The sequence below is a fragment of the Chelon labrosus genome (genome assembly GCF_963514085.1).
Source record: "Chelon labrosus genome assembly, chromosome: 6".
In the NCBI taxonomy this organism is placed as follows: domain Eukaryota; kingdom Metazoa; phylum Chordata; class Actinopteri; order Mugiliformes; family Mugilidae; genus Chelon; species Chelon labrosus.
Window position 1 is genome coordinate 898247 of NC_140342.1, and position 72089 is coordinate 970335.

General features: G+C 41.1%; 1 protein-coding gene across 1 annotated transcript; it reads right to left on the minus strand.

Annotated features, from left to right (window-relative positions):
* Positions 1-251: 251 nt before the first annotated feature.
* Positions 252-57166, minus strand: rnf31 (ring finger protein 31). Its single transcript, XM_084546204.1, has 23 exons — positions 56853-57166; positions 53439-53585; positions 50064-50219; positions 49224-49280; positions 48217-48409; positions 46727-46904; positions 45705-45838; positions 45173-45345; positions 38618-38851; positions 38340-38525; positions 38062-38229; positions 37796-37981; positions 26900-27106; positions 26642-26815; positions 23548-23646; positions 22936-23025; positions 20554-20668; positions 12877-12989; positions 12597-12707; positions 11745-11793; positions 10398-10494; positions 8766-8931; positions 252-1536 (listed from the first exon to the last, which is right to left on the minus strand). Exons 1-23 carry the CDS (start codon positions 57048-57050, stop codon positions 1486-1488), a joined length of 3282 nt encoding a protein of 1093 aa, XP_084402330.1. The 5' UTR covers positions 57051-57166; the 3' UTR covers positions 252-1485.
* Between the last annotated feature and the right edge of the window lie 14923 nt (positions 57167-72089).

A 72089-nucleotide genomic window follows, 5' to 3' on the forward strand; every position in this document is an offset into this window, starting at 1 on the left:
GTGAATGGTTGTCTGTCGCTCTGTGTTCGCCCTGTGAGACTGGCAACCTATCCAGGGTGTACCCCGCCTCTCGCCCAATGACAGCTGGGATAGGCTCCAGCAGACCCCATGACCCTTAACAGGAATAAGCGGTTACAGAAGATGAATGAATGAATGAATAATAATAATAATAATAATAATAATCACATCATGACCTCAAGATGTGTAAAAGAAAAACAACAACAACAACAACAACAACAAAACCAGTCTACTTATACTCACTATTAACATTTATTTGGACGAAGTAGATTACAGACATCAACATAAACCCTGAAAGACATTAAAAGTAGTTTACATCATCACTATGTTCACATTCACATTTATCAAGTTGGGGATACTATTGCCTATCAATCACACTTTTACAGCACTTAATTAAATTAGTTCAATTGAACAACACAACTTGTAAGGTGGTGACGTCATCTGACCCCAACACAACAACAGAGTGAAAATGGTGGGTAAGCCAGACATTGTTGGGCTTAACTTGGGTTTACCAAGCTGCTGCACTCTACAGTGCTCCAGAGCAAGGGTCAGTTCAGATAGAAATCAAACCCTACCAATAGTCTGACCACTGACCAGTAAATCACTGTGCATGCCTTCAGGATGTTGACTGGGAAAAAACAAAAACAAAGCAAAATAACATAAAAGCATCAGAGACATTTCACCAGAATCATTTACTTTTCACACATCTCACAGCATATTTTATACAGGGAATATTTCACAGAGCCATCTGTGCATTCTGGGATTAAGACACACAACTAAATAATAGTTACTGAAGATCAACTCCATCATTTACTCAGCTATTTAGCTATTACTTCAGAACATTGGTTGGTCAGGATAAAGTCAGCCTTTTTTTTAAGCAAATTGTAAATGTAACTGTATAGACAAATTGGCCTCATCAAGAATTATATATATATTTTTCAACAACCTAAATTTTCATTTTCTCTTGATCATTCATGTTTCTCTTGATTCGAAGCAGAAAAATCCATTGTGAGTGTACCGACTGTTTTACTGTTCAGTGCAATCCAATATTTTGCTTTTCCATGTATGGGCTACTGTATACTGGGACAGTGTAACCTGGTGGTGAAGAAGATGGAAGGTGCCTGAAGTTTCTATTACAAAATACTGGCTATTCATTTCTGAAACAAAGTGATTATAACAACAACTTTTATATTCAATAAATTAATATTCCCTTTTCAATTTACCTTTCATGCCATTAAGTGGTTCATCAGAACTGTTGTTACATGCAAGTGTGCAGATGTCTCATTTCCTCAGTAATTTATTGATCAAATAAAACTAAAAGCACCCAGGTAAAATCTTTCCTGCGTTTACACCATCACAGGAACAAGAGCTAAATCTATTTAAATTTAATTACTGTTGTTTTATCTACATTTTTAAGTTTGAGGTTGAAAGCTCAAAATAACATACTGCAGGAAACATTAAGTGGCATTATTTCTTGCGAGGCACCTTGTTCCCAAGTGGTACTTCATCCATCAGTTTCTGCAAAGAGAATACAAGAGGGTGGCAGTGTATCCAACTGAAATATAATACACTGAATCAACTGTACAGAATACGCACTGTGTTTAGTAGGAGAAGCATGAGTCAGAAATATAAAGAAGACAGGGGTCCTAAAATAATCTGGAAGTTAGTAACGTAACTAAATTAACTAAATACAACAATAATTTACAGGATTAATTTAGGCAATATTATTAGGAAACACGGGATAAACTTGAATTGCTATGCAGATGACACCCAGCTATATTTATCCATGAAACCAGATGAAACTAATCAGTTGGTTAAACTCCAAGCATGCCTTGAAGACATAAAGGCTTGGATGACCTGTGATTTTCTACTCTTAAACTCATTGACTTCATTCAACAGAAGTCATTGTATTTGGCCCTAAACATCTCAGAGATTCATTATTTAATCACCTGGTTTCTTTGGATGGCATTACCTTGGCCTCCAGTGCTACTGTGAAAAACCTTGGTGTTATATTTTGCACATAAAGCAAGTAACCAGGACTGCCTTCTTTCACCTGCGTAATATGGTCACATTTAGGAACATCCTGTCTCAGTAATGCTGAAAAACTAGTTCATGCATTTGTGTCTTCCAGGCTGGATTACTGTAATTCATTACTGTCTGGCTGTCCAAATAGCTCTTTAAAAAGCCTCCAATTGATTCAAAATGCCACAGCAAGAGCATTGACAGGAATTAGCAAGAGAGATCAAGCGCTGTCTCTTTAAGAAAGACGGTGGTCTTGAGTTGTTGAAGTTGTGCGTGGCTGTGGATGTGTGCCGTTGAACTGAGGGCATGTTGCGAATATAAAGTAAAAATAAATAAAGATGAACGTTTGTCTTGCTGTTTGCTGAGTGGCAATGTTTTAGACTAACATCTAAAAAAAAAAATTTCAATGGCACGCGATCGACAGGTAGATCGCGATCGACATGAGCACCCCTGCCTTACATTTTAAGCCAGGTGTACAAGAAAGCTAAAATCACCACTTGTCAACCACTTATAAACTACAATTGGCTTTATGCACAGCTGCACTACTTCCTGAACTTCAGCCAGCTCCTTTGTTTCCTGTCTGCCATTATTGGACAAACTGATTAATCCAGGTGTGCCTGACCTCAGTAGTCACGACAACAATAATCAGACACACCCTGCTCCTCTTCAGAAAAGTAAATTCGCTGTCCCATTGATCTCGGTATTTACAATGAAGGTTTTGTTTTTTTGGCAGGAGGAGTGCCTTCTCTGTCGTGGCGTCCATCATCCATCTCTGTTTTTTTCTTTTTTTTCTCGCGCTGTCACTCATCATCTGACATCACACACTAACCTCACGACAACTGCCCCCTACAGTAGCTGTAGTAGGCTACTGCAGGCGGCAGTTATTGCGAGGCTGGTGACAGAGCTCAGACTGGGAATGTCTTTAGTTTTTTTGTTTTTTTTACTCCACCCGGGCCCGGGGTATTATTATATTTTAATAACGCAGGTTAAAATACGGGAGATTTAAGGGAAAATACTAATACGGGAGGACGGCGGGAAAGAAGGGTAAAATACGGGACTTTCCCGGCCAAAACGGGACTGTCACAGGGATGCCCCGTGACCTCTAATTCAGACAGGAACAATTAACTCAGTGCTTGTCCACCTCTAGTCACCTTTACAAACCATCTAGCCGGCAGGTGTTTGAGGTTGGTAATTAGCACAAATTGAAACGGATTAGTTGTGTAGTTGTGTTTAGTGCTTTTGTGCCACAGTCTCATAGATGAATTAGAGAACAAAAGTCAGAGCATGGTGTTTTAAATATCTTTATTTGATTAATTCTTTTGGCATTTCTCACCTCTCCTCTCGACTGTACTTGGCCATCCTCCCCATAGACATATATCCTCCCCTTTGGACTCAGGAACTGCCAAACCAGGCCACGCACATTAGAATGCCATTTATGGTCCAGCTCCCGGCTGAATGCGCCAAGTGTAGTATGGATAAGGGGGAGTTTTGGGAGATGTTGGTTTAAGTATGGAATTTGAGCAGTTGACTGTCATATTTACTCTTTTGAATTATGTAACAATGTATTTTTCACTGTTAACTTATAGAAACATTTTCAGGAGTATGAATTAATCACTGCCAAATGTTAATTGATTTATTAATTGTATTTCCCTTGTGTAGGAGGAGCCACGGTCTATATAAGCAGGAGATGGCGTTTCTCTTGGGGGAATTTTAGATATGACTGGCCAGCAGGCCACAGTGATCGCCATTGCCAGGGGCCCAGATTTGAAGGGGGCATAGCCTAGTGCAGATTTCTAGTTTGACCTTTAGATTTGTTTGTTTGTTTGTATCTTAGTTAAGTGGATTTCAGTTATTTTCTTTTGATTTCTTTTTCTTTAGTCTAGTTTTTCTTCAGTTTGGCCAAGCTGACCTGCACTGTATTGGACCATGCTCACTTCTGGGAAAAAGGGAAAAAAAAAAAAAAAATGGACTGTTGAACGGTATAGAGTTCTCCTCCTTTTTGCCTTCACCGCTCGACCAACCTTACAGGGATACTTGACAGGTATGAGTTCAACTGTATAGCATGTTAACTGCTGTGTGTCCCTCTCTCCCTTCCATAAAAGGGAGTTTTTCCTTGCCACCATTGTATTCATGCTTGTTCTTGGGGTTTCAGGCCGGGTTTCAGAGTGGATTTTGTAAACCGTCTGGAGACTATTTGTATCGTTATTGGCGTTATATTAATAAAATTGAATTGAACTGAATATGCATGGGAATGCCTTGTGATTCCTTATGGGGAACTAGAATGTGCTGCTAGAGAGATGTCTCGAACACATTATAGGCAACATTAAAGTCTGTAGCCTACATGAGGCACAAAAATCCATACAATAGCTAATGACATGTTTATACCTTGATGGAATGTGGTCAGAAGGGTTAAAAACCAACAAACCCTACAACTTATACGACCACAGGTCGTTTGCATATGCTCTCGAATACGACCCATGGGAGCGTTTCTTGCAATAGCGCTCCTACCGGTAACAGGAGAGTATTGCGGATTGCGGAGATTAATCCGCGGTATGTCATCGTTGGATGAATTAAGGTAAGTACAGCAAATGTGTTTAATTGACATTTGAGAACAATATAACATGTTGTCAGCTCGTTTTAATGTTGTTTCGCTGTCTAGTATACTATCTAGAATGACTACGGGGGATAAAATTAACGTTATAAGAGCTAACGTTACATTAAAACAACGCTTGCCAAATGTTATTTTTTTGAAAAGTAAGCTAGCTAGCCAGCTAGCATTATAACAGCTATGTAAATATGACTTCCAGAAGACGTCAGGACATGCACAGGTGAAAGCCTGGAATGGAAAAGGACAGACAGATAAGACAGGTGTCCATTGGTGTCTGTAAGCCGATTTTCAAATGCTATTATCATACTTTATATACTTAATTTACCAATCACAGTATCTATTGTTCTGAAGAGAAAGCGTGTATTGAAGTAGTTAAGTAATATATTAATTTATAACTGCCCTATGACTGAAATCAGGCATGGTCCCTGAGGCCCTCTTGACAGATCAGAGTGATCATTTAAAAGTGTGTCATCAGTAATTTTATTTTCACTATATGAATATCTGTCCAACTGTTTCAGTGAGAACAGTCTCATTCCAGCCTTCTCTTAACCCATAGCCTGCATCATTGTTTGATTGGCCATGATTTCTACAAAGGAACATAACATGCATATAATAGTAAGATATTGACTGGAAAATAAGGGGTAAACATGAAGTTAAACAGACAGGTAGCTCCTTGATTAGACAGTTTTGCTGATGCCATTCAGCATCAAAAGGGCTTAAAGTCAAATCTAATTGTATTTATATAGCCCGAAATCAAATCAATTCAATTTGATTTAATTGGAACAACTACTATGATTTGTGATGGGAAACCAAATTCTGACATAAGTTTCTGCAGTGCATTATATTTCTGATGTTAGAAGCATTATGAGTAATGTTATATTGCAAATTAAAAACATGACATGTTTGTATCTTGTAGGTGCCTGACTACATAGTATGTACGTTGTGTACTACATGCATACTGTGTTACATAATGCACTTTTTTTGTCTAACTTGGCTACACTAATTTATCGCATCATCTTCAAATATAGGCTGTTGCATACATATACAGAATGTGGATCATTTTACCAGGTATTACAAAATGTCTGCATAACTGAGGAATCAATGTGTCATTGGAAATTGAACATTTTCCAATAATTTTCAAACAATTTAACAGTAATACTTAATGCTGTCTGTCTGTCTGTCTTGCAGTGGGACAAAGTGGAAAAACTCCTGGGAGCCAAAAGACAACAGTCAAAGCTAACTTCCTGAAATAGCCAATACATTTTTTTTAGACTGTTACTGTGTCATATTGATTTTGTTATTGTTGCTGTGTTGCATTGTTTATTGTTGCTGTGTTGCATTGTTTATTGTTGCTGTGTTGTATGGCAGTTATAGAGACTGACAGGGGATTATGCCATATTGTGAAAATCAAAAATGTTCAAATATAGATATACTTTTTTAATAATTATTTTTTATTGTTTGATTCAGACTGGTATTTAATTGATGACAAGAGTTAAAATCAGTTATTATATATTCTTTGATATAACTGCTTTATGATCTGTTTTGCTTGATCTTTGAGGAGACAGGCTACATGAATGATAAATGTTAATGTCTGGTAATGTTTTAAAATAAAATACCTGCCACCTGTCTCTGTCTGTTCATTTCCATTCAATTCAGTTTCACTATTGTTTACAGTTTATAAATTAGCAGCCTGAATAGGTTTGTTTTCACTAAAAAATGGTGAGGGGTTAACAGACAACTTCATCCAATCACACCCATTACAGTAGCTTAGCCAGCATAAAAGACAAGCCCATGTCATGGAGAAGTACATTCTTACCCAGCAGCTGAATTTTTGTGCTTACATTGCTTGTTAATTACTCATAATTGATTAACATTTATTGTTAAAGGCATAAGCCGTGAATCTGTAGTTACGCTATAGGTGAGGATAGAAGTTACAATATTCTGAAATCAAGGAATGCCCCCTGTCGCATATCCTCATTAGTGTTTTGTTGAGATGCTGTTTTTTCATCGAAACACACAGATGTCAGAAATTACCTATTGGACATCATAACAACGGTATGTGTGACTGATTTACTCAAAGTCCCTTGACAAATAGTGTCTGTGAAGGTTCTCAGTCATCCAGGTCATGGTATATCCAAAAAAGGCAACTGGACTTGTAGATTTTAGAGAAGACGTTTCACCACTCATCCGAGTAGCTTCTTCAGTTCTAGGGGACTGGTGGGAAGTCTGAGGAGGTGGACTGAGATTTAATCTGACATCTGTTTACGCTACAGTTTTAACTTCTGTCCCCAAGAAGTTTCAATTTCATTCACACCTTGACACTGGAGCCTCTGACGGACAAGAGTCATTAGAGAACCATTCATAGGGAATAGGACAGGGACAAAACAGTCCCCTCCTCAACAACAGGTAAGTACCCAGTCGTTAATGGAAATTAGCTGCACCGGTTTCTGGTTATTAGCATAACAAGCAAGTTTTTTCAGGAGGAGTTCCTATTTAAACCTCAGACTTCCCACCAGTCCCCTAGAACTGAAGAAGCTACTCGGATGAGTGGTGAAACGTCTTCTCTAAAATCTACAAGTCCAGTTGCCTTTTTTGAACTTTTTTGGATATACCTTGACAAATAGCTGTTGTGATGTAGTTTTCACACGGGTTCAAGATGTCTGGTGGAATTAATTGGCAAAAACAAATGAGCAGATAAAATATAAATTACTAATTCAGTTGTAAATCTGTCAGATATGATTACCTTACATGATTTTTCTCATTGTTATTTAAAAAAAAAAAAAAAAAAGTCCTTATTTCATGGGCAGAGCCCGCAAAAGGCTCTCTGAATCTAAGCCTGGGCACAGCTGTGTCCATGAAATGTGAAAATCCATACTTTGTTGTAGGACTATAATAAAGATATTGTTGGAAAGGTCTCAACCTGGGGAATAGCATATGTCAGTTAGGGGATTGTAAATGAACTATTGACCTTTGAATCCTGACTTACTTCTGAGAAGTTCTGAAGGGCTGTAATTCTGCATCAAAAGGTATTTTTTCATTTTATTATTTATAACCTCCTATTCTGGGAAATCACTAATCGTTGTAGAAACTACAAATCCCTTGAGCTGCGACATGTAGCTTGATACAAAGTCATGTGATAGTTGTAGTTTTATATAGGTTTGTAAAAAGATATATATACTGATTACATCGAATACCTAGTATTGCCAAACTAGCGATGGCATTGCTTTAAGTTGATATATGTTAAGAAAAAGTAAAGATAGTTTATTTGAGATGTGTTTAGAACCGCCCAATATATTTTATTTACGCCAAAAAGCAATACAGTTTGGTTCTCCCGCTTTATAGAACAGTAGATAGGGTTGGGATTGGTTTATCTGTTGAACACATGAAATATTTACTACAGCCGAACTTGTAATGGCAGTGATTATAGTTGCTTTAAGTTGAGAAATGACACACAACATTGCATTTGAGTCATTTATTTGAAAATATTATGCAACTTTGCTGTATCTTGGTTGAGTGGCAGAAACCGAACGCAGCCAATCCACGGCGGACAGCTATAGACAGGAATCGAATGAGTCCAAATACGTCACTAGGCTTTCTGCCGAAATCATAAGCCTTCTTTTAATAATACAGTTCAAAATGCACGTGTGTACCCGCTGCTCCCGGTCGGCTGGTTCCACAGGTGGCGCTGCTCCCGGTCGGCTGGTTCCACAGCAAACTTCCAAACAGGCGCTATTTGAATAAACTGATCACATATTCGGGATCTACACGGTTACTGTCTCGCGTGAAAAAATTATTAAAACTTAATTAAGTGACGTATTAACAGCTCTAGAGCGGGAATCAAAACAGCTTTTAGCCTGTTTATTATGATGCCGCTAGAGGTCACCCTCACACGTAACACTGAGTCGTAATTTGGGTGCATGCCAAACGACAACTGTGACCCGAGTGTCGATATTTACTCAACCGCTAGAGGTCGCTTAACTTTGAAACGTAACATACGATCGTAATAGGCCGCTTGTACAAACGACCTATGTGGTCGTTTTTTCGAGGAGGACAGTCTCCGTCATGTTGTCAAGGCATCTTTATCAGTGAAACACATACAGTATGCTTGCACACTTACCTCAAGTAGTCTGTTGTAGAAGGTTAAGATGTCCTCCTCATCCCTCGGAGTGTCATCCACTTTGTATCTCTTGCAGGCCAAAAGCAGCTCATTGCTATTGTAGAGGGGGGCAGGGTCAATGGAGTGGCTGTTGATCAAGCTGACCAAGTACTCCCGGTAATGCTTTCTGTAAACCAGCACACCACCGCATTAGAATGATCACACAACAGAGCGTAGTGGCCTGCTTAGAAATAGCTTAGCTTGCACAGTGATATGTATAATGTGTAGGAATGACCTAACAAAATAATAATAATAATAATGCATTTTATTTATAGGCGCCTTTCTTGGCACTCAAGGACACCGTACATACATTCATAAAAGAAACAGCAATTCATAAAAAGAAACAGTAATTCATAAAAGAAACAGCAATTCATAAAAAGAAACAGCAATTCATAAAAGAAACAGCAGAGAATAAAATATAAGGAAAAAAAAAAAAAAAGCATGTAAACAAGGAAATCCTGAAAGCTGAAGCATTACTGCCAGAAATAGGAATGTTTATCCCTGGACTAATACTTAGTTTAAACGGTCTTTTATTACAGCACACATCTGTTTGGATGAGAATCTATCAGTTGGAACATTTTGATTTGGAAATAATTTATGACATGTCTTGTGAGGGCATCTTTTGTGCACAGCCCTCTATGGCTTCCCTTACAGATTTTCTGCTGACCTCAGGTATGAATTATGACAGAACCATCACAAAACATTTATTTTTATTTTTATTTATTTTTTATTGCTGAACCCATTCTTACATAAAAAGTAAAGTTAAAGTTAAATCTGGGTTTCAATAGACTATGAAACATTTTCCCAACTGAGGCCCCGTTTACACGAAGGGAAGACGCAGATATTTCCCTGTGGTTTGGCCTCTCATTTACACGAAAACCCCGTTTTTATCACAGAAAACGATTATTTCTAAAAACTCCGGCCAAAGTGGAGATTTCTGATAACGCCGGTTATGTGTTGCCGTGTCAACTGGGAGAAACGGGGTTTTAGGTTCTCAAACGTCACATTATGCGCCAGAAAATGCTTAACGTCATGTGACTTCGCGCCATGTTTGCTGTTTTGAAAGGAACAGGAAGTCGCTCGTGTTATTCGTTGGTGTCGATTCTGAGGATTTTGATTGGCTTGCATGGCTTTATTCTTTTCCCTATACTGCTGCCCATAGGTTTGGCATAGTTATTATGGCGCTCAATGGCGTATTTATGCAGGTTGATGTAAATGACAAGTTTTTTGAAAACGATGTTGTGTGCACAATGTTATTATTGAAAACGGAGGGGAGGAAATATTCGTTTCTCTAAATACCCGGCTATGTGTAAATGTGGCCTGACTCTAGGTGACTGAATGCATATTTTTGCAAACATAAGCTGAATGAGATCAGATCTTAACGCAAGGTCTGAACAGACCCTTTGGGTGGTGCATGGGCTTAATTGTCTTAACCAGTCACACCTGCCCAGAGGTGTGGATAAAGGCAATGGCTGGAAAGGCCTGGGAAGAGACAACTCTCTGCTGCAGAAGATTTTGAGTCTAATAATAATAATAATAATAATAATGTTTTTTCATAGTTGTTGTGGTGGTAGATTAGAGCAATAGTCATACTCGCAGAGTCCAGCGTGTCCAGGTTGGGTCAGAGCTCCACAAGCCGAATCTGGCTGCTGTCCTCCCTCATCCTTCTGCTCTATCACTCCACACAGACCTCAAAAAAGACAGAGAAGAAAAAAGATAAATGAGAAATAAAGAGCAGAAGCGGAAGATTACATTTATGTGATAAAGAATAAAGATTAAGGAGAATGGTAGCTGAGAGCTTTTTCTGTGGTTAAATTAGTTTTGTGTTCTGGCTTAATGTCTAACAATATCTTATATGACAGGACTTACAATAAGTCTACAGACTTACAGCTGATCAGTGCAGCTGTAATTAGGCCCTGTTAGCTAAATGTTAAGGTTTACACCTTTACTTTTCATTCATTTCATTTTTATTATTTTGCACAATATAAAATAATAAAAGGCAAAGCCAACAATATAGAATTAAATGCAGAGCGGCAGAAAACCAAAATGGGCTTACGTGACACCTTCACCTCAATAAACAAAAATGTCTCAAACCACTACATAAGTCACACGGCAGATTAAATAGTAACAAAAATAAAAGCAAAGTGCACATCTTTGCAGTCCATACACCTGAACTGACTCCTTAAAAAAAGTAATAAAACATATCATTGTGAATGAAATATCCACAAAGAACAGCAGTTGCTACAGCTACAACAACATCAATAACATCATCATCATCAACAACAATAACAATAATAATAATAGTAGTTTTTTATTACACATATTCTGTAACTTTGTAACAAAAACCAGGCCAAAAATAAGTCACCCCAACCAACAGTAAGAAACTTATGATTTAGAGTTATCGTTCTAGTTACAAAATTGAATGCTTTAACATCAGTACTGAAGTTAGTTAATCTAATTCTGTAAAATTGCCTTTTATGTTCACTAAGAGTGGACTCCCACAGAATCCTGCAGGTTATTCTTTTCAGCTTAATTTTAAATAAGCCTGTAATTTAATTGGCACTTTGCTTTTTTACTGTTTTTTTTTTTTTTTTCCATTCTATCTTTGTCAAACAGGCATAGCAAACAGGAGTTACATTTTGTGTGATAGGTCTATCATTATTTTGCAAGCAGTATTTTTTGTGCAGTAGTGACCATTTTTCTCGGTCAAGGAAAATTCATATTGTAAACTTCCTCCATTAGGTGGTAATATGTGTACTTCATAAACAGGTTACTGACTGTACCTGACTGTATGATGTACTACAAACAAGGTAACTTCCAGTGTGCACTGCGGACAACATTGTTGTGCTTATGTCACTTTAAAGGTTCCAAAGTAGAATATAAGTACAAGTCTGCAAAGTGAAGGAAAGAAATACTTAGGTGCAAGGAGGTCTGCCCCACCTGTCTGCATTTCAACAGGAGGTTCAGTGTTGAAGGCCACTCCATTATTCTGAAGAGTGACAGAGAAAAAAAAAGCGGATCGTTACTCACTTTGATGGCCCTGAGATGCAAAGCAACACACATTACAAAATATTGTCAGCAAACAGAGAGCACAACAACAGAACATCCATGCACACAATGGAGCAGTGGTTCTCAGTTGTCATGCCTCATTTATTTACTGATGCCGCACTCACAAAATGACCGGCCTGTTGCCGATACCCTCTGTCAGCTCCATACACTGGTGTTCCTGCACTACTTCTACTGGGTTAAACAGGCAGTCTGTTGATTAGTTTGAGCACTGCTGTCACCTAGTGACTAGAGTGACTTGTTTATCGTTCAAGCATGAATAAAGACACTAATACTGAAAGTCCCCCCTGCTTCTCCCCCTGACTGTCACCTCACCCACTATTTGAGAAGTACTGCTAGGGAGAGACTTTGAAGGAAGTGCTTTTGCACAATATTATGTCACAGTGAAGTTTTATAAAATACCAACACTTGATTGTCAAGACAATTTACTCAAAAATTTGTCATGAGCATAACTTGTTGGCTACTCATAACCATTTGTGCCAAAAGCAAAAGCGTATTTTAAGAGGTCACAGTGACATTTGACCTTTGACAACTAAAATGGAATCAGTGCATCCTTAAGTAAGAGTGAACGTTTCAACCAAATTTGATTAATTTTCCTGAAGTCTATTTGTCCCCAGTCATTATTCCTTATGTACCAAAATACATGCTGATGATACAGTAATAAAACTTTTACTATGTACTCTACCACATGCCCAAGGCATTTGACATGAGAGTATGTGTGTGTACCTGTAGTAAAGCCTGCAGTTTGGAAGGTTCCCAGTCCCTCAAATAAAAAAGACAGTCTCTGGGATGATGGGCATGTAGTCCAGACACACTGCATTCACTCACTGCACAAGTCTGATGGGAAGTTAGAAGAAGAGAAGACACATGTCAGGTTTATCAAATGTTAATCACCTGTGTAGTAAAATATTATCCTAGATAGTAAGACATAAAAAACGATACGACACTTTTGCCATTTCTATTTAGATAATGACATAATGAACAATACTGCGTGCATCAGGCTTACAGTGTGGAAGGGGTTGTTGCAGCCACTGCAGAACTGGTAACGACACTGTGAGCAGCAGAAATGTATGCAGCCTCCTTTAGACAGCGCATACTGAAAGCGACAGTTAGGACAGGCTAGAGAAGAGACGGAGTTGAGGGTAGGATAAGAATGGAATGGTGGAATAGAGACAGGATGGTGGAAGTGTCAGTACAGTAGGAACCATTTTTTATTTTAATATACAGTACATACGCTGCCTGGCCAAAAAAAAGTCGCCACCTGGATTTAACTAATAATAAAAATAATACCTTTATTTATATAGCCTTTAAAAACAGTGTTTACAAAGTGCTTTGACAGTCAACCATGAACAAAATACTAAACTAAGCAAATAGATACGAGCCTCTGGATAATTACTGCATGGGTGATTATCTTTCAGCTGGCAACAAGTTATTTAACCCCAACTGATGCAATGAGTAGCCTTTGATTTCTTAAACAACCATGTCGAAAGACACATCCCGTGGTCGTGGAAAAGATATTAGCCTGTTTGAGAAGGGTCAAATCATCACGCAGAGGAAACATCTAAGGAGATTGCAGAAACTACTAAATTTGAGTTAAGAACCATCCATGCATTATTAAAAACTGGAAGGATAGTGGGCATAGTGTCTTGGAGGAAGAAATGTGGTTGGAAAAAAAATCCTGATTGATCGTGACCGGCGATCACTCAAATGTTTGGTGAAATCAAATCGAAGAAAAATAACAGTAAAACTCAGGGCACATGTACAATACAACGGGAACTCAAGGGATTGGGACTGAACAGCTGTGTAGCCTAAAGAAAACCACTTATCAGTGAGGCTAACTGGAAAAAAAGGCTTCAATTTGCTAGGGAGCATAAAGATTGGAATTTGGAGCAAAGGAAGAAGGTCATGTGGTCTGATGAGTCTGATGAGATTTACCCTGTTCCATAGTGGTGTACACATCAGGGCAAGAAGAGAGACAGATGAAGTGAAGCACCCATAGGGCTAATTTATATTAGCTTTCTGAACCACTGAATCAATCTGAAGCAATTGTGTTGAAATGGTTCAGGTGTTTCGAAGCATTTGATACAATTGTGGCGACATCTGCTGGATAATATTATACATAGCAGTCGCATAAAACAAAGGGTCGTGAAACAGAAAGGCACTGTTGTGTTTGTTTAACAATAAAGGATCTACAGTATGTGCATCTTGAAATGCTTGTTTTTTTTCTTTTATAGAAAATAATAATATACTTGTATGAGTTTTAACACTGTATGGTTTAGATATATGCTTTTATAAGACTGATAGAAAAATACAAAAATATATTTACTTAGAGCCGTCTGTGGCTCAGTAGGTAGAGGGGGTTGTCCACGAACCAGAGGGTTAGCGGTTCGATCCCCGGAATGTGCCACATGCCGAAGTGTCCTTGAGCAAGACACTGAACCCCCAGTTGCTCCCAGTGTGTGGCACTGGTGTGTGAATGTGTGAGTGCTTGCGTGAGCCGATGGGTAGATGTGTCTGTGAAGCGCTTTGAGTACCAATAGGTAGAAAAGCTCTATATAAAAGCAAGGCCATTTACCATTTACAAAATAAAAGTGAAATGCTTGTGCAACGAGCACAGTTGTACAAAGAGCACAGTTGTACAAAATGCTTGTGAAACTGGGAAGGGGATTTGTGTTTTTTTATTTTTTTATTAAAAACAAGATAATTTCAGCTGAGTTAGGCTCTAGTCTCTATGTAAAAAGTTTTAGAACAGGATAATTTTTCCAGTTATTCATTACAATTCAAGTCGTGCAAGTCCAATGAATAGCTTGAAATGGTACAAAGGTAAGTACTGAACAGCCAGAGGTTAAAAAAAAAGGTTTGGTTACCCAAAACTGAAAAATAATGTACATTTCAGAATTACACAAAAAGGCCTCTTTCAGGGAACACGAAGTGGGTTAACAATTTAAAGCTGTTCTGCAGTAACGAAAGCTGAATCAGCCTTGAAAGCTGGTGCTACTAATTCCTACAGGTGTTCCAACTTGTCTTGGTTACTTACAACCCCCTCTGTCTGCATAAAAGCAGTGTTGGAACACACTGTGGTACCAAACCCTCATGAGCATCAGGTGAACAGTATTGTACTGCAGAAAATAGTGTGTTGCTACAAAAATGGCGAGAAAAGGCAATTAACAATGGAAGAGAGACAGACCATCATAACACTTAAAATGTAGGTCTTTCCTACAGGGAAACTGTAAAGAAAGTCAAGGTGTCAGTGAGTACAGTTTTCTTCACCATCAAAAGGCACTCAGAAACTGGGGGAAACTCTGACAGGAAGAGATCTGGCAGACCCAAAGCCACAACTGAATCAGAGGACAAGTTTCTGAGAGTTAACAGCTTGCGTGATAGGTGGCTCACAGGACAACAGCTTCAAGCACAGCTTAATAGTGGTCGTAGTAAGCAAGTCTCAATTTCAACTGTGAAGAGAAGACTTTGAGCTGCAGGTTTGACAGGACGAGTTGCAGCAAGAAAGCCATTGCTAAGATGTCAGATTAAGACAAATAGGCTCGCCTGGGCCATGAAACACCGCCATTGGACTACTGAAGACTGGAAGAAGGTATTATGGACTGATGAATCAAAATTTCAAATCTTCAGTTCATCACACAGGATCTCTGTGCGCTGTCGAGTAGGTGAGAGGATGGTTCCACAGTGTGTGACATCAACTGTCAAACATGGAGGAGGAAGTGTGATGGTCTGGGGCTGTTTTGCTGGATCCAGGGTCGGTGACTTGTACAGAGTGAGAGGCACCCTGAACCAAAACAGCTACCACAGCATTCTGCAGCGCCATGCAATACCCTCTGGTATGCACCTAGTTGGTCAGAGGTTCATCCTACAGCAAGATAATGACCCAAAACACAAGTCCAAGCTATGCCAGAACTACCTCAGGAAAAAAGAACAAGATGGTAAGCTTGAAAACATGGAGTGGCCAGCACAGTCTCCAGACTTAAACCCCATGGAGCTGGTTTGGGATGAACTGGACAGAAGAGTGAAAGCCAAGCAACCTACAAGTGCCACACATTTATGGGAACTTCTGCAACAGACTTGGGAAGAACTTTCTGAAGAATATTTGATTTCTATTGTAGAAAGAATGCCACGAGTGTGTTCAGCTGTTATATCTGCCAAAGGTGGCTACTTTGATGATTCAAAAGTTTAGAATACATTTTAGTCTATAAATTGATTCCATGATTTATTTTTCAACTCAAAGTCACTAAACTGAACACATCTACCCATTCGTTCACACAAGCACTCACACATTCACACACCAGTGCCATGCACTGGGAGCAACTGGGGGTCCAGTGTCTTGCTCAAGGACACTTCGGCATGTGGCACATTCTGGGGATCGAACCACTAACCCTCTGGTTCGTGGACAACTCGCTCTACCTACTGAGCCACAGATAAACTTAACCGACTCTTACACTACTAATCAAGAGAGACAAGAACCAATTAATAGTTTGCAGACAACATCGGTCTGACTCTTGTCTGACTTAAAATAACCAAAACATTGCCAAACTGGTGACGAGACCTTTCCTTTTTTTTTTTACCTCCAATTTCCTCTCGCGCTGTCACATTCATATTCACTCCACGCCGTTCTTTTTTGTTGTTGTTGTTGTTGTTGCCATCAACCTGGCTTAGCTGGGCCGTGATAGGTCAAGAGGCTAAAGCCCTTTCTCTGCCTACATCCCCCAGAATGACTTGTAGTTCTGGGGGATGGCTCGGGGTTTTCTTCCCTTTTTTTCTCTAACGGAGTTCAAGTGAAATTATCGAACATTCTATCGAACGTATTTTCTATTGATATCGATCACGTGTCTATCGCGATATATATCGTTATCCTTTTATCACCCAGCCCTAAGCACCCATCATGCCTAGTGCCTACTGTACAAGCCTGTGGGGGCAGTGCTATGATCTGGGGTTGCTGCAGTTGGTCAGGTCTAGGTTCAGCAACATTATGTGCCCAAAGAATGAGGTCAGTTGACTACCTGACTATAGTGAATGACCAGGGCCCGTATTCCTAAAGATTCTAAGAATCCTCTCAGAGAGCTCCTATCTTAGCCTAAACATTCTTAGCTAGGAGTCTTAGCTTAGGAGTGATTCCAGAAAATTCTCAGAGAACTCTTAGCAAGGAATGGACAGAAACTCTTATTTTAGTGAGGAGGTGTGGTTGACCCCGTTGCTAGGTATGAGTCATCATTTCAAGAGGTGTGATTGGTTGATCCTAAAAGCTAGATAAAAATACACTTTTGGTAATAATTGGCCTAGTAACATTTTGCACTTCATCCATTTGGTATTAACGAGGGTAAAATGGCTCAACTTCCATCAATTTCTGTGATTGCTAACCGGCCTAGAAGAAGCAGTGTTGGTTGGTGTTCAAATCTTCCACAAACCAAACAGCCAGGGGTGGAGCAGCAATTTTAAAAGTGGGGGGGTTCTAGGGGTAGCACATGAGCACCGCAACCGCCTTTGGCCACTGTTTCAGTCTCTTTCTAGATTTTCTTCATCAGGATATGCAAATAATATTGCATTGCCTGGACTTCCCTTCCTCATCCTAGAACTCAATGTTAATATTCCTGAACATGGAAGTGTTGAAATATTTTATGTAAACTTAGAACAAACCTCTACAGCCTTGATTTTGATGAGGAAACATTCCTTTCTTTTGTTGTTCTTTTATCTGCTTTTTATTATTTCACATATATTTTGTTGTTCTAATCTGTTTTAACTATTCTTTCATCCTAGCCTTTATCGTACTCTATATTATTATTTTATTCCTCTCATTATTTAAGATTTAATAGTTTTATTGCATTTCATTGTCTTCATTTCTATTCTTTTCTAGTTTCTGAGAGCAATAACAGGGATGAGCTGATGTAGGGGATTTTCTTCATTGAAAAGGTTTTAAGCTCCAACAAATAGCTTTAAGTTACGTAAATGAACACCTACATGGCATTAATGCAAGAATATGTACTACTACAAAATAGAATTAGTGCATTTATGGATTGACAGCTTTCTGTTTCCCTCCTGTCTCCTAATTACATGACAACTTGAGTGGAAAAATAAGTCAATCTTCTGCTGCCTTTCCTTTTTGGCATTCCTAACAAAAAGAATAATGCTTGCAAAACTTTGCATTAACTTTGTTTGCCACCTGGCTTGCTTAATAGTTTCGTTATAAAGAAAATTCGACATTATTAACTAGTTAAATTATCGTTTCATACCGCTGCTCTGTTTGCTGTCTACTGCGGCGAGTGACGGGTCGGCAGCTCCGTGTTAGCGTTTACTTTGCCGGGCGGCCGGGACTAGTGGGTTTGGTCAAATGACTGTGATTGGCTGGATGGCTGTCAATCAATCTAACTGTCTGGGGGACTGAGGTGCGCTCCATTTCAGTACGCTGGTACACAGCCAGGACGGGCAAACGGTTTAATACCTTACCAAAAAGTGGGGGGGACGAAATCAGCTTGTTGAAAAAGTGGGGGTGTTGCAACACCCCCATCCCCCACGGGTGTGACGCCCATGCAAACAGCAATTGAGAAGAAATGAAGTAGGAAACCCAACTGGACAGAGGAACGATGTTTGCTTCTGGATCAACTGGTCAATGAGAATAAAAGTGTTTAGAGACGTAGATTTGGCCCCAAGTCATCACTGCTGCATTGTTGCATTTTTGCAATTTTTCTGTTGCTAAATACCTCAGTGTTGCGATGACTTTCATTTCCGGTGATACAGTTGTCCCTCGCTATAACGCGGTTCACCTTTCGCGGCCTCGCAGTTTCGCGGATTGTTTTAGTGCAATTTTGCATGCTTTTTTTTTTTTTTTTTTTTTTTTTTACAGCGCATTGTTTTCTGCGTCCTGATTGGCTAAGGGACTGTAGACCATTGTCAATCAATCTCCTCGTACGGTGTCTCTTGTACAGTACAGAATGCGTTCAGCTTGCCAAATTTACATATACAGTAGCCTATCTTTGATCGCTGGCAGTGTGACTGAAGTGCGGTATGTTTGTAAGTTATTGAGAAAAGTGTATAAAGTGTGTAGTGAGGGGTTTTGCAACCTTAAAACATTTATAATCATTGTAAAAAATAAAGCTGACTACTTCGCGGATTTCGCCTATTGCGGGTTATTTTTAGAACGTAACTCCCGCGATTAACGAGGGACCACTGTATTGCGATTGTAACAAGCTTGATTGTCATTCAGTGTTTGGAGAATATCGCTCCTGTCTCTTCTTTCAGCCATTTTCTCCTCTGCTTAAGAAACTCCTAAGCCTCCTAAAAGTCCTCCTCCCTGCTCTTAACAGATCTCACCTTAGGAGCTCTCTTAAGAGCTAAGATTCTTTAGGAATACCTTTTATCTTTACTAGGAGCTACTCCTAACTTTGAGAGGGAAACGTCATGATTCTAAGAATTTTCTTAGAATTTGGCCACTAGGAGCAACTCTTAGCGCTAAGAATCTTTAGGAATACGGGCCCAGGTTACTCAATCAATGGATTTTTTTCTTCCACAATTCATGGGGCTGAAATTGTGAAAGAGTGGTTCAGGTAGCATGAGACATCATTTTCACATATGGATTGGCCGCCACAGAGTCCAGACCTTAACCCCATTGAAAATCTTTGGGATATGCTGCAGAAGGCTTGCAGAAGTTTATCTAAACATTGCCACAGCGTGCTGTAGTCAAAGCTAAAGGTGGTCCAACAAAATGTTTTTTTTGCCAGACAGTGTATAAGCAGACAGATGAAGGGAAGCTGTCTCATTAGATAGACTTGGTGTCCCTGTAGCCTGAACATGTGTCAGAAGATGATAGGTAGGCAGAAGAAATGACATTTAAATCTCTCCTGAACACTGCCTGCTCTATCTTATGAGGGGGCAGAACCTGCATTAGCCAATGGGACCTGGGTTAAGTGCAACCGTGTTCTGAAAGAAGTTGGTACACTGTAAAAGTTAAATAAAAATAGAAATTTGAAAATCATTTAAACCTTGTGTATAACTACAAAAAGGGAAATCTATTTAATTTAAGAATATGTGTCCAAAACATAGCTATACATTAGACAGCATTACAGCTATCTTTCTGAGGACCTGTTTGAGTTTTATACCATTGGAGTTTGCCCTGTCCTCACTTCTTTACAGGATTGTTTGAGGGATAAGACTTGGGTTTAAGGTAAAGGGTCAAGGTTACATAAGGTTAGGGTTAGGCACTTAGCTGGGATGGTTAGGGGCTACTGAATGCATTCATTCATTCATTCATCTTCTGTAACCGCTTATTCCTGTGAAGGATCGCGGGGTCTGCTGGAGCATATCCCAGCTGTCATCGGGCGAGAGGCGGGGTACACCCTGAACAGGTTGCCAGTCTATCGCAGGACTAACACAGAGAGACAGACAACCATTCACACTCACATGCTATGGCCAATTTAGAATCACCAATGAACCTAACCAGCATGTCTTTGGACAGTGGGAGGAAGCCGGAGTACCCGGAGAGAACCCACGCAGACACAGGGAGAACATGCAAACTCCACACAAAAAGGCCCAGTCGGCCCATGGATTTGAACCCGGGAACTTCTCGCTGTGAGGCATCAGTGCCAACCACCTCGCCACTGTGCCGCCTACCGAATGAAATATGTCAATGAATAGCTGTACAAACGTGTGTGTGTGTGTGTGTGTGTGTGTGTGTTCTCACTGATGCCATTCTCTCTAAGGTATCCAGCCAGGCCTTGTTTCTGATACTCTGGATCATTCTCCCTCTTCCATGACTGGTACTGCTCACAGGACAGACCTGCATGCTGAGGCTCCCACTGCAGAGACAAAATGGAAAGAAACACACAGTGTATGTTCCACTGGTAACCGCCTGTTATTTCCCTGCTGGAATAAATTAATTATTTTTTACTTAACAAAGGAACATTTTCTGTTCAGTTAAACTTACTATCTTAAGTATGTCATACCAACAGCCGTACATAAACAGTAATGCAGTGAACTCACAAAGTCATTTTAAATGTACTGTACAAATACAAAACAACAAAAAAGCATACAGTATGTTAATAAAATTTACAGCACTCCTTTAAGTAACTAAGATTAACATTAAACATTAACATTAAGCCATGGCAATATAAATACTATACTTACTGAAATGTTGGATATGAGGATGAGAATTCATATTAAAATCATTTAAATTATCTAATCTGAACACATTGGTGACATCCTTGTTTAGTTGGAGCTCCAAAAGATTAAACTTGGACTTGAGGCCTGTTGCCTCAGGTCGAGTCTCACCACAGCAGGGAGTACAAGGCTGAGTTACAAGTCCTCATTCTTGGCGACTCAAGTTGTCACTGCTTTGAGTATCAAGTCTCCAGCTTACGAGACATAGATTCCTGCATCACTGTTGTGACAGTCTTAGAATGGTTAAATACATATACGTTGTTTATATATCCATTATATTAGTCCAGAGTGTCTTCAATTAACAGTCACTTCCCCACCGAGTTAGGAGTCTAAGGGAAAGTTATATTCAAAGAGGTGAGCAACCAATGCTCTCATCACATAGTCACTGAATTAAATATTGGACACTAGCTGTATACAGTGCATCCAGAAGTATTCAAATCGCTTCACTTATTCCACTTTTTGTTATGTTACAGCCATATCCCAAAATGGATTAAATTAATGTTTCCCCCAAATTCTACACACAACTCCCCATAATAATAACATGAAAAAAAATCTTTTTGAGAATTCTCCAAATGTATTAAAAATAAAAAACTAAGAAATCACATGTACATAAGTATTCAAAGCCTTTGCCAAGAAGTTCAAAATTGAGATCAGGTGCATCCTGTTTCTGCTGATCAACCTTGAGATGTTTCTACAGCTTAATTGGAGTCCACCTGTGGTAAGTTCAGTTTATTGGAAGAAGTTCAGAACCATCAGGACTCTTCCTAAAGGTGGCCGGCCGTCGAAACTGAGTGATTGGGGGAGAAGGACCTTAGTCAGGGAGGTGAACAAGAACCTGACGGTCACTCTGTCAGAGCTCCAGCATTCCTCTGTGGTGGGAGGAGAACCTTCCAGACGGACAACCATCTCTGCAGCAATCCACCAATCCGTCCTATATGGCCAGATGGACCATATGGCACAGTGTGCTGACCACTCCTTAGTAAAAGGCGCATGGCAGCTCACCTGGAGTTTACCAAAAGGCACCTGAAGGACTCTCAGACCATGAGAAACAAAATTCTCTGGTTTGATGGGACAAAGATTGAACTCCTTGACGTGAAAACCTGGCATCGTGTTCGGAGGAAACCAGTCACGGCTCATCACCAGGCCAATACTATCCCTACAGTGAAGCATGGTGGTGGCAGCATCACACTGTGGATATGTTTTTCAGTGGCAGGAACTGGGAGACAGGATAGAGGGAAAGAAGAATGCAGCAATGTACTGAGACATCCTGGATGAAAACCTGCTCCAGAGTGCTCTCAGACTGGGGCGTCTTTCAGCAGGCTGTGAATACTTATATACATGTGATTTCTTAGTTTGTTATTTTTAATAAATTTGCAAAAATCTCAAAAAACAAAAAAATCACGTCATTATGCGGTTTAATCTGACCACCCTCTCCACCACACAATAGACAGACAACGGAGCACCTTCTCCAGAAGGCTCAGACAACTTCGTTGTCTCAAAGAACACTACAAGAAATCTTTCCTGCCCCAAGCCATCATTTTGTACAACTCCTCATCTGTGTGTGACAGATGACACTCTGGACTTTTTTTTTTCTTGCACATTTGCACATGGTTGTTTGGTATTGGTGGTAAATTTTTTAATCTTACCTAAATTCAGTACACCTCATTGCATCCTAATTTAAATTTTTTAATATTCATTTATTCACTTATCTTATAATTTTTATAAATATTGTGTATACTTTTTGTTCTTTTTATGGTTCTCTATTCTGTTTATTGTCCATTTTTAGCTTTTGTTATATTTATATATGGTTGAATGCCTGTACACTGCTGCTGCAACAGAGAAATTTCCCTGTTATTATATTATAATATATATTATGTCTAGAAAAACAATGGACACACATACTTACAGGCTTCTTACACTGAGCACAGAAACTGTTTCGACATTGAAAACAGGTGACTCTCAGTTGTTCTCCATCATAGATGAACCCATATGAACACTGGGCAGAAGACAGGAAATAAGAGAATAGAGAGAATTATATTTCAAAAAGTAAATGTAAATAAATGACACACACACATATGTGTCACACGTGTGTGAATATGAGAGAGAGCATAGATCCTGAGCAGCTTCTCATTAAGTAGAAGTGGTTGAATGGTTTTAAATGCATGGTTTTAAATAACGATCTGAAATGAGTTTCACTGTGGTCAAATGTGAGCCACAACAAGGTACTCCACAGAAAGTAGCACAATTAAAGTGTCATAGTCACAGTCAGTGATAACCCACATAAATCAGCCTAATTTTAGTAACACCCCCACTTTTTTGCTTCTCCCCTTCCAACTGAAGTCTGTGCTTGGCACCAAAACATGTCATCAAATTGTAAGAAGCGGTTGCAGCAGTGCTTGCGCTGGTTGTTGCACACCAAGCAAAACAATGAAATTTAATGTTATTGAAGTTTCTGTAGTATACTTAAACATAAGCACTAATACAATAATAACCTGAGTATGGCTCATGTTGTACTCACATGACAGCACCAGAGGAACTTGGGGTCCTTGATTAGAGCCTGTTCTGTCAGCTTCTTGTGGAACAGCTCATAGACTTCTGGGTCAAGACAATCTCGGAGCTGAAGCACAAAATACAATAACACAATCTAGAAATCAATTGGGCAGAGACATACACGATCCTTAAAAGGACAACAACAAAATATACAAATGAAGACTAAACCAGTCTGTGAAAACTCCGGTACATTGTCCCTGGAGAAGAACCAACTCTGAAATCATCCATTTGAGTTTAGTGACTTAACACCTTCAAACAAAAAGCCTGTGTTATGAACCAGAGCTGTGGTATTGGAAAGATATGCATTTTATCAGGCAGTAACATATTGTGAACTGTGCCAACCCAGCTGGTATGCACTGAATTAATCATCCTTTCAAAAGAGCGACTTTTTTTTAGCCAAGATCCCAGGCAAAACACATTTAGAGGCCCTGTCCAATTGAGAAACCCTAACAAACCTACAGTCATGAGATACGACGATTAACCTACAATCTAAATGAACTAAGTAAATACTGCTGGCTTGTAGGCCCACAGAGCAGTAGAGGATAATTCAAACCTCGTGAATTTGTGGGATTTCTTTTCAGCACTGTAGCCAGGCTGACAAAGAGTCACAGCACCGTTGATCCATCTATTCCTTTAGCCCTCAGTAGTAATGACTTCATGAGCTTTACTAATAAAATTGTAGGCATTAGAGAAAACATTCAAGGCATCCTTCCAACAGCTGTCAAAGATGTAAGTACAGTGGCATTAGTACTAATTTTACTAATAATACTAATTTTAGTAACACCCCCACAAAAATCACAGTGACATTAGAAATTTCTGTAAGACCTTATCAATATCTGGAATCTTTCTCCCCAGTAGATCTTTCTGAGCTCTCTTCAACAATTACAGCATCTAAACCATCAACTTGTCTTCTAGATCCAATCCCAACTAAATTGCTCAAAGAAGTTTTCCATTAATTAACACCTCAATATTGAACCAGATAAATTTATCTTTATTAACAGGATATGTGCCTCAGTCTTTTAAGATTGCTGTAATTAAGCCCTTACTCAAGAAAGCCACTCTAGATCCAGATGTTTTAGCCAACTATAGACCAATTTCCAACCTTCCTTTTATTTCCAAAATTCTAGAAAACGTTGTTGCTAATCAGTTGTGTGACCATTTAAACAGGAATGGTCTGTTTGAAGAGTTTCAGCCAGGTTTTAGAGTTCATCATAGTACAGAAACAGCTCTGATTAAAGTTACCAATGATCTCCTCATGGCTTCAGACAGTGGACTTGTCTCTATATTTGTTCTGCTAGATCTTAGTGCTGCATTTGACACTATTGATCATAATATTTTACTACAGAAACTTGAAAGTGAGATCAAGATTATCCTATCTGTCTGACAGATTCCAGTTTGTCCATGTCAACAATGATTCTTCTACTTGTACAAAAGTAAGTTACGGAGTTCCTCAGGGTTCTGTGCTAGTACCAATACTCTTCATGTTATACATGTGGCCATTAGGCAAGATTATTAGAAAACATGGCATAAACTTCCATTGCTATGCAGACAACACCCAGCTATATTTATCCACAAAACCAGATGAAACTAATCAGCTGGTTAAACTCCAAGCATGCCTTAAAGACATAAAGGCTTGGATGACCTGTAATTTCCTACTCTTAAACTCAGACAAAACAGAAGTCATTGTATTTGGTCCTAAGCATCTCAGAGATTCATTCACCTGCCTATGATTCCTCTTACATTTTCAAACTGTCATGTAACATCATCAGTTTGTATCATAAGATTCCACATGTACACTTTAGTCAGATATGTGTATCTATGACAGATGTATGTTTATCTTGCTGTTCTCTTCTCTTCTCTCTTTGCTGTTCTCTTCTCTCTTTCTTCTGTCTGTACCCGGCTGGCCTTAGGCAGATGGGTCCCTCCATATGAGCTGGGTTCTGCTCGAGGTTTCTTCCTGTTAAAAGGGAGTTTTTCCTTGCCACCGTTGCCTTCAGGCTTGCTCTGGGGGTTTCAGGCCGGGTTTTTGTAAAGCGTCTTGAGACGATTTGTATTGTTATTGACGCTATATAAATAAAATTGAATTGAATTGAATTGAAATTATCTAATCACATGGTGTCTTTGGATGGCATTACCTTGGGCTCCAGTACTACTGTAAAAAACCTTGGTGTTATATCGTCACCCTGTTAAAATAATCGCCTAACTCATTTTTTCAAGTTTTTCAGGAAACACAAAAAAACTTCACCAGAAGCCTCACACACTTGCCATAGCCCATCATCTTAAAGGGGTAAAATAACATGAACTGATCAACTGAGGATGTTGGCGATTTTACCATAGGTGGCTGGCGTCATGGGGAGATGATTTCGGCAAAAAAAAAATGATTTCAGAGAAACCCCTGTGGTCCGCGGATGTTTCCGGGTAGCCCCCCGGGGGGTCCGGGAGACCCCACCTTTTTCTTTCTTTCTTTCTCTCTTTTCCTCTATCTCGTTTTCTCTCTCTTTTTTTTCTTTTTGTTTTCTTTTTCTCTCTCTCTCTCTCTCTCTCTCTTTCTCTCTCTTTATGACACGTGTTCGAGGGGGCGGGGCGGGGTCAGAGAAACCCCTGTGGTCCGCAGATGTTTCCGGGTAGCCCCCCTGGGGGGTCCGGGAGACCCCGTCTTCCTCACAAGCTCTCTTTTCCTCTCTCTCTCTCTCTCTCTCTCTCTCTCTCTCGCTCGCTCGGGGTCCCCGAGGCCCCAGAGGCTATGGGGAGTGGTGACCGCGGTGGGGTCAGAGAGACCCCCTAAGGCTCTGGGGTGGAGGTCTCATGGGGTCCGAGAGACCCCAAGGGCCACCGTCGGGGTCACGGAGACCCCAGAGGCTATGGGGAGTGGTGTCTGCGGTGGGGTCAGAGAGACCCCTAAGGCTCTGGGGTGTTCAGTTAACACACTGAGAGAATCTGAGGGTCTGGGTAGTTACTATATCACCAAATTTTTCCAGCATTATCTGTCCCACAGGGGCACACTGAACTGTATTGTGCCGCACTGACACCTCATTCCTCACATGACTCATCTGCTTCCCTACCTGGATGTCCAGGGTGGAGAAATAGCTATTGAGGTGCTCAGGGTCATTGATGTCAGGCTCCCAGCAGACTGGACACACCATGTCTCTGATGTGTTTGTCTCTTACAGCGATGGTGAAGTGTTGCTGGAAACAATCACAACATACAGAACACTGGCACGATGTCAAAGACTGCATCTAAAAGAGAGACGAAAGAAAATTACTTAATATGGTTTAGTAATGCAAAATTAAATTGACAGAAAATAATCACCATCTATATACCTTGTTGTGGGGAAAAACCGAGAGGCAAATGGGACACTCTTTAGCCAGCACTCTCTTGATAAACTCTCTATCGTGAGACTCTCGTACAGCCTGCAGTACATCTTCCAGGGAGTAGGGGGCACTGTGCTCGAGAAGTAGCGACAGTGCCAGCTCACAGCGACCCCAGCTAGGAAGATCATACACCGCTAGTAGCCTCCGACATATGCGCTGAAATAGAAGAATAAAATCAAAAGAAGACAGACATCCAACCAGCGATGCTAGCCAAATGTAGGCTAAACAAGGTTATCTTCAACTCATCATTATTAGGTTGTTATGGTAAATATGTTGGCAAAGTTTCAAATATGTGTCCCAATCTGGCTCATGCGGCCACAAAAGAAGAGAGACACACCAGTATACTTTATTATACCCCAAATCATTGCCACATCATCAAATGACAATACAGGATACAGCACAACATCTTCCTTTCATAGTAAAAAACAAAAGCAGCCTGGTCCATATTAGTCCTCCCCAAAGAAAGTTTATCCCCTTGAATTAGATGCGTATTAATAATAATAATAATCAATTTTATTTGTATTGCACTTTACATTTAAAGCAATCTCAAAGTGCTACAGGGCAGACAGTTTAAAAATAATGTAAGTTAAATAATCCAGGGTCAAAAATTTAAAATTAAGGTTAAAAAAATAAAAATAGAAGAAAGAAAAAAATACAATTTAGTTGTAGGCTTTTTTAAAAAGATATGTTTTAAGTCCTTTTTAAAAGTATCTGTAGTCTGTGGGTCCCTCAGGTGGTCAGGGAGGGCGTTCCACAGCCTGGGGGCAGCAGAAGCAAAGGCCCTATCACCCATGCTGCAGAGCTTGGTTCTGGGGGTTTGAAGGGTGTTTGAGGTTGCAGACCGGGTGCATGAGGAAGTGTGGGGGGTAAGGAGTTCCTGTAGGTAAAGGGGGGCATGTCCATGAATGCACTGGTGAGTGAGGAGGGAGACCTTGTACTCAATCCTGAGTGGGACAGGGAGCCAGTGAAGGGATTTCAGAATGGGGGTGATGTGGTCATGCTTGCGTACCCTCATCAGGATCCTGGCAGCGCTGTTCTGAATGTACTGGAGTCTCTGGATGCTTTTGCCAGAGATCCCAATGAGGAGTGCATTACAGTAGTCCAGCCTGGAGGAGACAAAGGCATGGACTGCTATAGCTTTTTTCAGTGCTCAGTCTGTTTTCTGTTGCTTCTCACTATTCACTTAAAGTGCAAAACTGGATCGCCAACAGCTCCTGCTGGTCAAAGGTTAGACCAACTGTCTGCAGAACTACTGGCACTCAAACAGGTCTCCCCAGCCATCAGCCTCAGCAACAGCTCTGCTCAGGGCTGTGTGCTGAGCCCCCTTCTCTACACACTCTTTACAGGATCTATACCACTCCCTCTGCCTGAGGAAGGCCCAGGCAATAATAAAAGACACAACCCACCCTGGACACTCAGTCTTTGAACTACTACCATCTGGTAGACAGTACAGAACTCTGAAGGCCAGTACTAATAGACTGAGGAACGGCTTCTATGCGAGAGCCATAATTGCACTGAACAACCAAAACAATAAAGAAATAAAGTGAAAAATTCCCATAATAATGTGCAATACATGTGTGCAATAACCTTATATGTGCAACTTATAGTAACTTCATATGTGTAATGTGCAATAAGTTATATCAACAAGTGCAATACCTTCATGTTGTAATAACAGTTGTTATGTCATGCCAGTGTTATGCCCAGCTCGTTGGAGAGCACAACCAAACGGGGAGAACACACAGTGACCAGTTAAATTAATCAGAAATTTATTAAACAAAAGAGTCAACAGAACACAACCAAACCAAACAAACAAAACTATGCTGGGGTACCTGGATGTAGCCTGGTCGTCACCATCCTACGTTTCCACCCGAAATTTGATTTCGGTCTGCACGTTAGTCTGGCCCAATGTAATAGGAATCTGTCTCCGTAATGGGCGGATGCTTATTTTGAGGTTTAAAATCATTGGAGTTCCCTTAACCAATCAGCAACGTTTGGTAATGACGTATATTGTGCGCCGGAGTACAGGCTCTTACGCTTACCACTTCCGCTTCCAGTTAAATAAATCAAACTTTTCCCAAAGCCAGTTGGAAGGAGAGCTACGACGTCCTTGCCATTTATAAAATTGACAAGACAAGCCTCTTGTTCTGGTTTTAATTCCGTGATGCTCTCGAGAGTTGAGACAACTTCGCGGATGGCTTCTAGCGTCTCTTCCTCCGTCGCCATTGTTGCTATTCTGTTGAACTACAAGCTCCGCTGGCTGGACTACAAGCAACTCGGCAGGCGAGTTTCACGTCATCACTCAACTGTTCGCTGATTGGCTAAGACCGCGCGGTTACACGCGAACCACAGAAGGGCAATTTGGCCAGACTCCGTGGCAGACCGAAATCAAATTTCGGGCGGAAACGTAGGATGGTGACGACCAGGCTAGCTTGGATGCACCAGCCATCCAGGAAGGAGACACCGCCATCTTGGAAGGGCCATGCCTTTATAGATGGCCACAGGTGAGGTGGATCTCCCTAACGAGGTGGGAGGAAGGAGGCAGAAAACCTAGGAAGGGAGGAGCACAGAAGCCAGCAAAACACAAAATGGCCCAGGGCCATCACACCAGTGTCTATAGTCTTATAGTTTTGTACATATTCTTTTCATTCCTTACCTTATTTATATTTAATTTTTTACTGCACCTAAAAGGGGACTTCTGGCCGCCTTAATTTCTTTGTACCACAATATCAAATAAAAACATTCTATTCTATTCTATTCTATTCAGTGAGGCTGCACCAAGCTCTTTCACCTGTAACATACAGTGCAGTGTAATGGGAAATTATACTACTGTGTGATGTGCTGCGAACTCATGTAACCCTTAGAAGAGAAGATGCTTGTTCAACATGCTTATCTCTCTCTCGTGCAGCTGGGTTCAGCAGTATAACAGAAAAGAAACATTTTGTGGCTGAACGGGCAGAGACACTTACAACCTGACTTGTGTGTGTTTCTCCGGGTTGCAACTTGTAATAAAATAAATCTGTCTGAACTCATCTTTCTCGGATCTGTTAATGAGAGTTTTTTCCATAACAATTTGGCGTTGTCGGCAGGATCCCACGAGTGAAAACGGAGGACCACAGGACCGGGTGACTGATCATCCTGAAGAAAAAAAACTTCAGTCCCACCAAGACTGAGAAAAAGGGGGAACTCAATTCCTGGATCCTCTGGTGGACACCGCTGGGATTCTCAACAAACCGTTCTCCTAGAGTTCAGTCATGAATGATCCGGTGAGATGTTTTCTTTTATCCATTGAGGCACATTGTATTGTTAGTGGTTGTCCATTCAGGGTGATAAGTAAGACTTGAAACACCCTGTGTCAATAAAATAAAAGTCAAGGGAAAGGTATCTTAGCACTTTTGCACCTAGAAGGCAGAAAGGCCAGCAAAAGACGTTCTGACTGAAAAAATGGGTACTGGATTCAGTAAAAAGGAGCAGCTACCTCCAAACAGTGCTGTCTGCAATGATATGCGTCGGACATATGGGGAAGAAAGTGTTAAATATGTTCGACAATAGGAAGAGAGATATGGGTTCCCAGAGGGAGGTAGCTTCAGTAAGAATCAGTTGAGGAGGTTGAGAAAATGGAAAAAAACGAAGATAAAAGGAGTAGTGTTGGAGGAAATAAGGAGGGAGGAATTGGGGGGGAGGACGCGACATGAGTGGAGTCGTAGCGGGCCGAACTGACAATGCATCAGTGGCGCCCTCCGCTCCACCTCTATATAGTACAAGTGGTGCTTCACCCCTGCCCTCCAAGCTGTGAAGGTGTGCCCAGACCTGGACTCCTGCCCTCCTCTCCCTCCAGCCAGCATTCAACCAAGACCAGACCAGAACGGACAGCAAGACCAGACACCCGCCCGAAACGCTACTTCAGCCTCATCCCAGCAGAGTCCCGAGCCATCTAGACTCCCAGCTTCAACCCTGGATATGGAGGACTGGGACGAAGAACCGCATCCATTCTTCAGATTGTCCTCTTTCTCCCCGGTGGCGAGCCGCACCCGCCTTCAGTCTGAAATGGGGGCAGCGTTCATTGCCCCCATGGTGGAAGTGGCAGGCCCCGCAGAACCTATCCCAGTGTACAGACCATGGTCCCCCGAGTAAGTAATCCAACACTCTTCTTCCTGACCCCACGGATGATGGGAGGAAATTCGGCAACGAACTCCAGGCATTCTGCTGGGAATACAGACCCACCAGAGCAGAACTCCGCAGAATCATGGTAAAGAGAATGAAACCGTGCGACCTCGCCAAGGTGAGACATCACTTGCCCGGAGATGAGCTCGGACCCAACCATGAAGACAATCGCGCATATCGTGACGCCGTAGCGGCACTGGCAGGGGCCCTCGCCGCAACATTCCCTCATCGTGTGGACAGCCACGCCCTTTGGTCCCTGGTTCAAAAGAACGACGAATCGGTGGAGGATTTTATTCATCGGGCCGAGGACTGTTTCAACAAGTACTCTGGCCTGGAATGACCCGCCGATCTAGGAGGGGACCCAGGCCTGTGGGAGCGCCTTTTGTGCACCATCCTCGACGGCCTCCTCCACGATATCGTGGCCGAGATGAAACGCACGTGTGTCGGTTTGAGATGTGAAGTGCAACTGGGAGACCTACGTCGCCATGCTGGACATGCACAGGATGTCCTCAGAGATAGAAAAGCAAAGAAATCTACTAAAAATGACGCCGACATGCGTCAAGCCCAACAAGCCACTCTCACCATGATGCAGGTTGTGTCTGGACAGATGCCACGGGGCCGTGGACGGGGCAGAGGACGAGGGCCGCGTGGACGCAGACGCTGGATACCTGAGGGAGACCGCAATCGTTGTCACCACTGCGGGCAACATGGAAACTGGAAGCGAGATTGCCCTGAACTCAAAGACCGATCTGGAGGGGGCGCTGGCCAGGCCGATTGAGAGGAGGGAGGACCTCCAGGGATGGCTGCTGGTGACGCCTTGTCGACAGCTTTGGCTCAGGGAAGTGAGACACCACACACACACAGCTACACCGTTCTTTTAGTCTACAGGTACTTTTACTGATCCACTTGTTTTGCTCACACAGGCCATCCCACACTTAGAGCAAAAGCCAACAGCACATGTGGGGATGTATCCATATTTGGCTCACGAGGCATTCAAACAGTTTCCGCTGAAAACGTTAACCATTTGCAGTACTGAGGTTTCTTTTATGGTGGATTCGGGAGTACTTATGACTTCAGCACTGGATCCCCCTCCTAAATAGGGGGGACATTCTATTTTGTCTGTTTCTGCGTCCGGCCCCATTTCTGCTGGTAACGCAGCTGCGGACGCTGCTGCCAAAGCTGCCTCTCTTAAACCACTGTCTTCTTCCCTGCTACACTCTGAAGGCGCCACACCCTCACCCTCTTCCCTCGATCTCCCGGCCGTGCAGTCTTTTGGCTCTCCGGCAGACTGTGCCAAATGCCGTTCTGCTGGCTGCTCTATTTCCCCCTCTTGTGTCTGGTTGACCCCTGCCTCTCTGCTGTGTCTACCCTCACATTTCTTTCCCTGGATGGCTAAATGGGTGGGTTAGCTCATGTGTCCAAAGGGGGGATGGTGTCTATGGTCACCTCGCTAAAAAAGGGTGCGGCGTATGGTACTTATTGAAACCATGACCCCAGACTGTTCCAGGTTGGCCTTCAGGTCTGTGGATGTTTGACGTGGTGTTTTTTCCACCATTCGCACCAACCCTCAAAGACTTCTCTCATCAATTTTTCTCTTCCCCCCACGTCCAGGGAGGTTCTTGACAGTTCCATGCTTGGCAAACTTCTTAATGACATTACGCACTATTGAAACAGGGATACCAAGGTCTTTGGAGATGGCCTTATACCCTTTGGAGGTCTTGTGTTTGCTAATTATTGCACTTCTGATGTCCTCAGACAGCTCCTTTGTCTTCACCATTGTGACAAAGGAACAGGGGATAACAGATGGCTTTTTAAAACACGGAAGTCATCATTCATTGGCTAATTCATGTCACATGGGCACAGACAATTTATCACAGGTGAGTCACAATGTGTTTCCATACTGATTTACAGCAAAGGGTGCCAATACCGGTGACACAGCAAGCTTTAAGTTTTTCTATTTTTTCCTCCCATTGTTTATCGTTTTAAATTGTTGTTTATCATTTGCTCTTTTGTATCAAACACGAGTTCTCTATAGAAAAGAAATGTTTAATTTTTTTCAGAAGATATTCCACATTATGTACTTAAACTTCATGGGTGCCAATAATGGTGAGCAGGACTATATCTAAAGCTCAAGCCACCACTCTAGACCAACCAATAACTGCAGATGAACTCAGGAAATCCATATTATCCATGTATAGCAAAAAATCCCCCAGTCCAGATGGTTACCCAGCTGAATGGTCAACAAAATTAAACTATCAGGAACCATACCCACACACATGAACACAGCCTTCAACTCAGTCCTACTTAAACCGGAAAAAGATCCAATACTTATCTCTAGTTACAGACCTATAAGCTTAATCAGTTGTGACCTAAAAATAATCAGTAAAGCATTGGCCAAAAGATTAGAAACAGTCATATCTACACTCATCCACCCAGACTAAACAGGATTTATAAAAGACAGGCACTCATCCATGAACATGCGCAGACTATTCAATCTCATCAGTTTATCACAAAGAAACCATCTTAACACCATAATTGGATCATTAGACGCAGAAAAAGCATTTGATAGAGTCAACTGGACTTTCCTCCTTGCCGCCATTAAAAAAATTGGTTTTGGGGAGTTGTTCACCCAATAGATAAAAACTCTCTACAATTCAGCTTCAGCATCAGTTATAACAGATAATTATACATCACAGCGCTTCATACTACAACGGGGCACAAGACAAGGATGTCCACTCTCTCCGCTACTATTTGCTATTTTCATTGAACCTCTTGCAGATGCCCTTCGTCAGGCCACAGACATTACAAGGAATACAAACCAAATCAGTTTACATGCAGATGATATCCTATTATATCTAACAGACCCCATAACTTCCTTTCCCAAAGCTATAAATATTATATCGTCATTCTCAAGAATCTCTGATTATTCTATAAACTGGTCAAAATCTAAAATCCTTCCAATCTGTCAGGAAGGCAAGAATGCTGCGACGAGAAAACTCCCCTTGACAGTCAACGTTTCCACCAAGCCGTCAGAGTTGCTCTCGCTGAATTTCACATCACTACTAAAAAGTATAGAAGAAGACCTCACTCGCTGGAACAATCTACCCATTTCACTAACTGGAAGAATAGCAGCATTAAAAATGGCCATTTTACCTAAAATAAACTGCCGTTTTGCAATGACCCCAGTCCAACCCACATCTCAATGGTTTAATGCAATAGACTCTGTCATAAATAAATTATGCTGGAAACACAAAAAAACACGAATCAAACTTTCCACCCTGCAGAAACCAAGAGACTATGGAGGATTGACTGCCCCAAATGTTAAACTATATCACCTACCAAATCACCTACAATATATATATCCAAAAGAGGAGTAAAGGAAGCCATCTTTGTCAGACTGGAAAAACCTGGAAAAACAGAGGAGGTGGACTGAGATTTAATCTGCCATCTATTTACAATACAGTTTTAACTTCTGTCCCCAAGAAGTTTCAATCTCATTCACACCTTGACACTGGAGCCGTTAGAGCACCATTCATAGGGAAGAGGACGAGGACAAAATAGTCCCCCCTCAAGGACAGGTAAGTACCCAACCATTAATGGAAATTAGCTGTACCGGTTTCTGGTTGTTAACACAGCAAGCAAGTTTCAGTAGGAGTTCCTATGTAAACATCAGACTTCCCACCAGTCCCTTAGAACTGAAGAAGCTACTCGGCTGAGTAGTATCGGTTAAACGTCTTCTCAAAAAATCTACAAGTCCAGTTGCCTTTTTTTTAACCCTTTTTGGATATCCAAATGGTTACAATATTCACAACTGTCAAGAAATATCAATATCAGATCTCCTCTTTCCTACACAGTCAGTCAAAAAACACAACTGTTTAAAAAAACCATATAGCAGTGACTCTGACAGCTTGGTGGAAATCCAACCAAATCTTAGGACATCCCACATCCCCCAGTAATCTCACTCCACTGTGGCACAATCCAGATTTCCAAATTACAAACAAGCCCTTATGTTTTCAGTCATGGATAACTGCTGGAATAACACAATTGGAGCATATATTTGATCACAACACACTCATACCCCATGACATACTAAAACAACATTATAACATTGGCAGTAACACTTTTTTACAATAGTCACAACTAAAAAACTGCTTAAAAGATAAAATCTATTCACACTGTACAATAAACACTACAGACGATTACTTTCACGCCATCTGGCTCTGCCCACTGTCTCAGAAACTTTGGACAAACGTTATCAATACACTTTCGCTAGCTATAGGTCGCAGTATTCCAGCCTCCCCACATGTCTGCTAGGATACCTTTTTGTAGTTGAACAACCACTGAAATATGAACAAACAATATTGATCGCTCTAACAGTCGCTAAAAAGACCATCCTCCTAAACTGGAAAGACAGTAGCGGTGGAAAAAAAGATTCGGGATCCAGCTCATTGAATCGGCCACCAAAGAATACTCAAGAATCATGAATCTAGACGTCTATTGAACTGGCTCAGTTGAGTCCTCCCACATTTGATTAATAATCAAGAAACGGCACCAATTCAATTAAACATCTTATGTACATTTTGCTTCTCTGCCGACTTGGCTACTACCTGACTTGACCAGCAAGCAGCGCCACCTGCACTCAACCAGCAGGGATTCATGAGTAGCAAATCTGTAGCGGATTCGCTACTCACGAGTCCGATCCGCCACTCATGAATCTGCTGCGGATCCGCCACTCATGAATCCGCTGCGGATCTGCTACTCATGAGTCCGATCCGCCACTCATGAATCCGTTGCGGATTCGCTCCTCATGAGTCCGATCCGCCACTCATGAGTCCGCTGCGGATCCGCTACTCATGAGTCCCTGCTTAACCGAGAGCAGGGAGTCAACAGCTATTCACTCGGTCGGCAGAGAAACGAAACAACGTAACGTTGTGAGTGAATTAATAGCCTCTGCATCCACTCCAGACCATAAGAAAATAAAATATTCTTTAGTGACCCTGTCCTCATTCATTTGTTTTTTTTTTTGCACAGCTTAATTTTCAGCTTTAGGCTTATGTAAGATACTTGATCTGATTTTCAGTGGCTATGTATCACAGCTGATAAATGGCAATAACAGGTAACAGGTTATTAGTTGCTCACTGTTGTCAACTGAATAGTAATTCAAAAAGCCTTCTTTCCTGCCAATATGGCGGTGTTGTGACTGCCAGTGCAGTGACGTCAGCTTTCAGAGCTCTATACAGAAATGTTGGCCTACTGAAAAGTCCATCTACAGTATATGCATGGGAGCAGCATGATTAGCTGCACTGCATTAATGCTGTGGCACTGCTGAGGTGTTATGGAAGCCCAGGTTGCTTTGATAGCGGCCTTCAGCTCGTCAGCATTGTTGGGTCTGGTGTCTCTCATGTTTCTCTTCACAATACCCCATAATTTCGGTTTAGGTCAGGTGAATTTGCTGGCCAATCCACCAGAGTGATACCATGGTCATTAAACCAGGTATTGGTACTTTTGGCAGTGTGGGCAGGGGCCAAGTCCTGCTGGAAAATGAAATCAGCATCTCAGTAAAGCTTGTCAGCAGAGGGAAGGATAAAATCCTCAAAAATGTCCTGGTGGCATGACTTTGGCTGCGCTGACAGTGGACCAACACCAGCAAATGACATGGCTCTCCAAATCAACACTGGCTGAGGAAACTTCACACCGGAAATCAAGCAACTTGGATTCTGTGCCTCTAAACTCCTCTTCCTTCAGATTGATTTCCAAATGAAAAGCAAAATTTACTTACATCTGAAAAAATGACTTTGGACCACTGAGTAACTGTCTAGTCCTTTTTCTCCTTAGCCCAGGTAAGACGCGTCTGACATTGTCTCTTGTTCAGGAGTGGCTTGACACAAGGAGTCCTGGATACAGCTAATTCCAGCTGTAGTCCACTTCTTGTGACTCTCCAACAAATTCCTGAATGGGCTTTGCTTCACAATCCACTCAAGACTATCCCTCCATTAATATGCTTGATTACAGCACTATGTGAACTGCCAACTTCTTTAGCAATGACCTTTTGTGGCTTACCCTCCTTGTGGAGGGTGTCAATGTCTGTCTTCTAGACAACTGTCAGCAGCCGTCAACATGATTGAGTATCGTACAAAACCAGACAGAGACCATTTAAAGGCTTGGGAAACCTTTGCATTTGTTCTGAGTTAAGTAGCTGATTAGAGTGTGACACAATGAGTCTACAATAGGGAAGTTTTTCACAATGTTCGAATTTTCTGAGATACTGAATTTAAGTTTTTCAGTAGCTTTAACGCATAAAATTTAGAAATAATACACTTGAAATATATCATGCTGTGACTGACATGTATTAACTTTTCGATGATATTCTATTTTATTGAGATGTACCTGTATGCTGCACTTGATGGTAACTTGCACAACTGGCCTGAAGCTGGCCTTGAATAACTGCTCTATCTACGAGAGCACCTTCCATGTTCCATGCTCATTGTAACTACAGAAGTGTAAGTAAGCCCATGAGTAGACCAGTTGTTTGCTTTAAACTGATGTATGTTCTCTGAGTTCTGAGTGTTAATCTTAATCCCACACAACAGAAAAGATAGCAGTGACCATAATCCAAACCAACCTCCAAGCAAACAATTGAGTGACATCCCACATCACTACTGTATATGCAGTCTATTCCCTCACCTGTTTGTCAGGGTGATGGATTTCTACAGGAGGCTCGGGCTTGTCACTCCAAATGCGCTTGTGAAATGGCTCCAGAATTGGTCGCTGCCACAGGGCCAAGGCCCCTCTCACTTCACCACTGCTCTGCCTTAAAAACTCATGACAACGATTTTCATCACTGAAGCCCAGTCCACACATCTCCTTTACCTGAGAATGTAGGGGAAAACATCTTTAGACAAGACTGATACATTATTACTGAACATCTCTAAATGATGTATATTTCTCACCTTGGCGAGTCTGTCTCTCAGAGCTTGTTTAGCAGCTCTCTCATTGTCACCCCCTGCCATCAACCAGGCCTGCTTGGCTTCTGCCCGGGAGAGCTGGACCGCACATTTTGTTTCCGCAAGGTCTACAACTTTCCCAGTTTCCTCAATAGGGGCTTCACATGACTTGTTCTGTGTTGGAATAGAGATAATCACTGACAGTGACAGTCATTTGAACATAGAGAACTAAAAAAAACTTTTCTTTACTTAACTTTTCTTTTACTAAAACCAAGCATACTGACTGTGGGTTCTGATATGGTCTTTTCAAGAACAGATTGTAGGGAGGATGATGCCACCAACACTTCGATCTGGTCCAACACCACAGGAAGTTCTGTTTTTAACCACTTGCAGGTGAGGATGCTGCTGTACCCAGCTACCTTCATGCTTGTGTACACCTCCTCTGGACTCACTCCTTTCTTCTCTCCATACTGAAACAAAGTACAGATACACTAGAGTGCCCATACTAAATGATGTCTATCTGAATGATCTAGATAAAATGCTGGCGATGAAGTTGACTTGCTCTGATTAGCTGAATCAGCTTCAATCCCTCCTCCTTCATCAGCTTCTGCCTCCAGGACTCCAGGTCTTCAGGGGCTGGCTCTTTAGGTTTGACTGGCAGGGCTGGGACCCGTCTGACGGGAGAGGGAGGGCAGAGCTTCAAAGGGAGAGGTGCAGGCTCTGGACGAGCTAGGTCACATATCTCACACACTGTAGCGGGAGAGTAGTTTAGATAGGTGCAGAACTGACACACCCACTGGGGCAGAGAAACAGAGACATAGAGAGAGTGAGTGTAACAAACCAAACAAAAGTCGATGCATTATCTGTGTCAGAAAATCACAGTCTATTTTCACAGGAAAATCCATTTGGTACTTCAAGGTGGGATTTGTACACAGCCTGAGAGAAAACATGAATTCATCATAAAATTTCCTGGAGAGAAAAACAGTGTGAAATTGGTTGATTTGATAATAGCTCAAGGGAAAATGAAGAATATGGAACGTAACGTAACAGCTTTTTGACTTGCGGGCTACTTTTACAATGGGTCAAATCATTGGCATGCATCAAGCAGAGAAACATATAAGGAGACTGCAGAAACTAATAAAATTGGGTTAAGAACTGTCCAACGTATTATTAAAAAGGATAGTGGGGAACCATTGTCTTCAAGGAAGAAATGTGATGTGAATTCAAGGGATTGGGACTGAACAGCTGTGTAGCCTTAAGAAAACCACTAATCAGTGAGACTAACTGGAAAAATAGACTTCAGTTTGCTAGGGAGCAAAAAGATTGGACTGTGGAGCAATGGAAGGTCATGTGGTCTAATGAGTCCAGATTTACCCTGTTCCAGACTGATGGGCGCATCAGGGTAAGAAGAGAGGCAGATGAAGTGATGCACCCATCCTGCAGTGCCTACTGTACAAGCCTGTGGGGGCAGTGCTATGATCTGAGGTTGCTGCAGTTGCTCAGGTCTAGGTTCAGCAACATTATGTGACCAAAGAATGAGGTCAGCTGACTACCTGAATATACTGAATGACCAGGTTATTCCATCAATGGATTTTTTCTTCCTTGATGGCATGAGCATATTCTAAGATGACAATGCCAGGATTCATGGGGCTCAAATTGTGAAAGAGTGGTTCAGGGAGCATGAGACATCATTTTCACATATGGATTGGCCACCACAGAGTCCAGACCTTAACCCCACTTTTTATGACTTTTTTTATGACATTTTTTTCTTACTTTATAATATACAAATCAGAAGCATCACAAACAATACAGAATGCATTCTATTCCAACACCGAACATTTTCTCCCACCCACCCATAACAAGGAGGGGTCCTCTAAAAATTCAGTGGCTATGTACACTCACCGGCCACTTTATTAGGTACACCTTGCTAGTACCGGGTTGGACCCCCTTTTGCCTTCAGAACTGCTTTAATCCTTCGTGGCATAGATTCAACAAGGTACTGGAAACATTCCTCAGAGAGTTTGGTCCATATTGACATGATAGCATCACGCAGTTGCTGCAGATTTGTCGGCTGCACATCCATGATGCGAATCTCCCGTTCCACCACATCCCAAAGGTGCTCTATTGGATTGAGATCTGGTGACTGTGGAGGCCATTTGAGCACAGTGAACTCATTGTCATGTTCAAGAAACCAGTCTGAGATGATTCGCGCTTTATGACATGGCGCGTTATCCTGCTGGAAGTAGCCATCAGAAGATGGGTACACTGTGGTCATAAAGGGATGGACATGGTCAGCAACAATACTCAGGTAGGCTGTGGCGTTGACACGATGCTCAATTGGTACTAATGGGCCCAAAGTGTGCCAAGAAAATATCCCCCACACCATTACACCACCACCACCAGCCTGAACCGTTGATACAAGGCAGGATGGATCCATGCTTTCATGTTGTTGACGCCAAATTCTGACCCTACCATCCGAATGTCGCAGCAGAAATCGAGACTCATCAGACCAGGCAACGTTTTTCCAATCTTCTATTGTCCAATTTTGGTGAGCCTGTGCGAATTGTAGCCTCAGTTTCCTGTTCTTAGCTGACAGGAGTGGCACCCGGTGTGGTCTTCTGCTGCTGTAGCCCATCCGCCTCAAGGTTCGACGTGTTGTGCGTTCAGAGATGCTCTTCTGCATACCTCGGTTGTAACGAATGGTTATTTGAGTTACTGTTGCCTTTCTATCAGCTCAAACCAGTCTGGCCATTCTCCTCTGACCTCTGGCATCAACAAGAAATTTGCGCCCACAGAACTGCCGCTCACTGGATATTTTCTCTTTTTCGGACCATTCTCTGTAAACCCTAGAGATGGTTGTGCGTGAAAATCCCAGTAGATCAGCAGTTTCTGAAATACTCAGACCAGCCCGTCTGGCACCAACAACCATGCCACGTTCAAAGTCACTTAAATCACCTCTATTTCCCATTCTGATGCTCGGTTTGAACTGCAGCAGATCGTCTTGACCATGTCTACATGCCTAAATGCATTGAGTTGCTGCCATGTGATTGGCTGATTAGAAATTTAAGTTAACGAGCAGTTGGACAGGTGTACCTAATAAAGTGGCCGGTGAGTGTATATCTCAAGCAAACTCGTAGATATAATCATGGAGACAGATTAATCATGTCATAATAAGCAATATAAATCCTGATGAAGAGAATAGTAGTAACAAAAACATAAAAACAAAAAACAAGACCAGTAATAAATAAATAATAATCACATTAATAATCACATAATCATCACGTCTCTACCCCATACCTAACAATTCCTGAGCAACCTCTTATTTTCTACCTTGGAACAGATACAGTGTCAAGGTACATGCCCCACTTCAGAAAGTACTTTTCTGTTCTGTCCTGCATCCTATATGACATCCTTTCATGTGCAGCTACTTTGCCTAATTCAGTCACCCAGTCTTGGAAAGGAGGTTCTCCATGTTTCTTCCAGTTCCTGAAAATAGTCTGTCATCCAATCATGATAACAGTTTGTGTCCAGGATTTCAGTGGTTGAGGAAAGGCAGAGAGTACTTTACAGTCTCCTAATATACAGTTGAGGCCGAAATTATTAGCCCCCCTATGGAAATTTGATTCTTTTGAAAATATTTCCCAAGTGCTGTTAAACAGAGCAAAGAATTTTTAACACACGTCTTTCAAACATCCGCCTTTTATTTTGGATGCTTACATTATTTTACTTTCCACACAGAAATGAAATTATTTCACAAAAACCAAAAATTACCAGGGTCAAAATTATTAGCCCCCCTGATGTTAATTGTCAATTGTGTATCCTTTTTGCTGGATAACAGCCTGTAGTTGTTTGTTGTAGTTTTAAACAAGTCCCTGACACGTCTCCTGAGGAATACTAGCCCATTCTTCTTTGGCAAATCTCTGAAGCTCTTCCAGATTTGATGGCATTCTGGCATGGACCTTGGTCTGTAGTTCACCCCACAGATTTTCTACGGAATTCAAGTCAGGGCTTTGTGCAGGCCATTCAATAACATTCACTTTGGTCTTCTGGAGGTAGTTCTTCACCAGGAGTGACGTGTGTTTTGGGTCGTTGTCGTGTTGGAAGACAAAGCGATAACCCAGACCCAGTTTTGCTGCTGACTGCTTGACATTTTCTTTAAAAATCTTCACATATCCTTCTTTCTTCATGATTCCTTCCACCTTGACCAGATTCCCAGTTCCAGATGCACTAAAGCATCCCCACAGGATAATACTCCTTCCACCGTGTTTCACTGTGGGGATGGTGATCTGTTGGTTATACGCCTCACCCTTCTTTCTCCAAACATAAGCAGTGTCTCTGTGGCCAAAGAGCTCTAGTTTCGTCTCATCTGACCAAAGGACATGCTTCCAGTATGCATCATCTTTGTCCAGGTTGTCCTTAGCATACTTCAGTCTGCCTTTAAGGTCTCTTCTGCAGAAGCGGAGTTTTTCTTGGTCTGCAACCTCGCAGTCCATTCCTGTGCAGAACTCTAGTGATTGTCTTCTTTGAGACTACAATTCCCAACAAGGCTAACGTCATTCCCTAGTGTCTTGGCGGTTGTTCTGGGGTCTTTAGACACATCTTTCTTTCCAGGGTCTTTGAAATACTTTGCTTCCTACCTCTGCCAGGCTTGTTCCGTACAATGTGGCTTTCTTTTAATTTCTTGATGATGGTTCTCACTCCACTTCTTGACACTTGGAAACGCTGTGATCATAGTTCGAATTACGGGCGGTACTGGGGGGTACTGTATCCCCCATTGAAGACCCAGTACCCCCCAAAGAGACAGAAATATCACTTTTGGGGGGGGTCAAGTAATTTTTTCTGATGTTGTGAAAATAATAATAATAAAAATAACAATAGCCTACAAGTTAACTCCCATTTTCACTGTAGGGATATTTTAATGTTGCTATTTCGGAACCCCCGTTTTGGACCATACCATTTTTCACCTCTGTGGCGTTATAAGCTTCCGACGCAGATGCCGCAACTTTCTCAAGTGCAGGAGGTAGGTATCATAAAACGCGATAAAAACGCCGGGTAAATTCCTGCAGTTGGTTGATTTCACTGCTGAGCCTGATGTGCATGGGTAAATGTAAGTTGCCAGCAGAAGTTTGGCTTGTTGAAAACGCGTGATTTTACATTTATTAAAGTGTTTTGTTCTTTCATAGCTCATGTCACGTCTTGGCTAGTAAAGTGCACTCCGACGTTAGAAGAACGTTAATTACCAACGTTAGTTAGCAAGCTAAGTCTCTATTTCAAGCAAGCTTAGCTTATAGCTGTATGGTGAGGTAGGCAGGTAAAAACTCTATAGGTTTCCATTCTCATTTCATTATGAATCAATTGTGCCCTGAGAAATGAATTTGACACATGTCCTGTGTTGTTTGTTATTAGAAGTACTGATGTAGCTAAGCCTACATAAAATTACAATCTCAGCCAGAGCCAAGAGCAGCTGAATACCATGCTAGTATTTGAATTTGTTTTTAATTGGTTAGTATAGTTTTCTATTTTTTCTATTTCTATTATTTAATATCTTTTTTTTTACGTGTTGATTTACTGACACTGACTACCACCATAGAAAATATAATAGAAATGTAATAGATATAATAGAAAATTGATTTCAGTTTATCCCAGCATATGAGAAAGTTCTGCCTTACCTCCAGGTCTAATGATAGCCTATCTAAAAATGAACCAAATCAAGATTTCATGAAATAGGCAGTATTATACTCGTTAGAATAGTATTTCAGTGTATTCAACTATTCTAACTTTTGGAAGTTGATCAAACAGATCTCTTTGGATCTATAATAGCAATAATGAGATACTGATGATCAATTTGTCGCATGTTTAGACCTTGGATGTGTTTTTGCGATCATGGTGGGGGTTGATACAGTAGTAGACCATGATGGTCATAGAAGTGAAGGAGCAGTACCCCCCAAATATGGTGGGGTAATTCGCACAGTGGCTGTGATAACTTTGTGTATCCTTCTCCTGCTTTGTGAGCATCAACAATTCTCTTTCGCAAGTCTAAACTGATTTCTTTTGTTTTTGGCACGATGCTTCCTCAAGTGCCAGCCAAAACCCTTACTGGAGGATTTATACTGTGTGTAAATTGGGAGATAACTCTTAATTTTAACTTGATTTTACAAGCTTTGAGCATTACAAAGTCAAAGCACATCATTGCACAACAGTGGTTTGTGCTATGGCTAAATAAAATGGTCAATTCTTAAGGGGGCTAATAATATTGACCTTGGTAATTTTTTATTTTTTTGAACAATTCTGTTATTGTGTGCAAATTGAAGTAATGTATGCTTTCTAAAGAAAACTAGTATGTTTAGAAATGCTATTTTGAAAATTCCATGCTCTACTAAAAAAGCACTTGGGAAAATTTTGAAATTTTTTTTAATTTCATAGGGGGACTAATAATTTCAGCCTCAACTGTATATAGCTTGGGGCAGAGTACATAATGTCTTTTGCAAACCTTAACCCCATTGAGAATCTCTGGGATGTGCTGGAGAAGGCTTTGCACAGTGGTCAGACTCTCCCATCATCAATACAAGATCTTGGTGAAAAATTGATGCAACACTGGGTGGAAATAAATCTTGTGACATTGCAGAAGCAATGGGAAACAATGCCACAGCGAATGCGTGCTGTAATGAAAGCTAAAGGCGGTCCAACAAAATATTAGAGTGTGTGACCTTTTTTTTTTTCGATGGCGACTTTTTTTCTTGGCCAGGCGGTACATATTACTAAAACAAAAACATTTCCCTCTTGCCCCATGTGCGGTCATTTTCCTTCGAACTCGGGTCCTTTACCAGAGCTCAGGCACAGGACTTGAGCCAGTGTTCCGATTACCACGGGGACCGCTTTTTGTAAATACACTGTACTAAATATGCATTAAGGTCTGAGGTCTGTTGTGCATAACAAGAATTTAGCCGCTCTGTGGGGCTGTAATAAGGGACTATAATATTCCGTTAATATGCCCAAAATTACAATGCAGATGGCAGGTAGGCCTCCACCACCCACAAACAAAAGGAAAAACAAAAAAATATATTTTCAAAGTTCAACATGAATGTGTTAACCAACTTAAATAAAGGTGTTAACTGACCTGGCTGTCAGGATCACCAGGCATGCCCAGTACTGGTGCTGGTGGTCTAGGGGGGGTGATTGGTGGGTGTGACGGGGTCACTGGAGGTCGTGTGGCCAAACGAGGTCTTTCACACACCTCACACAGAATACTGCTGGCTGCATTCACCATTGTGCAGCTCTTACAATGCCACTCTAAGGAAAAACCCATTAAAACATACACACATCAGTTCCTTGTGGTGACAGTACTGAAAATGAAGAGGTCTGCAACTTGGCCTGAAAACAGAGCAGTATAAAGAATTTATTTTCACAAATACAACAGGCTGCGTGAATGTAAAAATAGTCCTATTAGACAACATATTTTATGAGCAGAATCCAAACTTCAACGTATTTTTGTTTTTAAATCAACAGCTACTTTATCTCCAGTGGAGTATAAGCGAAGAGTAACAGGTTAATTTGTTTTCATCTCATATTGGGGAGGAAACTCAAATAGTAAAAGAAAAAGGGAACTGGGATTATAGGAGCTGTTGGAAACACCAAAAGACAACACAGACCAGTGATAGTGGCAGGTTGACATTCATCTGCTTTTGAGTTCATTGATTCCAAGCGAAGGCGCTCACACTCCACACATAGCAAATCCTGGATAGAGTTGACTTTAGTGCAGTGAAGGCAATGCCAGATGGAGGAACTGAAACAAGGGAAGAAAAAAGGAAAAGGAATTGTTATACAGTTTCCACACATTTATATATTTATTTGCGCTAGCACTCACATTAATGCACAGTTTAACACCTCACTTTCTGCCTTGTCTGTTTGTTTGCCCTGGTGGGTTTCACCAGTGTCTTCCTGTCACAGTGTATTCTTATTGTGCCAGATAATGTTTGTACTTCTTCTTGAGCCTTCTAGCCTTTTTTTCTGAAGTGTTTTTTTTTTAATGCAGCCTGTTTTTGACCTCATCTAAGTCTAAGCCTTGTTGGATTTGTTAGCCCTTCTCCGACAGCCTCCTGTGAAGCAAACATTATTCGCCTCAATTTAAGACTTATTTGGACTTCTACCCTGTCGTCCCAGTGGCGTGCATTAGAGTTCTGTGTTCATGTCAACTGCGTGATTATCTATAAGACAGGTTTAAACGGGAAAAGGGCCGGGAATTAAAGCAAAAATCTTGGTTAATGAAAGAAGAAAGCTGTTTTATGCTTCCTTTGTTGATCGTAATATAGATCCTACCATTTGTTCTGAATGGTGAATCAGAACAAATAAACTTGGTAGAGATTTTGCACTTGACATGAATCCGTTATGCATCCTTGTGTAAAACTGTTATTGTGTTTCAGAGCTGTTCAGCTATCTGCACTGCACTATTTGGATGTGTATGTTCGATAATAAATTTCTGTGAAGGACGAACTCTTGTACCCTTGTGCACAGTCTTCCCACCCGGATTCCACACTCCTCACTACATGAGAGGCAAAACTGGATTGACCTGTTACTTCATGTAGATCTCATATAGAGTCAGAAATGGCATGAGTTGTGGACCAGAGGGATCTTAGTATTACCAGTTGATACAGCCAGAACTTCTGATCCTGACCTGTGACTGCTCCTGTTTTTGGATGATGATGTAGATGATGATGATGTGATGGCTGTTCGACGATGATTAGCTCTCTCAGGGTAGGAGTGATACAGTCTGTCACAGTCTGAGCAGAGCCCCTGGAGGCAGGTGAGGCAGTGCGCAGAGATACGGAATATTCCACAAATAGTGCAGTTCACTAAAATGGAGACACAAAAAAAACAGTAATACTGTATACTATGCAAAAACTGTAATAGACAGTGCAGTGCATAAATAAAATATATAAAGAGAAAAGCATCAGTACTTTCTAAAACATTTCCTTTCACTAACTACGAAGGAGTTGAACACTTATTTTTTAAAGTCTACTAATATGTGGTGAAAGTCCAGTCAACGTTGACTAGTCGACAACGTCACACATAAAAACACAGTAGAAAGTAATGCTTTGCAACAATGAAATCTCTATTCTTAGTGTCTCACACAAAAGAAGCTACAAAGGCTTTTCTGCAAGACAATTGAAGCTTAAACACGGGCCGTCGACTGTATCCCACACCAACACCATAAACTCCGTCAGTCTGACACTTCCAATATGTGGCTCTTGCTCGGGCAAAAAAAAAAAAGATGCTTGACAACCACAGCAACAATGTCAACTAATAGAACACAACAGAACTAAACATAAATTGACATGATGGACTTATGCTGCCCCGTTGGCTAACAGGTTTTCATAGATAAAGGAATACATGATTTATGCACTGATTTATTGGTCCTTATAAAAAAGGAAATGTTCTAAAAGTGTTCCTTAACTACAAAACGTTACAGTAATGTTGGGTGCCACAGATTCCATACTGTTATAATGGTTTGTTACTGTTAATTCATGTGACACTGAGGACTGAGTCAAAAAAGGTAATGTTTTCTAGTGGTTAATTATTTCATACAATGAATATAATTTAAAGAGTCAAAGGATGTGAATATAAAAAGTGAATTTCAGTTTCAATTTTAATTTTATTTACATAGCGCCAATAACAATATAAATCGTCTCAAGGCGCATTACAAAATCTGGCCTGAAAATGTTTATTTGTTTTAATCCTACATACCATCCTGTTGAAAGATTCTGTGACTTATTAAGTTACATATTTTGATATTCCTGCTGTTCATTAATGATACTTGAGGCAGTTGATATTTGTTATTATTACAGAATGCTGTTACCTTAGAAATGCTTTGTTTAATCAGCCTGTGGGAGTAAATGGAAATGTTGTGTTGTGCTATGGAGATGTGAACATAGAGGGCGCTGCAGGAATGTGTGTTGCGTTGTAGACTGGTTGCTGTGAGCATGGTAGAAGAAGAGTGAATAAAGCAGGGAGACTGAGGCACAGAGAAGCTCTCCGGCTAGTTATATTTTTACTAAATACCACAGTGTGCCTGTGTGAATATTATATTATTAAACAGTATGCATTCTAAACACATAAACAACCACAAGTGCATATGTCAATGCAGTAAAACAATGATCTCCTCACCTGATTGTTTATTTGAGGAGGTGGCAAACGCTTTAATTGGTCTTAGACTTTGGTGTTTGGTAGACAGGGGACGACCATAGCTGTTCTCATTGGAGGAGCAATGGGAGATGGCTAGAGTCTTGGTCTGGTTGTCTGGATGACATTGAGTGGAGGAGGAGGAGTTGATCACAGTATCAGTGTTGAGACCCACATCCTAAGAGAAGAGATGAAATCTAAAATTGGCATCAGGTTACAGTAGAAACACTACTTACACTACACTTAGAAATAAGAAGATTCACACTGTGTAATCCAATACTAATACCAACAAGTAACCACAAAAGATGGCTTCATAAGACAGAGTTTCTCTTGGGCCACGAAGTACAATAAATAAATAACTGACATTATTTTGCAAACAATTAACTGGGAAACCACATGTGACGCTGGTCATTTAAACTTTTTCTTGAGTGCTGTATCTAGTTCCTATTATTAACTTTGGATGAATGTCTGGTGGGGTCATCAGTACTGTGCTATGATGGTGAGGTAGGAAAAATAATTGAATAGTACAACAATAAATTATACATTTATTTTAGGTATTTATCATTTAATTTGCTGTAGTTTTTATAGTACTACAAATAAACTACCTCCAGAGCAGCACTGAAGAGTCCTGGACTGACTTACTTGACTAACAGATGCTGGGTTATTGAAAAATTATTTTAAAAATGCTTGTTTAAACAATGGTTTATTTTAAGATATAATATTCTAAGGACCACAGCAATATTTTGTGTTTTTGAGCCATTGTGTCAAATATGAATAAAAGTGTGAAAACCTTGGTATATCTTTTTTACATGTGTAACCTGTGAGCACATATGATTAAAGTCAAAATGGTATTCAGGTCACTCAGCACACATCTTTTATAAATTGGTGTGGCAAGTAAATTGTCCCCTGTAGAGTAAATAATTTCTGGTTTCATTCTATAAAAGCCATGCAGTAGACTGTCAGTAAACACTGACAATATGATGGACTTCTACCTTGTGTCTCAGAGTAGGGATGATTCTCTCATAGAACTCAGGCTGGGGATGAGCCTCCTGGGATCAAACCAAACAAGCTTTCATTAATATTTCTTAATATCATTAAGATCCTTTATACAAGAATCAGACATTTTGATTCAGATACCATAATGGTGTCAGGGGAGAAAAAAGACTTACACCAAGTCAAAGACTTTTTCCACAAAGCTAAAGAGATCAAACAGGAAAAATGAAGTGGAAATGTAGGGCTGGGTGTTGATACGGTCTGATGTATGTAATGTACTCCTTCTGTGCATTTTACAGGCCAAGGTTTGTTTTTGTGACCCGAGACCCGGAAGTTGAATAAATTCATAAATTAAATCTGCTGCAGGAGTGAGTTACATTGTAAACTTGTTTTTGTCTGCTCTACGACTGCAACTGCATCCTGAATAGCTTGGATGCTGGGAAGAGTAATGGGAGATGCCAGATGCAAAAGGCTTAGTTCACATAGTGAAGATCAAGACCAAGACTTAATGCGTGTGGCCTGAAGACTCCTACTTGCAGTAGTACATTTTCAGTAAGATTTTCTCATGGTACCTATGTTTTATGTAGATGCATTGCTTTAAAAAAATATTGTGGAAACAATTTTATATGAAAATCATCAGCTATATCCAAAACCTGTTAATACTATACAAGTAGGGGCCAGTGTCAAGGGCCATATGTAGTATATTGGCCTGCAAAGATCTGGGTAGATAGGGTAGCGATCCATTTTTGATTGTGTAAACTGGGGAAAGTCTAGTACAATAAGAAAAAGAAAATGTGCTACTGTAACCAATAACAGGCACATAGAAAATACACACAAACCTTAATAAGCATTTCAAGTTCCATCCTCAGGCTCATTACTTCTAGAGTTACTGCAGCAACTCTGCCTACATCAGGATCTGTGACATCATCAGGGAAACTGAGTCCATCTCGCTGCTGATTGGAGTAACCATATAGACAGAGCACTGTTCGTCCTCCCTGGGAGCAGAGAGAATAGGACAAAGTAAAGAAAGTTTAGTAATGGATCAGGACAAAATCTGTGTGGTATGTGAGATTATCAGGGAGGTTAGGTTTCCTAAAATCATTGAAAGGCAAACATACTGTAATCATAATCTTGCACATGATGAGGAGGCCAAGACATTCATAATTCAATTAAATGCCTTACAATATTAAAAACATAAAGTCAACAATTCCAACTTAAGCATTATATAATTGGAAATTTTAGAGAGAATCAGAACAAGGTTAGGTGGCCATCTGTCACAAGTCAAGTCAAAGTCAGCTTTATTGTCAATTCTGACATGTGCAACACATGCAGGATTGAAATTTCTTTCCAAGATAATGATAGGCAATGGTAGAATACAAATGAAAGGGAAGTAAAAGAGGAGAGATGGTCAGTGCGTCAATATACATCCTCCACCAACCTACTGCAGCATAACTAAGGTACAGTTTAGGGTCACATGAGCCAGCCATAACTGTAAACTTTATCAAAAGGTTGAGCAAGATATCTTGGTTTATTTTATTCTTCTTTCATTTGATGAGGTGAATATTTAAGCCCCGAAAGGGCCTAAATATTTACTTGTGGTTCCTAGAGTGCCACAGAATCCAAGGTAGAGCGTTCAGCTACCAAGCCCCTCTCCTCTGGAAAGAGCTCCCAGTTTGGGTTGGGAGGCAGACACCCTCTCTACTTTTAAGGTGAGGCTTAAAGGGAAACTACTGTTTTTTTTTTTACAACCTGGACCTTATTTCTGGCATATAATATGATCGTTTACTCACCCATATACCGGGTGTCATTTTTAGTCCTTTGAAAGATATTTAGGTCCAGCGGAGCGCCGCATATATCCATATAGTGGGAGTGGTCGGGGCACCGAAACGCAGCCTCTAAATAATGCATTATCTGCCGCGAAACTCGTTAATTTCACCAATATTTTGTTATGATACGCTAGTGCTATTCCCCCGTTGAGTCCAGAGTTACCTGTTATCATCATCCGGAGTGTGTAGTTTGACCTACTAACCTCTGACCTGGATGATGCCATCTCTGAGCGCAGCAAGCACCCCGCGTGGCTTGTTTACCTGTAATTTGCTACTGCTATTTTTTTGCAACTTGGCTGAATATTGTTGAGTTAGCGTTTGCTCTGGGGCTTTCAGGCTGGGTTCTGTAAAGCGCCTCTTGTATTGATATTGATGCACGTCAGCCGGGGTAAGAAATAAGTCTTGATCCAGTGGAAAAATCTGCCTCAAAATTCAATAGCGGTATAGCTGCCTGTGGGGAAGCCTGACCAGAGTGGTAGTAATTAGTAGGAGACAGACTCAAAACGTGAAATGGTAAATGGGACAAATGGTGTGGTTCTCACCCACTTTGTCACACTGCCATTCAGCTAATCAATGTACAAATTGGCTGCACACCTTTTGCTTCATATCACATACAGCCATGTAACTGTGCACCAAAGTTGCAACAGCAATGTGTGTAATGGCCTTGTTATCAAGTTCAGACCAATTATCTTTGCAGCACTTAGTTATACACATGAGTTTTGCCCAATTCATGACATAAAGCATGACTTGGCCAGGTGATTGACTTGGCCATTGCATAACATTCCACTTCTTTGTCTTAAAAAACTCTTTGGTTGCTTTCGCAGTATGCCGCAGGTCATTGTCCATCGGCACTGTGAAGTGCTGTCCAATGAGTTCTGAAGCATTTGGCTGAATATGAGCAGATAATATTGCCCGAAACACTTCAGAATTCATCCTGCTGCTTTTGTCAGCAGTCACATCATCGATAAATACAAGGGAACCAGTTCCACTGGCAGCCATACATGCCCATGCCATGACACTACCACCACCATGCTTCACTGATGAGGTGGTATGCTTTGGATCATGAGCAGTTCCTTTCCTTCTCCATACTCTTCTCTTCCCATCACTCTGGTACAAGTTGATCTGTGTCTCATCTGTCCACAGGATGTTGTTCCAGAACTGTGAAGGCTTTTTTAGATGTTGTTTGGCAAACTCTAATCTGGCCTTCCTGTTTTTGAGGCTCACCAATGGTTTACATCTTGTGGTGAACCCTCTGTATTCACTCTGGTGAATTCTTCTCTTGGTTGTTGACTTTGACACACATACACCTACCTCCTGGAGAGTGTTCTTGATCTGGCCAACTGTTGTGAAGGGAGTTTTCTTCACCAGGGAAAGAATTCTTCAGTCATCCACCACAGTTGTTTTCTGTGGTCTTCCGTGGTCTTTTGGTGTTGCTGAGCTCACCGGTGCGTTCTTTCTTTTTAAGAATGTTCCAAACAGTTGATTTGGCCACACCTAATGTTTTTGCTATCTCCCTGATGTGTTTGTTTTGATTGTTCAGCCTAATGATGGCTTGCTTCACTGATAGTGACAGCTCTTTGGATCTCATATTGAGAGTTGACAGCAACAGATTCCAAATGCAAATAGCACACTTCAAATGAACTCTAGACCTTTTATCTGCTCCTTGTAAATGGGATAATGAGGGAATAACACACACCTGGACATGGAACAGCTGAGCAGCCAATTGTCCCATTACTTTTGGTCCCTTAAAAAGTGGGAGGCACACATACAAACTGTTGTAATTCCTACATCATTCACCTGATTTGGATGTAAATACCCTCAAATTAAAGCTGAAAGTCTGCAGTTAAAGCACATCTTGTTCGTTTCATTTCAAATCCATTGTGGTGGTGTATAGTGCCAAATATTGTCGATGTCCCAATATTCATGGACCTGACTGTAGTTTACGGATGGCTGCTTTTCTTTGGATGCTCCTCTTTTAATATGACGGTCAAAACTGAGTTTAATACTGAGGTATTTGAAATGGTGCACTATTTCCACTGCTTTGGTCCTTTGAAAAGGTTTAAAAGGGATGTGGTGCTGGAGAGATGACCTAGCACCATTTCTTTTGTGGATTGCAGCTTGTTCTGCAGAGATATGTTTGTAACTTTAACAGCTTTAAATATAGCCACAATCGTTTATAATCTTAGTCAAAGTTGTAAAGGCTAAAAAGATGAGACCCAAAAGAACTATAGTGTGGCAATTTACACAAGCAACATACAGCAACCTCTCCTGCTGAGTACAATGCACTTAATTATTGATTTATCACATGATCAATCAAGTTTTTAACAGGTGTTACTTGGGAAATTTATAAGGTGAGGCAGTATATATTTTAGTTCTGGTTTTTGATACCTGAATAGCATCAACAGTGGCCCTGAAGACGGGGTTGTTGTGTTTCACGGTCCTCCAGTACTTTGGCCTGTTGGGATTTGTCAAATTACAGCCGTACTTTTCCAAAATGTTCAGTGCCGTAGACAAACGCTGAAGAGATGCAAGAGTCTGCAGAAGATAAGAACAGAAGTTAAATTTAAATAGTTTTTAGCGCCAAATTAAATTTAAATTAGAAACTGCTCTCAATAGCCTTCAACTGATTTTGAATGTAACAACAATGTAGTTGTTATGTTATCATTATCAGACATCTTTGTAAAGTAAAACTAGTGCAGTGAGTGCCAACACAACATTTAGGGGTACACCTAAATCAAACTGCAACATTTTTAGCCATTTTAATTGTACTCCATTTGTAATAAATAGAACAGAATAAATTACAATTTACTGTTCACTTCACAGGGATATGGTCAGTGGCATTACAGTCATTATAGTAAAAACAGAGCTTAATAAATGTACATTCACAGATGTAAACATGTTGTCCAAACAAAAAACACAATTAAACCAATGCATAATGCAATACAATGCATTAAATGTTTTCCTTGTCTTGTGCACTGTCCGTATATGCTGCTGTAACACTGCAAATTTCCCCACTGTGGGATAAATTATTAAATATAAACTAGATGGGGTCCATGCCGTGGCGAAGTCACCCCCGAGCTTAACTGAATAAAACTAAATTACCATTATTCTTATGCAGAGGCATAAGTTACTGCACCATTACTGCCCCTACAGACCGTATTGCACCAAACTTGGCGGGCTTGTAAGGAGTCATTCATTCATCTTCTGTAACCGCTTGTTCCTGTTAAGGGTCGTGGGGTCTGCTGGAGCCTATCCTAGCTGTCATCGGACGAGAGGCAGGGTACACCCTGGACAGGTCTCCAGTCTATTACAGGGCTAACACAAAGAGACAGACAACCATTCACACTCACACGCACACCTACGGCCAATTTAGAATCACCAATTAACCTAATGAGCATGTCTTTGGATGGTGGGAGGAAGCTGGAGTACCCGGAGAGAACAGAGTGAGAACATGCAAACTCCACAAAGACGGCCCATGGATTCGAACCCGGGACCTTCTCGCTGTGAGGCATCAGTGCTAACCACCTCGCCACTGTGCCGCCCCTTGTAAGGAGTCATCCACAGAATATTATTGTCAGATTTCAAGCAGTTTACTGTAGTGGTTTGTGAGCTATAAACATGTAGCCGTTGTAGCAACCCGTACAGGCCGAATTTCACAAAACTTGATTGTACACAACCATAATGACGGTTGCTAAGTTTCATAAGGATTGTGTGAATACTTCAAAAGCTATAGGCCTTAAAGTCATATGAAATGTTTCCGTGTCATATGTAGCGCCCCCTGTTGGCATATTGTCACGCCCTAATTAAAGGTTAGCTTATATTATCTTATAACACAAGCGGTCAACATAGCGTCTGAAAAGGTCAGCAACTTATGCCTCCCCTTACTTTCTCTTAAACCACGTGTAATTATTTTTCTTTAATTACACCAGTGTAGAGTTTCTCTGTGTATGTCACACAATTTATAGGTCGCACAAACACGACTAGTTATAGAGAATGCTTTCAGGTGGTCATTGGGATGTTGCTGGGGAACTTAAGTCCATTAACAGTTTCCAGTCTTCAATGGTTAGCACCTTCTTCAACCACTCAAGTCCTGTGCTGATGACTTAAGCGACCTTCAAATATGAAAGACCTAATCGTGTCTCCATCTGTAATGTCCCTCTCTAGGTGCCTTTGCACAGCAGCTGAGTATGTGCTCAAGGGTACCTCGCTTAGAACTCAATGCTGGTAACTCTGCTGTGCCCCGATTGTGGAGATTTGACAGGCTTGGAAGCATGTCATACACTGCCTGGATGAGAAATTTGATGATGAGTTAGGTTTGTCTTTCCAGAGCTCAGCCTAGGTCACTTCTGATGAACACTGATCTTCTGATGAAGGATGTAAATCAGCTGGGGCAAGCCAATGTGCTCCTTCTCTCCTGACTCCTTGTATTGCGTCTTCAATGCTTTCATCTACTGCTGGATTCTGCAAATCTTGATCACTCTCTGTTTTTTTACTTAGGATATTCCCGAACCCTTCTTTTCCTTCACTCCAAACCATTCAGTATCAATTCTGACTGAATGATGGTAAGTAAGACGCTTCCCACTGGCTTTTCCCTTCACTTTCCTATTTAGTCAGCATCGTCCTAAATTGCTTGCTGCAAGCCATTTAATCCTCCTCCTGACTAATGCAGTAGGAGCTAGTTTGCAGCACTTGGAGGTTCCGGTTACTATGCCTCTGGGCCTTGCTCTCCCTGTGTCTCACCAGGCTGAATGACATTAAACGCTCTCGTAAAGTCCCTTGGATAGTTTACTCTTGCCATCTTCATCTAAAATCTGAATCAAATTGGCCTTCATTTAATTTTTTTCATTTTTGGACAAAATTGTTGGTAGCCTTCTGTTAAAGAAATAAAAAACAACAAAGGTCACTAAAATAACTTGAAACTGCCAAAAGTAGTAATAAATAAAAATGTATTGAAAATTTACAAATGAAAATCAGACATCGCTTTTCAATTTTGGTTTACCAGAATAATTTACAAAAAATGAACTAATGAAACTAGCTTGGACAAAAATGATGGTACCTTTAACTTAATATTTGTGGCACAACCTTTTGAGGCAATAACTACAATCAAGCGATTTCTGTAACTCTGTATGAGACTTCTGCACCTGTCCACAGGTATTTTGGCCCACTCCTCGTGAGAAAACTGGTCTAGCTGTTTCAGATGAAGGGTGCCTTCTCCACACTGCTTGTTTCAGCTCCGTCCACAGATGCTTATAAGAATTTAGATCGGGCCTCATAGAAGGCCACTTCAGAATAGTCCAATGTTTTGTCCTTAGCCATTCTTGGGTGTTTTGGGCTATGTTTTTGGTCATTATCCTGTTGGAGGACCCATGACCTGCAACTGAGACCAAGCTTTCTGACAGTATGCAGCACATTTCCAGAATGCCTTGATAGTGTTGTGTCTGACACCCTGTGCCAGATGCAGCAAAGCAGCCCCAGGTTTCAGACCGAGTGTTGTAAAGTGTCTTGAGATGATTTGTATTGTTATTGACACTATATAACTAAAGTTAATGAAATTAAAAACGAAAGTTCTGTACAGTCTCTGACACGGAAAACAGTCATTATTGAAGTGTGAATCAAACGTTTAGTCTCACATTTCTTAGCCTCCATGTTTTTATTGATAATGTTGTTATCAATAATAGACCCAATATCCATTGCTAACAATATACAGTTACCAGCATTGCTGCAATATGTCAGTAAAAGACAAACGTAATTAACATTCTAGGTGTGAACTCTTGGTTGTCTATCTTATGTCTTTACTCTCACCTCCTTCCTGTTGCTGCCAAAGCTATTTTCTATGACCATGGTCTCTGCAGCAATGTGGCAGTATTTGGAGCAGGGCGGTAAGGGCAAACTAGCCATGGCCATCACTCCGGCCCGCATCTCCACCACTGTGCCCCCAGAGTACAGACACACTTGAGTCCGACTTCGCAGGTTCTGCAGCTGCTCTGCCAGCGATGGCATTCTACATGCACACAAGTACACACACAATCAATGCACGTATATTACTTGGGGAAAAACAAAGTCAAAACCATGCATTTACAGTAACTCACTTAAATACAATATCAGAATCTGAACATACAGGGAAATGGTTACTACTATTACAATTATGGAAATTGTAAAAATATACGATAAAACATATACTGCCAAACTGAAATAACAACTGATACTGCAAAATAACTAGAATGTCATTAGATTTGAAAATTAGTCATAAATCAAAGCTTGTAGACTAACTAAAATATGGATCTGACTGACCTTTGGATTTAGTGAAGTACAGTTAAAGGGTCATCACATTTAATTAAGAAAGATCTGAATGTGTGAACCAAATGTCATGGTAATAAATAGATAGGTACTTTATTAATCCCAAACTGCTGTTGCAGCAGCAATGTACAGGCACTCAGCATACCAGATTAGACAGATACCTTACTATTATTACATAATATATAACAAAATACTAAAATAAACAATAAAAACACAAATCTACATACACAATATTTATAAGAATAATTCATTCATTGTTCCTGTGAAGGGTCGCAGGGTCTGCTGGAGCCTATCCCAGCTGTCATCAGGCGAGAGGCGGGGTACACCCTGGACAGGTCACCAGTCTATCGCAGGGCTAACTCAGAGAGACAGACAACCATTCACACTGACATGCACACCTATGGCCAATTTAGAATCACCAATGAACCCAACAAGCATGTCTTGTACTCGGATAGAATCCACGCAGACACAGGGAAAACATGCAAACTCCACACAGAAAGGCCCAGTCGGCCCATGGATTCGAACCCGGGACCTTCTTGCTGTGAGGCATCAGTGCTAACCACCTCGCCACTGTTCCCCCCTAATAAGAATAATAAAATAATAAAATAGTCTCCTGTCTGCAGCCAATGACAGAGCCAGCATTCCTGATCAGTTTATTCAGTCTGTTGGTCTCACTGGCTGCAATGCTGCCACAATAGACTGGTAAAAGATTTCCAGCATCTTGCTGCACACGTTGAAGGACCTCAGCTTCCTCAGGAAATAGAGTCTGCTGCACCTCTTCTTGCACAATTCAGTCCGTTGTCGATGGTCACTCCCAGGTATTTGTACTCCACCACCAACTCCACATCCCTACCAAAGAAGCTGTTCCCTTCCTCCTGAAATCAATCACCATCTCTTTAATCTTGTCCACTATAAGCAGCAGGTGATTCCTTCCACTCCACAAATTTGTCCACCAGCCTTTTATACTCCTCCTCTTCCTCCTGTTCCCCACTTACACACCCTACAACTGCAGAGTCATCACAAAATTTCTGTAAGTGACATGACTCACCACCACCAGTGTTGGGTATAGTTACTTTGGAAAGTAGTTAGTTAGGTTACAACGTTACCATCAATTAAAAGTAATCCATTACATTACCGCGTTACCTATGAATAAAAGTAACGCGTTAGAGTACTCATGCGTTACCAAAAATTAAAAGCCGTTTGCAGCGCCTCGCACATGCTGCAACTCAGTGACACACAGCCTCCTTTAAATGCACCGAGAAGTCCTGACAACGAATAACGTCATTCATCCAACCAAATTAACTCTGCAGGATAACAATACCAGGGTGATAGAGTGGTGCTTGGATACAAGATGTTTTTTTTTAAATTGGAAGTGGAGTAATTCTTAAAGCAACGGATTACTTTTTTAAAAAAAAATAACGAAGTTACTGATTTCGTGTAACTTACGTTACAAGTTACACGAAAAAAGTAATTAGAGTACTCTAATTACTTTGTAACGCGTGACCCACAACACTGACCACCACATCAGAAAGGACATGACCCAAATGAATGAATGGTGGCCTGTCTGTAAGGTAGTTAGTGATCCAGAAGACAGAGGACGCACCATCACCCATCGACAGCAGCTTCTCATCTAGAAACAAAGGCTGGATGGTGTTGAAGGCACTGGAGAAATCAAAGAATGTGGTTCTCACTGAGCCATCACCACCATTCAGGTGTGAGTGAGTGAGCTGCAGCAGATAGATGACAGCGTCATCCACCCCCAGACACGGCTGGTATGCAAACTGTATCAGGTCTAGAGACGATCTCACCTGCGGCCTCAGGTGGGCCAACACCAACCTTTGTAGCACCTTCATCACATGGGATGCAAGGATTAGGTAAACCTGTTGAAGACAGTGTTAATTGCGTTCGCTCTCTCCATGTTGCCTTCAGACAACCTGCCTCTCCCCCCACAGCCCGTGATACCCCGTGATACCCCGTGATACCACAGAGTGCATTTGCATACAGAAGGTCCAGGGTTTTGTTGTCATGGGTGTGGCACTCCACATCCTGGGTGAGGTCTATTAGAGTTCTGTCCAAGGTGACATGATTGAAGTCCCCATTGATTATCATAAAGGTGTTTGGCTGCTGCATCTGCAAACAGGAGATGGTGATCACTGTGGTGGACATGAACTCCCTCGACAAATAATGTGGACGCAGCCCTAGCAGTTCCACGTTTGGGCTTGTGACGAAGAGCGCTTTGTCACTTGACTTTGTAAATATGGCACCATGCACTTTTGACTCTTAGAGTATGGGAACACATGCACTTCAATAATTGCACAAGCACTTTAATAGGAGCAACAGCACTTTATTGAAGATTTGCACAATACATTTTATCACATTGCGTTTTGCTCCTTGGTATGGCTGTAGTTTGCACTATTGATTGTTGAAATAGTTGTCTCCATATTTAATGTCCTTTTTTAACCTTGGTTGGCTGGCAGGTGCTGTGTGGGCAGCTCCACCTGGAAGAGAGGGACATGGGAGTAAATACGCAGCCACGTTTTAATTGATAAAACAATGAGCAAGAACTAAGCCAAAGAAATGTGACAGTGGATGTAATGCATAATATGTTGCTCTTTAAGTGTATGTAATTGCAATGAGGAATCTCATGAGGTGTATTGTGTACTCACCGGTCTCTTTGTCATCAGGGTGTTCGGGCAAAAGGTTTCCCCAGACAACGGACCCCATGTTTTATAGTTCCGGGGGTAACCAAGAGTAAATTGGTGTGGGGTGGTTTGGATATGTGTATTTTATTGTTCTAAATGTAATGTGGTTTAGTGGGGGGTTGTTTTCATTAGTAGTAGGAGAGATGAATATGTATATAAGGTTGTGAGAATGTCTTCATCTTCATATTCTGTAAACGCTTGTTCCTGTTAAGGGTCGCGGGGTCTGCTGGAGCCTGTCCCAGCTGTCATCGGGCAAGAGGCGGGGTACACCCTGGACAGGTCGCCTGACTATCGCAGGGCTAACACAGAGACAGACAACCATTCACACTCACACTCACACCTACGGCCAATTTAGAATCACCAATGAACCTAACCAGCATGTCTTCGGACGGGGGGAGGAAGCTGGAGTACCTGGAGAGAACCCACGCAGACACAGGGAGAACATGCAAACTCCACACAGAAAGGCCCAGTCGGCCCATGAATTCCAACATGGGACCTTCTCGCTGTGAGGCATTAGTGCTAACCACCTTGCCACTGTGCCGCCGTTGTGAGGATGTGTGTGTGTGTATAATTGGAGAAAAGAAAAGTGTGTTAATATGCAGAGGCGGTCCTGGCTAGATTTACGCCCTGGGCGAACCATCCCTTGGCGCCCCCCCCCCCCCCCCCAAAAAAATAAAAACGCCACCAACACAACAATATATTATATTATTTGTATTATTTTATTATATATAATCTTAAATACAAAAAGATAACAAGTACAGAGAAACAACAAGATAAATAAATGCACAAAATTGCACAAATCCTCCATCACAGGATCTAGTAACCATGCTTGAAAAATCCCTGAAGAAAGCTAAAAAAATAAATAAATAAAAAACTACATAAAAAAGGTTCCTGCATCATCCTAATACCATCTGAACAGTTATGATAACACACCAGTTTTGTACATAGAGAAACAGCAGATAATTAAAATAATCTGAATTCAGTGCTCAGACTGTAGCAGATTTTTCAACCTGGGGTTTTCACCCTGTTTACAACTGGCATTAACATTAACAACAGGTGTGAAGTGCAATTGCCTCAATTCTAATAGTTGCTAGTTCAGCAAAACTAAAAACCAAATACAGTCGTCTTCTGTGGCTAATGGCAACATATTAGCAAGAGGCTAATAAATAGCCTATAGCCTACTGTCACTCCCGTCACTCATAGAAATCTGTATACCTTTATCTTTTGCCCGTTTGTCCTCTTCTTCTTTTTTTGTTTGTCTGAACTGGGCACCTGATGCTTCTTTGGTCTTTTACTTTGATCCATGATGAAGATGAAGATGAAGACATCATTAACTTTTGCATTACTTTTTGCCAACACTGTCCGTTCGCTCGTCAATCAACCGGAGTTACGTGAGTCACGATGATGACTGCACAGATTTTTATTTTTTTTTGGTCATTTTTCACATAACCCAATTCATTACATGGGTCTATGTTAATTTTAGGAATGAAATACAATTTATTTGGAAGCAGTTTGTGCTGTGTGGCCTGGGATCAGTCTATCCCTCGGTCCCCTCCTCGTTGCCAACCTCGGCAGTCACAAGTTGATCCCCCGCCCCCCTCCTCCTTGCCTCTTCTGACACACACACACCTGTATGACTGTCAGCAGCAAGTTGACGCGAGGGCGCCCCAGCGACCACTACACTAATTTGCATGGAAATGAGCGGTAGTCTAGAAAAATGGCGAGTTTTGTTTCCAGGTTTTTTTTTTGTTTTGTTTTGTTTTGTTTTTACGGCGCTCGTGCGCCCTCACATGGATTGCGCCCTGGGCGGTCGCCCACATTGCCCATAGCAAAAACCGGCCCTGTTAATATGTGAGCAGGCAGTGGATCCCTGTCGATGAAGTCTCCCAAAGGCATTTGGCCGAAAGACAGTATAAAAAGGCGCTATTTCAACAGCTTGAGTGTTGCTGGTCTGATGCTGGGTGATTCCATGTGCTCCTGAATATGGGTGAATAAAAGGCCTCATCTGTTACACACGCCAAACCTGCCTGTGGGTCATTTTATTCCAGGGCTTTGTGGTACATCTTATAGGGCTACAGAGACATTTCTTCACAAAGATGCATCAGGGATTGCACCACCACTCATTCACATACAGCGGAATCCCGCCTCCCCTCTTCTTACTGCTAGCAGTCACATCTCTGTCAGCCCGCACAGTCACAAAGCCAGGTGTTGCGACGCTGTGGTCCAGGATATGTGAATGCAGGCATGTGTCCATAAAACCCGGATTTCCCTCTGGGTGTTGATCAGCACCATCAGTTTGTCCGTCTTGTTTGCGAGAGACGGATGCATACCCCATAATGATCGCAGGAAAGGCACTCTTTTATCTCTTCTTCCTTGGCTTTACTTTCTTTCCAGTCATAGATCTCCGGCCTCTTCTCCGTATTTCATTCAGGATTTCAGGCCTGGCTCCAGGTGGCAGTAAGTTAAAGTTAAAGTTTTAACAAACACATATTAGTATTTTTTCATTATGCAATTTATAACAATGTCAGAAAAAAGTATGTCGAATTAGTCCAATAAACAGTCCAAACAAATAAACAAATGTGGAACAAATGAAATTTGTTCAATGCAGTACTTATATTATTAGTTACACCTACTATATGCACATTCCACCAAGGACAATACTTAAATATTTTTTTCCTTACATTTAATGGCCGCAGATAAAACATCAATCCATTTACAACAGTGTAGTGCAGGCTGTGCAGCCTTAGATTGTAACTTCATTCTATTGCGAGTTTCCAAAAGGGGGAAAACTCCCAGGCCATCCGCAGTTTAACCATTCTCTTTGAAAGAAGGGGAGGAGGGTTTGCACCAGACAGAGACAATAACCCCATCCTACTCTTAAACTACTTTGTTCTACTTGGGAAGCTAACTGGCTACAGGGTTAGGGTTAGTTATTTTGCCTACTGTTCCTGAACAGCCTAAATTGGTCAACTCCACAGAAGACATCAAATTCCAAGACAAAGCAGGAGTCCCATGGAAGCACCGTCAGTAGCTCCACCATACTGCTGTATCCGGCTCTGAGTCTGCTTCGCCTGGCATTCAGCCATCAACACACCTTCCTAATGGAACACTGGACACTACTATGCCTAGTGGTAGCATCAGCTCCAGTGGTGCTGTCCCTAAATACAGACGTAGTATGCCCAATTCCAGACATATTACTGCTTCCGGGCGTCTGGTCAAGTGCCACCAGGCTCTGTGCCTGAAACCTTTATGTTAGGTGACACAATTGGCAGATCAAGCTTTTCTGACTCATGTCAGACATCAAATACTGCCACAACTGTGCAGAATTCCACAGTGTAATCATCTGAACAATCTGCCAAGTTGCACAAGGATACTGAATCATTACATTAAATATTTGAGTCTGGGTGCTGTGTGATGTCTGGCCCTTTAATTGTTTTCGCAAATTCTTGCAAAGATTTTTGTAGTTGCTTTAGACAGATTGACAGATGTGACTGCAAAACTTCTGTATAAATCAGCAATTCATACTATTTATGGACATAGCAAGACCTCTACAGATTGAATGGTCTCAAACCTAATGAGAAAGGGATCATAAAACAAGTTCCTTTTTTTTGTAACATCTTATAGGTTTTAATTCTCTCTGCCAAAGTACATATCATGATCCTCTCCATACATTCTCCTCAGAAAAGTCTATTGAGCAACAATGTGAGCCTGCCGACCTATTTGATTAATTTAAAAATTCCCTTCCTTTTGAGATCTGTGGTAGAAAACAATTTCATTAATTTAATAATTCCCTTCCTTTTGTGATCTGTGGTAGAATCAAATCTTATTCATGTTCCCTGACAACCTAGGTTTTTCCCACTCCATCACCCTCCTTTTGGTCAAATAGCCCTTTACATAGCCTGGAGGTGTGTTTAAGGTCATTGCCCTGTTGAAAAACAAATGGTGGTCCCTCTAAGCGCAAAACCCAGATGGAATAGCACGTCGCTGCAGAATGCTGTGGTAGCCATGCTGGTTTTATGTGTCTTTATTTTGAATAAATCACAAACAGTGGCACCAGCAAATTAACACCACACCATCACACTTCCTCCGGCAAATCACCCAAGACTGTACAACTAGTCAAACCAACATGTTCACTGCCTAGATTAACTACAAGAAAACAACTTGATGACTTGATGCCTCACATATCCTGTTACGTTTGAAGCTGTAGAACATCCACAGGGCTCTAAGAGTCTTCATCAAGAACTCAGAGGAGCTGTGGAAGACAAAGCCAGAGGTGCTGAGGTTATACACGAAAGGGGAAGGAAGGAGGCCGAGGACTAGTGGACACTAGAGGACACTATCCACTATCCCTTTGATGAAATATTTAGTGAAATGCAAAGTAGAAATCTGAGGAGAAAGAGAAAGAAGAGCAGGAGCCTCTTGGGAGGTCAGACCCCTGCACGATATGTACCACTGGCAGATAATAGAAGTGGCAGAGAAGAAAGAACAAGATCAATATAGACTGGGGTCTACCACCCAAGGAATGACTCTACTCACTCTGCCATAGTGTATAGAAACATCTATGCAGAGTGTGGTTACAATGTCAATGAGAGACACTTTCAAAGATAGTGGAGAATGGCTGAGCTAAGATCCTGAGGGACTTCCAGATACAGACTGACAATCTGGTGATGGCTTACCAACCAGACACTCTAGTGGTGGACAAACAGCATAAGAGGACCATCATGATCGCAAGACAAGTAAGAAGGAATATGAGGTGCTCGAGAAATGCCAAGGCATTAAAGAGGAACTGAAAAAAGATGTGGGGGCTGTGATTCCAACTGAGAGTGGAGTGGGGCGGGTTGTCCATGAACCAGATGGTTCGATCCCCGGAATGTGCCACATGCCGAAGTGTCCTTGAGCAAGACACTGAACCCCCAGTTGCTCCCAGTGTGTGGCACTGGTGTGTGAATGTGTGAGTGCTGTGTGAGTGAATGGGTAGATGTGTCTATGACTGTAAAGCGCTTTGAGTACCAATAGGTAGAAAAGCGCTATATAAAAGCAAGGCCATTTACCATTTACCATCATCAAAGAAGATTCTGAGAATAAAATGTGAGATCTCTGTTCAGAAGAGTGTAATACTACAAACACTTAAAATTAGGGCTGCACAGACTTGTCAACGTCATCAGTTTCATCAGTTAATTAAATATGTCAATTTGCGTAGAATACTAACGTAAAAAATTATATACGTCAATTTGCGTAGAATACGTCAACAAGTTGTTTTTACTTCATTGCATAACAGCAATAAAACTGTCATTTTTGGACTGCTACTATTCCTACACAATTATAGCTTTATATTTGGTTCTGAATCTTATATTGATGCCATGGTGGCGCTTTTGAAGCTAATACAGTATCAGTAATGGTCCATTTTATATGATTTTGCAAATCATTTCTAAACAATCAAAGCTATCATGTCTTTTATCAACACTTATTTTGTTAGCATAAACCTGAACAAGCTAGAAATAAGCCTTGCACTTCAGTTCTCATAGTGTACAGAGCAGCATACTGAAACATTTGGTTCTATGCAGAGACAAACCAGAACTGCACACTGTGACTTCATTCAAGAGTTTCTGGATGATTTATCATGTACAGTATTGATAAAAAAGTTTATTTAAAGCGGTCTTAAAAGATATCTTAAACTACGGAAGAGTATTGCTGCCACACTGTAGAAAAAAAAAAAGGCTCAATATTATGTAATTACATGAAAGTTTCTTGTTATAACATGATATTTTTCACGTTTTAACAAGATAAGTATCACGTTATTTCATGAAATTATCACGTTATTACATGATAATGATATTTTCATGTTATAACGTGAAAATATCATGTTATTTCAAGATATATTTTCACGTTATAACGTGAAAATATCATTAGCATGAAATAACGTGATAATTTCATGTAAAAACGTGAAAATATTTTATCTTGAAATAACATGATATTTTCACGTTATAACATGAAAATATCATTATCATGAAATAACGTGATAATTTCATGAAATAACATGATAATTTCATGTAATAACGTGATACTTATCATGTTAAAACGTGAAAAATATGTTATAACAAGAAACTTTCATGTAATTACATAATATTGAGCCTTTTTTTTTCTACAGTGTGGCAGCAATACGCTTCCGTACTTAAACTGATACTCAACACCAATGTAAAAGTGTTTGTCCTCAATGTTTTGTTGTTGTTTTTTTCAAGTAAAAATAAAGAATAATACCATTCAAAATGTCTGTTCTGACTCCTGTGTAATTGTTATTTTTCTGTCATGTTTATGTTCCTATGGTGACACCTGGTGCTAGAATTCGGTAACGGACACAACTGCCAGGACAGAATAATATCTATTGCAGCAAACGGAAAAAAGAAGGAGCCTTTGTCAGTGTAAATGCTGTGTTAGGCACCACCTGACATAAGCCACTATCCTGACATCAAGAGCATTCATTTACATTTTTCATACAGTCTTGACACTTCATTATAATGCCTCTGAATCAAATCAATATATACCTGCAGATCGAAAATGACTTGCCATATCACACAGTCACAGACATCAATATTGGGTTGACAGGGCAGTGATGACAGTAAAGTGGCTGTTGTTTCCTACCTCTGTTCAACAAGAACCCGACGATGAAATCCTTGTCTATCTTGAGCGAGCTACAGAGCTGTGGTCTTCTGAGTAACGACCAATGCCGCAGCAGGGCAAAGCTCTGCTGATGTCTGGGCTCAAACCGAAACACACTAAGCTGTCTCCCCAGACTCAGCTGAAATATGGATCGAAAAGCGACATCACCAAAGCCTTTTAAAAGGATGTTTTATGGCAATTCTCAGTTGCGTGTTCCACCGCGGCAAAGCCAGCCTCCACTTAGGAAAACACGTTGAAGCTAGCCCTCACCCCCAGTTGCGTGCGTATTCCGAGCATTACGAAACAGCCAAGCAAGAATGGACTTTCAAAATAAAAGCAATATCCGCTTTGACGGTAACACAAGGTATGCAAGGCATGCCGGTGTTCTTTTTTTCTTCTTCTTTTAAACAAACAACCAAAACGAAACACTAAAATGACTAAGTGCAAGAATTTTTTATTATTATTGGGTTCATTAATATTAAAAGGAAGCTCATTGTTTCCACAAAATAGCAGGGCTTTCTGATTTTGAATTGCACAATGAAAGCACTATAAAATGGAAACCAAACTATGTAGATGACACCCAACTATTTAATTATACGGCCAGATGAAACAAATCAGCTTGACAGATATCAAGCATGTATTAGCAACGTTTAACAGTTTCACAAGACAAGTAAGATTAAGATACAATAAGCTCAAGATAAAAACAGAATAGATTAAGATTCGATCAAAAATGGTTAAGATATCAGATCAGATCACTTTTACTTAGGAAATTTAGGTGTTACAGGGGCAGTGCAAGGTGGTGCAAAAATACAAGTTAGATAAAAAAACACTGATAGATAAGTACAAAAGGAACATATAAAGGTACAAGAAATATTTTGCCCAAAGGTGTTGTACCAAGCATAAGTGACTCGCAAAAGATGAAAACCAACCAAACTTAAGTAAAAACAAAAAACATACAATGTTGAAGTTGTGAAGGCAAAATGTACACTGTTGACATAATGAATCATGAATACTGACACATCGTTAGGTATTGTACTAAAAAACGAATATTGCACAAAATGACTAGATAAATAAGAACATTTCATGAGATACAGAAGGCGTATACAGTCCTTCATGTGTGAGAGAAACTCAACAGCAGTGCTAAGATAGGTTGACGTTAAAGAATCTGGCTGCTGTAAGACACATGACCTCTGATAGTACTCCTTCTTGCACTGTGGGGGCAATAGTGAACGACTAAAGAAGCTACCTGTGGTTCCAATAGTTACATACAGGGAGGATGTTTGACAGGATGGAACTGGCACTCTTTATCAGTTTGTGCAATCCAGGGGCAATTCTAGGATCAGAATGTCGTCCAAACTTTGCAAACTTATCCTGAGGGTACCGTGACACCTTCAAGTTTTTAGGGACAGCATATTTGTCCCCTAAAACACATGAAACATCCTGAAACCCTGCTGCTTGGGTCTGGTCATCAATATGTTGCCCTAGCTCTGTCTCTTCATTCATCTATCTAGTATACTCTCTCCCTCTCTGACTGTTCTTGCCTTGGTCCATGTATTGTGAATTTAAACAAATAGCAATCAAATTGTTTTGGGGCAGGGTTTAACAGTGACTAGTCATACAAGCCATTCAATCACTGTGGAGTTGAATGATTGGTTCTAGGACTATCCAGTTGCATGCAGACCATGCCTGACTATGCCAAATTAGGTTCCTCCTTCTTTTGCACAATCTCTCTGTCCTCTTACTCCATCCTCCTCACTCCTTCTTTTTACTGACTATTACAATGTTTTAATTTCATATTGGGCTGCTGCTGGTCGTCCATATAAGAGGGAACTTCATTTAGATCTTTTCTCACCTGAATATGGCTGGTGATCATGGTAGTTAATCAAACAATGTTGACCAACATCCCTAACTCATGCCACTCATATGCAAGATTTTTGTTATTTTTTTTATTAATTTAATTTATAACATTTCCAATAAGTCATGGTGTCTTTCAGTACTTCAATTTAATGTCCACAGATGTACAATTCAATCACAACAGGAAACTTTCACTAAGGGACATCAGGACGTTAGTTCCTCAGCTGTAATCTTCAGCCTAAAATCTCGGAAAACGAACTAGCTTCTGCCAGCTAATTTCTTTTTGGATAGACGCTGAGATCGAAAAGTGACACATCGCATGCCACACTGGCTAATTGGTGGTGTGCTGAGTTATACTTACAAATAAGCAGGTATACTGATGATGTGCCACACCATACTGATACTATGGTTGGTCAACAAGAGCAGGATGAAGTTACAAAATGTAAATACTGCCACCTCCTGGCAGATATAGGACACTGCCTCTATAATTTTACCCCAGTTTAGGCACTAGAGCAGGGATGTCAAACATTAACGTTAAAAAAATAAAAAAATAAAAAATCAGTAAAATTGTCACCTATTCCTAATTTGTCTGCTAAGGTTTGAGCTGTAAGAGCTTTTTTTTGTGATCAAAATTTTCTTTATTTTCAGTTGTTTTGTAACAATTTGTCATATAGTAATTCATACACAAGTTAGGCAATTTAATCACATGTAACTAGTATCTGACAAAGGCATGTAGCAAAACAAACAAACAAACAAACAAACAAAGCAAAACAAACAACAAAGAGAGAGAGAGAGAGAGAGAGAGAGAGAGAGAGAGAGAAAGGAACTTCCTGAGGAGCTAAGTTCCCTCCATCCCAGGGTCCAGGCCACCCCTCCCCACCAGGTGATCAGCTCCATCACACTCCACATCTCAATCGTTGATTCGCTAGCCCCATGCACACAGGTGGTTGAAAGCTCTAAGTAGATGATATCTAAGTATGTTAGAACCCACATTTGGAAAGAAAGAGTGTGGGGTGGCTTGCAGTGCAGTTTTTGCGCTGCTGTAAGTCCTGCTAATAGTGTCCACTTTTTGATTGGTGTCAAACTCAGATTAGACAGATCACGTAAAAAGGCACCATAATTCCAAATATTTTTAGCAACCAACTCCCAAAATTTCATGGAGCATAAAGTACAGAGACCACTTTCATTAAACTAAACTTCCTCTGTGTCATATACACCCTGTGTACAAAGTTGTAATGTATTTGTTGATGATTGGGGTTTCTAGAGGCTAGCAGTATGTTGGACCAGACCTTATCCCAGTCAAATGCTTGGTCCAGATCAGAAATGTTAGCCCTCCACAAAGCATCTAATGCCAGGGGTTTTTACACATGCTGAGAAATAAATAAATAAAGTTTGGAGACCAGCCACTTTGGTATATTGGTCGATGTGTTCGGGATCGAACATCGAAAAATACTACTATAGCCCGTCCGATCTGATACCTAAGCCCAAATGCTCAACTTAACTTTGCGCGACATGCCATAAACAGAGAGCAGCTGCTGCAAGTGTGTGTAAACAGAACGTTGTGACAGTGAATTAGTCTAGCGCTCTTATCATGTCAGCTGTGTGGAGTTAATTTGCACGCAAGGAAGAGAAAAGTAAAACAGCCTTTTGGCCAACAATGAACAGAGACATCACAGAGAAGCTGCTGTCATGCTCGGTCTGCAATAGAAAGAACCCCAACAGAAAGAACCCCTACAGCCACACCCAGTTCCAGTTTTGCCCTGGTCCACGGTTGCTGCTGATGTGTTCGAGTGGCATGGACAACAATATATGGTGCTAGGAGGCTCATACTCATGGTGGTTTGAAATAGACCTCCTTCGTCATACACCCTTATCACTGATAATGCAGGATATTATACAAGTCAACACTTCAAGGAGTTTGCTAAGCAGTGGGGCTTTGTTCATGTCACTAGCAGCCTCGAATACCCACAGTCAAATGGACTAGCTGAACGGGCAGTCCGCAGCGCCAAACAACTGATGGAACGGTCTCATTGAGATAGGACTGACGTTTTCCTTAGCCTGCTGAATATCAGGAACATCCCCCGTGACAAAACACTGGGCTCACCGGCGGAACGTCTGATGTCACAACAGACACGTTCAACTCTTCCTGTCAGCAACAGACTACTAGTGCCAGCCCCAAAGAACACAAAGCAGGTCACTTCCCAGCTCCAAAAGAAAAGACTCATCCAAAAGCAATACTATGATGCCTCAAGTCACCCACTACAGCCACTGGCAGAAGGACAGGTCATCAGGATGCAGACAACCAAGGGACACGACCGCCTGGGCATTGTGAAGGAAGTGTGCAAACAACCCTGCTCCTACATCATCCAATCTGATGGGGGTATCTACAGGAGAAATCACCGCCACATCCTCCCTGTTGCCGATCCACCACCACCACCACAGGTCGACAATGATGACTCTGATTCAACATTGCAGATGCTGCAGATACCACTACCTTCTCAGGTGATACTCCAGCACCCTCCCAGCAAGCAGCAGAGACCTGCAGTTTGCTCTCCTGCCATGATAACACACATCAACTCACCATATGTGACACGAGCAGGTCGAATTTGTATGCCGAACCCAAGGTATGGACAATGAATTCTAAGTAGTAAAAGCTCACAGACCAAAGACTATCTAAAAAGGCAGACAGACAAATACACTGGACTCCAATGCACTCTTATGTCTAACTGTTGTGTTCATGTGTACTAAAAAAAAAAAAAAAAAAAAAATTTTGGAACAGAGGTTTTCACTCCATAGTTCTCTAATTGAAATATTCACAGCCTTCCATTGATGTATTCAATCCATTTTATGTTTGTTGTTGTGGTAACTTGTGCTCAAAAGAGAGACCACTGGACAACGTCTTGGCCGAAATTTCCAACTTTTTCTCTGATGGACATAAACAGTACAGAGAAACTTATGCTTCTTAAGGCAGAGAAAATCACAACAGTCAAGAAGAAGAAAACAGTTGGTCTTCCTACAGCTCCCTAGTGGAAACATAGCTGAAGTAACCTTACTTATAATATGAATTAATGCATCTTTATAATGCTCACATTATAACATTTCTCCCCCTTTAAATTCCAACATTACCAAATGCCATTGAGTTTGGAAAACAATAATAATGATGTTATTTCTTTTCTCTGACACATCACTAAACACAGACTTGAATTTCAGGAACAAATTAACAATACCAATACCTGAACAACATGGCAGAAACAACATTTAGTCTAACTAAACTGCCCAATCAAACACTCAGTCTGTCTGGGGGTTTGCGAGTGCGCTGTGATCTACACAGTACCCTCGGTGACTTGACCACTGGTCAGGGTGTTTTAGGTGGTTCTGGTGCTGGAGAACTGATAGTGGTGTGTCTGTCAATTTGAGAATGTCCATTTTCTCCAGGGGGCACAGACACTTCTGGTTGTGTCTCACATGCTGGCAATGTCACTGGTAGACCTTCTCCCACTGTTGCGGCGATCTGCCTGGAGGTGTGGCTG

What these genes read in the sequence shown, in the direction of transcription:
- rnf31 (XM_084546204.1), bottom strand. Translation starts at nt 57,050, where the DNA reads ATGCCATCGCTGGCAGAGCAGCTGCAGAACCTGCGAAGTCGGACTCAA. An exon ending in CCACTGTTGATGCTATTCAG is followed by an intron (nt 50,220 to 53,438) that starts GTATCAAAAACC and finishes CTCTGCTCCCAG; the next exon opens with GGAGGACGAACAGTGCTCTG. An exon ending in AGCTGATTCAGCTAATCAGA is followed by an intron (nt 38,526 to 38,617) that starts GCAAGTCAACTT and finishes ACTTTGTTTCAG; the next exon opens with TATGGAGAGAAGAAAGGAGT.